At 39.6% G+C, this 72,089-nt stretch overlaps 3 protein-coding genes and 1 pseudogene across 5 annotated transcripts; 2 read left to right on the plus strand and 2 right to left on the minus strand.

Moving 5' to 3' along the window:
* The window catches only part of LOC117485887, a 1,887-nt pseudogene extending 596 nt beyond the window's left edge, over nt 1–1,291 (plus strand).
* A 2,244-nt stretch (nt 1,292–3,535) lies between these two features.
* LOC117485712 (UDP-glucuronosyltransferase-like) lies at nt 3,536–7,704 on the minus strand. The gene is made up of 5 exons (XM_034134373.1): nt 6,844–7,704; nt 5,230–5,361; nt 4,851–4,938; nt 4,545–4,764; nt 3,536–4,093 (listed from the first exon to the last, which is right to left on the minus strand). The coding sequence occupies exons 1-5, from the start codon at nt 7,702–7,704 to the stop codon at nt 3,811–3,813; spliced, it is 1,584 nt and encodes a 527-aa protein (XP_033990264.1). The 3' UTR covers nt 3,536–3,810.
* A 7,939-nt stretch (nt 7,705–15,643) lies between these two features.
* Nucleotides 15,644–33,292, plus strand: nxph2a (neurexophilin 2a). The gene is made up of 3 exons (XM_034134381.1): nt 15,644–15,999; nt 16,118–16,267; nt 31,365–33,292. Exons 2-3 carry the CDS (start codon nt 16,223–16,225, stop codon nt 32,109–32,111), a joined length of 792 nt encoding a protein of 263 aa, XP_033990272.1. The 5' UTR covers nt 15,644–15,999; nt 16,118–16,222; the 3' UTR covers nt 32,112–33,292.
* Nucleotides 33,293–35,739: 2,447 nt separating this feature from the next.
* Nucleotides 35,740–47,364, minus strand: spopla (speckle type BTB/POZ protein like a). 3 transcript variants are annotated; one of them, XM_034134410.1, is made up of 12 exons: nt 47,177–47,364; nt 45,863–45,945; nt 43,821–43,938; nt 43,349–43,470; nt 42,853–43,004; nt 42,613–42,740; nt 40,911–41,088; nt 39,633–39,688; nt 39,290–39,412; nt 37,924–38,066; nt 37,757–37,810; nt 35,740–37,256 (listed from the first exon to the last, which is right to left on the minus strand). In XM_034134410.1, exons 3-12 carry the CDS (start codon nt 43,896–43,898, stop codon nt 37,112–37,114), a joined length of 1,179 nt encoding a protein of 392 aa, XP_033990301.1. In that variant the 5' UTR covers nt 43,899–43,938; nt 45,863–45,945; nt 47,177–47,364; the 3' UTR covers nt 35,740–37,111. The 3 variants fall into 3 exon arrangements, with proteins under 3 accessions (XP_033990301.1, XP_033990302.1, XP_033990303.1); XM_034134411.1 differs by lacking the exon at nt 47,177–47,364 and adding an exon at nt 46,902–47,149 and having other exon boundaries at nt 37,112–37,256; XM_034134412.1 differs by lacking the exon at nt 45,863–45,945 and having other exon boundaries at nt 37,112–37,256; nt 47,177–47,358.
* Between the last annotated feature and the right edge of the window lie 24,725 nt (nt 47,365–72,089).

Raw genomic sequence — 72,089 nt, forward strand, 5'->3', positions numbered from 1 at the left:
GCTGGGAGAATGAAACATCCTCATACAGTAGATCCTCCTGAACCCGAAGGTGCAGTTCAGTTTGTCAGAGATGCATCTTATGTAAGTCACAGAGGTTGTTCCAAAAGCAAGGGCAAGCTCTGCTCCAGGACCAAACAGCACTTCTTACAAAGTGTATAAGAACTGTCCAAAACTCTTGCTGCGTCTGTGGAAGTTCTTGCGACTTTTCTGAAGAAGGGGGAAGATACCAGTTCAGTGGAGAGTGGCGGAAGGAGTATGGATCCCAAAGGATGATAACCCCACCCAGATAGACCAGTTCCGCATCATCTCCCTGTTTGTGTGTCGAGGCAAAGATATTCTTCAGCTTTCCAACCGGCTCTGTGCGTACCTGGCCAAGAACACCTACATCGACACATCAGTCCAGAAGGGTGGCATATCGGGGATGCCATCACATGACATCACAGTCACCACTGAATCAGTCCGAGGCTGCCGATGGATTCTGCAGGGGCTCGAAAGACTGATGAAGTGGGACCAGATGCGATTTAAACCAGCCAAATCACGGTCCACGGTGCTGAGGATAGGCAAGGAAGAAGACAAGTTCTGGTTTAACATTGAAGGCACAGTCATCCCACACATCACAGAGAAGCCAGTCAAAAGCTTAGGCAAGGTTTTTGACAGCTCTCTGAGGGACAAAATATCTATCCAGTCGACCTGCACTGAGTTGGATGGCCGACTATGCAGTTCCAATCTCAATTGTCGAAACCTTAGAGAGGAGGATCAGCAACCATCGAAGGAAATGGCTTGGGCTGCCCAAGAGTCTGAGCAGCCTAGCTCTCTATGGGCGCAACAACAAACTGCAACTGCCCTTCAAATCCTTGGAGGAAGAATTCAAGGTCACACGAGCCACGGAGGTATTGCAGTACAGGGACTCAAGGGATCCTAAAGTGGCAGGAGCTGGCACCTACAGCAAGTGAAGACGGGCAGGAAATGGAGGGCAGAGGAAGCTGTTCAGGAAGTAGAGGCAAGACTGCACCACAGGAGACTGGTGGGAGTGGTCACACTGGTTCAGGAGGAAGTGCGAGCAGCAGTGGAGGAGACCAGAACCTGCAAGGCGGTGGGGATGAAATGAAAGGGAGCATGGAAAAGATTGGAGAATGCGATTGAGAGAAAAGAAACATGGGCTGAGCTTTGGAAAGCAGAGCCACATCGCATCAGGTTTCGTGTTCAGGCAGTGTACGATGTGTTCCCAAGCCCATCGAACCTTCACACATGGGGCATGGAAGAGTCACCAACATGCCCACTGTGCTCCTAACCCTAACCCTATGTTAGAATTACATGCTAAAGCTCAAGAACAATTAGTAATTCCAGTGTTATGAGTTGCTATAAATAAAAAATATTATTCTGCTAGCTGCATATTTGCAAAGATACATTATCTGAAATATTGTGGATTGCTGGACATTGGTAGGATTTCTTGGGGTAGATTAAAAGCAAATAACATTTATTTTAATTGTTGAACCTTTTATCAACAAAAAATGAAACACTTGGCTACACACTTGATCTTGTGTAGAAAATCAAATCAAGAAAGAATGTTGTTTGATCATCCCTTGATAGGCATGTCATTTGATACTTTGAAACTGGCATGGTGTAGGACGTGTTATTAAACAGGTGACAAAAAACTCTTTTAACCTAGACATCTTGCTGTTTTTATTTATGGAAGGGAAGTTACAGTCAATGCCCTCCCACAAGTTATTTGAATAGGTGGAGCTGCAGCAGGCTTTAATGTTTCCAGTATTATGTCATTTTGGACCAGAATAAAATATTACACTTTCGTCACTGCCACGGAAAACAGATTTGTGGGGTTATAAGGCAAGTGGCCCTATCAAATTACCCTGATTAGATTTGAAGATTTGTGTTACAACAATATACACTGTACACACATAAAGTGTTAAATTGGACCACTGATGAGAGCAGGCAGGCAGCTAAGGCAGTCAGTCCACGTTCCATCAGATTTTAATATGTGGAAAACAACAGGATATGTTGTACAACTGAATTTGGTTTTGCTGTAAGTCATTGAGCTGAAAATCATATTTGAATGCCAAATAAATTACACTTGGTATATTGTAGTATTGTAGTAAATGGAGCTCAGTGAAATTATGAAAAGGGAAAATGTTCTTTATACAAATGTTTACCGAGGTGAGAAAATCTAGCTTGCTATACAGCAACTTACAAACTGAATACAGTCTTTTCAGTTGCCATCTGTGCAGTCTTTATAATGTAAATTATTTGCAGAAGTTTACACTTATAAACAGCTTCCCTAATAATTGGAAGACATGCCAATACTAGACCGATGTGGTTTGCACAACCATGACCCTAACTTCTGCATGCTTTGCAGAGAGGATACGCTGCACAACAAAATATGCAGCCACTTAAAGGTGGTTATACCGCAATAGACTATGGCAGCCCTTTGAGCTCTCTTTTTGTCCTAAGCTCTTTTTCAACAGTAAAAAATAAGCACCAAAGATGTTAAAACTGAAAGTGACAATAGTGAAAGGTGTGGTATGCAGTTTGCTTTCGATTAAACAATTAGAAGGCAAATATTGTATGTACGGTATGGGTAATTCACCAAAAATGACACAAGGTCCTTTGTTCTACCTCAATATTCAGGACATACACTATTTTAAAATTAGACTCTAAAAGTTGACACATTTTGCTCCACTAGTGCTATTAATACCAAAGTTGACTTCCACTCAGAAGTGTTCTTTCCTGAAATGACAATACACATTTTAGTGTACATTTCTTTCTGTATCTGCATGGTGTAGTACTTTTGAGGGGAGATCAGCACCAACACCAATTACTCCAATGGAGCCTTCATTTAATCAAATCCAACCCAATCCAGGTATAATAAGAGATGACACTCTTTTTGCATTTGTGGACTGAGCTGAATATTGTGCTCACGTTAGGGTTGTGGTTACCGAAATGTCTTAACCAGCTCTTTTGTTGTTAGATTCACGAAGGTGGAGTCAGTACTAGTAATTGACTGTTACGTGATGCCTCAGGTGATAACCGCTGCCTGAAGCTCTGACTGAAAGGTTACAAGTTCAAACGCTAGTATCGCTTTGTAAACAAGAGCCAACAGCCATATGTTTCCTAATAACAGCTTCTGCATTCCTGAAAATGAATGCTTGCTTGCAGTCATTACAATGTATTGTATGCCTAGCTCGTATAGTTACACAAGGTGCTGAAATGGAGAAGAAAAGGTTGAAGAGAAAGGAAAGTATGCTGTTGAATTATACTTCAAAAGTCAATTATACTGCACTTGTTGTTAGCTTGCCAACTTGCACTAACTCAGCTAAACAGTATAAGAATCTGATAAGAATACAACTATATGCTACTCTCCGCAAATGATTACAGTCAACTCAATTAAAGGAAGTACAATTAATTTTCCTTAAAACAACAGTACTGCACAAAAAGGAGTCCTGTGGAGAAACCTGAATTTAATAGGTTTCTAAATAAGGTACAACAATGTATTTTGTAGTTTGGCACAAATAAATTCATACAAGTTTAAAAAAATGTTTTTATTTGTTCTTAGGTTGGCTTTTCAGATCTTGGCTTCAATCAATCACAGCAAGTAGCATGTTTCACATGCATTACAGACAACGTAGTAATGGCACTTGAACAGATTTTATTTTAAGCAAACAGACATATTATACACACACACACACACACACCAATACACACTCACACACACCAGTATAAAAATCATTGCAGTGTTTCAACATACGTTATCGACTTCATTACAGAGCTTATAAAACGTAGTGACTGTTATAAACACTACTCTTTCTTTTTCTTTGGAGTCCCCCTTCCGCAACACTTGCGGGTGCAGAATAAACAGCCTTTCAGTGTCATCCACAGAAAAGTGATTATAATTAAGATTAAAATGCCGATGACATCCAGGCTATGGTACTGAATCCAGTTTAAGTCGTGTGCAGCGACCCGGAGGTGTTCGGCTCCTTTGTGCCTAATGACAAACTCAGTCCAGAAAACAGCCAGGTCCAGAGGCGGGACAGGACGGTCCAGATGAATCTCAGACAGCCTCACTATGTTCTCCTTGTAACTGGGGGGGGGGGGGGGGGGGAAGTAATGTTTTTTTTTTTTAAAACAAGCTAATATGATAATCTCAGTTTTATCAGAAGTCCAATCATATATCTTCACAAACTACTTGACCCTGTTTGCAATGTAAATCTATAAAACAAGATGCAAATGCCAAAGATATTGCAGATAAACAAGAGTCATTATTTTAAAGAGGTATTTCTGAAGCTGCATTTGCAATGGTAGTTCTGCAAGAAAAAGTTATACATTTCAATACATTTTCATTTGTTTTCAATGTATGAGAGCCCACGCATGTGTTTGACTTACTCATAATAAAAGTTTTCCTGTGGAGTTTTAGTCATCTAGTAGTGTTTTTATAGTTTTAGTTTAATGGATATATCCTTTGTATATCTGGTGCAGGTGCACAGCACTCAATAGTGAATTTATTATTCAATAAAGTTTAATTTGACACTTACCTTTTGTCATGGATGATTGTATTTAGTCCAGCTAATAGGCTTTCAGTCGTCACATCGTAAATTCCAAGTTTAACTGCGACACCGCGGGCCACCATGCGGTGCACGTTGTCCCCCTGGTCCCCAAACAGTGGAAACATCAACATGGGTACAGCATGGCAGATACCCTCATAGATACCGTGGGTACCTCCATGTGTGATGAAGGCTCTCACTTTGGGATGGGCTGAGAAGCAGAAAAAAACACACTTAAAGGTCTCTAGGCCACCACAAAACTATTTGATTGGTAGCAAATCTTGGATTAAAACACACCTAGGAGATCATTCTGAGGTAACCACTTCATGAGTCTCACGTTCTTTGGTAAATCTTTAGGTAGGTCTCCAGTGTATCTCCACACAACCTGAAATACAAACAATAACTCTTAATTTAAAGAATGTTAACACATGCAAATTGTTCACGTAATGCAGTAAAGTTTGCCATGTTAACAACAATGCAAGGCAAGGAACAAAGTGCTATGCGTCAAACTGATAAGGGCTTGAGCATATAGTGTGAAAATCTCCGCCTTAAATGTAAATTCAAGCAGTGATTAGAGATGTGTGTCTTATTTAAATAGCAGTCTAAGAAAAGTAGTTGTTTTTGCATACACTGATTGCATTTCATCTTAATAAAGTGATTTATCTGTTTTTTTTACCCTTTGAGGAATTTGCCTGAATGCATCAACAAACTGTTTTGCCTTCTCCATTGGCATATTGGCCACCATTGATCCCAGGGTGAAGACGATAAATCCGTCATCTCCTGATCCATCCACGAACTCCTGCAAGTCCTGTAGGAAGGTTAAAAAGACACAACAATTAGTTTGAAAGATAAAACAGGGTAGGGTGCACGGATGGTCAAATGGACAATGACCAAAGTTCAGCAGCTTTTTATTGTTGAGTGCAGTCATTAAAACTCACGTGTTTCTTAATATGTTTATTATAAGCAGCATATAGTTTGAGTTTGGCGTCTAGGCTCGGGCCTCATCACTCCACAGATTTACAAAGAACATTGAGTGATGATTAGATAACTATCCCCCGAGCCTACAGGTGGAAGCTGGGGTGGAGCTGGGGTGGTGGTGGGGCAGGCGAGCAGCAGCAACATGAAACACAGCAGCAGGAACATGAACGCAGCAATAGCAAGTGAACACAGCAGTGGCAGCAGCAGCATAGCGGGGCAGAGGCAGGAAGACCTGGCTTAAATAGAGCGGCATGTTTAGGAGAATGTGTTGGTTTGGTTGTAAGAGGGACGAGGTGCGTCACGTGTTAATGTATGATTGGTGCTCGAGTTGACTGCCTGAACTAGCTCGCAGGCTTCGCCCCATTTACTGATATATTGAAAGGAATTAATTTGATCAACATTCAGCAATAGAAAACAATGTCCTATGTCAACAAACCCTTTGCCCCAGTAGAGCATTTGATTACTGTTAACACAACAGGGCCCCTTACTTCTTTTCAGAGATTAAACTGGCCATATTCAACAAATCCGCTTGTTCAAATCTCACACACTGCAGAAAAACCTGTTATTTCACAATGCTGTGAGTGCATTGTTAGTTAATCCTGATTAACAGACACAACAATCTTAGCAATCATTTAAGTACTTGTGTTTTGCTGCTGGAACATATTTATCTCCAGATTCCCATCAAAGGTCAAAGTACTGTCTTGTACTACAGGCAATCTATTATAGTTTTGAAATATTTTGCAAGTCCCCGAAATCTATGTTTTTTGTAATACTTAGTGCATGTCTTTACTCAAGTGTTAAATATCCTGAAGAGGATATTTAACACTTGAGACACTTGAAACACTTTGTGACTCCAAAAATTTGAGTCACAAAGGTTACTTAATGGTTAAGCCAAACTGCAAGATAAGAAAGTAAAATATTATTTCTTTAAGTCATTGACACAGATATCCAACTAAGATTTAAAGCGTAATCAATTCTCTAATCAAAAATGCTTCCTGAGTTACTTATTTTGGCTAACATGGCACAAAGTTATCCATTTGCAGATTAGGTAGGCACAGAGCACTTTAGTAATCATTGTCTATAGGTTCTTCACTATGAGTGACCCCTTTGATATTTTACATTGTCTTTTCATTAATTGTTTATATATAAAACTATTGCCATGTTTTTTCCTGGTTTATGGTATAGACTTCATTACATCAACTTTAAAGGGCTTTGCTTCAGTCTGACTCAACACCAGTATGCAATTTGCCTGGAGTGATTCCAGATGTAACGGTTGCTTGTTTCCACGGAGATACATTATTTGAATACTCACCGCAGGCAGAGGAGACTTCTTTCCACAATTGATACCGCCAATAAAAACCATGTTCGGCAAGAGCGGTCTGGGCCACTCAAAAGTAAAGTCGTATCTGAGAAGCCAGATTGCACCATTACTGAGAAGTTTACTGTAGGTCATGTCGTCTCCTATGTACTTGCGGGCCAGATCGTCAAAGTGTGCATAGATAGTTCTGCACATGTAGGACTCCAGAAAAGACATCAGCATGTTTTTGACTCTCTGTGGGAATGTCATGATGTCCGTGTTACCAGAGAAAGCCACAGGAATGTAAGAACGAGGAGAGGGGACCTGGTTAGCTTTTAGATCCATCTCACATGGAAGTCCCCGCAGGAAATAAACTGCTGGGATGTTAAAGATATGAGCCAGGACAGAGCCGCAGGGAAGGAAGGGGTCTGTTAGCAAAACATCGAAGCCCCCTTCCCTCAGTCGACCCATTAGAGGCTGGTTGTTCAGCAAACTCTCGCAGGCTGTCACCTGAACTGTTGTGAAGTTTACCAAACGCTGCAAGTTGATAAACAAATCTGTGACTTTCGGCGGCTTGAGGAACACTCCATCCTTCAGCTCTTTGAAATTTCCGTCCAGTTCTTCTTGGGTAAAGGGGACAGGGTAGACCTCTGTCTTGAAGCTCTCTGAGCCATGGATCAACAGACTGGTTTCTGGCACCAGGGCCAAGATTTCATGTCCCCTCTCGCTGAGCTCCTTCACCAGTATTTTCATGCTGAGCCAGTGGCTCCCATCCACAGGCACAACCAGCACCTTCCCCCCCTCCACGGGCCCCAGACTGAGGCAGCACAGCCAGGCCAGCAGCCCAAGTGCAGGAAACCACACCCCGCGGCTCATTGCTTCTTCTCTCTAGTGCAAAATGGCTCTGTCCAAGAGCTAGTGGTAGCTGTGTTTAGGAGGCAGCTTTATGTGTGTGCAAGTGGGAGTGACTTTGTATGTGTGTGTTTAAAATTCCGCAGGAAGTTCAGGGTGATTTTGCAGGAAGAGTATTGCATAACCACAGGAAGACAGAGCAAGATGAGATTCCCAGTGGAATATGTGGAGAACATTTTGTATCCATTTAATCATTCTCTTATGGGACTTTACTTATGATCACGTCTTTCCTTTCCTGGTGTGTGCAACAGACTTACAAGTGACATTTTGCAACTTTCCTCTTTTATACTGCACATTCCTTTTCAGTTTTGATACTGTAGTATGTGAAGTATTGCAGTTTAATCATTATAAAAAACGGTATGTTTTTCCAGTGAAGTATGTCATGTCTTTAGCGTCTTTTAAGATAGCAGTAGTGCAACATAGATTATTCATTATATTATGCATATGCTAATTGTAGGTTTTGGTTGTTCTGGATTTTAACGGTCATCAAGACTTGCAAGTCACGGTGGCTTTGCATGTTTGCCTGCTGATTGGTGCAAAGTCCTCTGTTTACTTAGGCTGCTCCTTCTCTCCTCCCCCCGAAAAGAAAATACACATGCGTGCTAAACAGGCTGTTGCATATTCCCTTTTTTTTTCACTCTCTCTATTCACACGCACATGTGTACCTACAGCCATTGTAAAAAAGACAGATGGCGTGCAAAGCCAGGTGAAATAGGAAACCAACGCCTTCCTCTTCAGATTCTAGGAATTCTACCCAAGGTTACAACTTGCTTTGCTTTAGGAAGCAGTTTATAAGAGTAGCACTGGTTGATCGAGTTATTAGCTTATTCAAATCATTTTAAAAAACAATAATTATTAGAAGACTTGAAGGAGTAAGTAACATGATTTTCATTGATGTATCAGACAAACAACCCACCAGATTATCTTATCCTGGATTGTGCTGTCGCTGTTCATATCGCTTTTTCATTTCAACACAGAGTGAACTCCTACATATCAGGGCAACACGCTTGCTTCTTTAGTTTTAGTTGAAAGACCGCCTATTATAAAATACTTACTCTTAGGATACATCCAAAAATAGCCGGCTAAATAAAAAACACGAAAATTGAAATTGCTATTTTCAAGATTCAAGGCTTTTATTGTCATTCGTACATAGCTACAGTGTAGTTATGTCGATGAAAATCTTAGGTCACAGGCTCCTGCAACAGTGCAACACAATAAAACAGATAAAATAGTGCAAGTAAATACAATCAAATATAATAGAAGTAGTGCCATAAGAGTCTATATCACACTGATAATGTTTTAAAATGTTCTTTCCCAAGATAGATTAATCTTAAAAGCTAGTCTATTGCTTGTTAGGGAAAACTAGCATTTTAGAAAATGATGATATAAGCATTACTACACTCAGTTTAAGAAATGTAACTGTTCTCGTTGTTTAAATGCTTTACTTTGGAATAATTTGGAGCTACAATGCAAATGTAACTTGTTCAGTGTAAGTATCATTTGAAGTAATTTCCAATGGTCGAGCAATTTATTTAACTTTCTGAAACCAACCACCAACAACTCATTAATATTCATGGCCACACATCACCGGCTAAACCAGGCTTTTGTCCAGGAACAAAGCGCCCAGTTTCTATTAGCAACTTTTAAAGAAAGACCACAAATGAGACAACCCAGAGCATTCTCATTGGAGGAGAAAATTAGACTGTTGCACAATTTAAAAACTGTGTGAGAGGACATGAGGAGTCTGAGGGAGGGAGCTGGAGTTTCACAACCTGTAGAAGCACACTCAACCCCTGACCTGTATTCTCTCCTGTCACTCAGGTTTTGGCACCTTCTGTGCAGACCTGAACTCTGTGACATAAGCAGAGATGGGGTCGTTACTAAAAAAAAGTAATATATTACATATTACATATTACTTTAAAAAAAAGTAATATATTACACTACTTCGTTACTCTCTACATAAAGTAACTCGTTACTTTACTCGTTACTTTACTCGCAGGGCCGGCCAGCCCTTCCCTGCAGGCAGATCACGCAGACTGCTAAAGTTTCAAATGTTCTCTTTAGTTCAGTTTCCATTGTCGCATAAGACTGATCCAGATAGCTCTGACCATGGCTGTCCTCTGTCTCCTGCTATCTGTATTTTGCGCAGTATATCTCTGAACGATGCGATGGTGATTCCACTGTGCAAATGGGCAACATTACCTCTACTATGAAGGATGCTACAAGCCTGTCCATCTCTGCTTTGGTTACCGGTCCTCCAAATTCTTGCGGCGGCGCACTCACAACATCCTCACTCTGGGTTCGGGGGTCCTTAGCTATTAGCTTCACCTTAGCATGTGTTCTTTGCAGGTGTTTGTTGAGGTTTGACGTGGTGTTTGCAGCAGTGGATAACAGCTTCTGGCCTGGACACAGTTTGCACCTCACCGTCACATTCCTGTCTATTCTTCGGACGAACTCAAAATAATGGGCATACCTCCACCCCTCGAAAGTTATCGCTGACTCAGCCATGTTTATGCATCACTGCACGCGGAGATGTGGACGTGCAAGTCGCGCAGATTACGTACATATAAACCTGCGGCGGAAACCCCTCTTGTCTGTCAGTGTGATTATGACTGATTTTATAAAAGTAACGAAGTAACGCGTGTCGGGGCAATGTTAGTAACTGTAGTGTGATTACTGAATTATAAAAGTAACGCGTTACACTACTCCGTTACCGACAAAAGTAATATTATTACAGTAACGCGTTACACCCAACTCTGGACATAAATTGATATCTCTGTAGTTTAATTAATGACCAACGACTAAACCTGTACAATCCTACAATTTTCCCCCACAATGGATGGAAAAAATATATATTTATGTCCTATATCATTATTTACCTCTCGTGTCGGACTTTGTTGGCCATGTGGTGGCAGAAGGAACTCGTTTTTCAACTCACTTAACTTTTCAAAATGAACTCCTAAGGCAAATACTTGGCAAAGCTGTTCAATTATCTTGACATGTTGTAAAGTGCTCCCTAATCTTTAATTGTAGCTTAATGAAAAAGTCTTGAGCCATTGGTTTCACAAACATGATATGCTGGTATATCAAGCTGAGTGCATGCTTCCTGGCCTTTAGTGGTGCCTCCATTTCTGTCTGGTTTAGGGTTAGAGTTGTTGTGCCAACACCAACCACCCAGTGGCGTTTTTATATGTACAAAAGTGGTGGGGCACAAAAAACTTAGATGTCTATATATAAGCTTCTGCAGTGACGTGCAGTGAGGTTCATGGCTGGTGAGGCACTGGCACTGACTCTTCAGGTTTACAAATATTATATTTTGACCTAAACCAAAATATAATATTATTTTCAAAAGCTTTTTTTGTCTGATGCTTCGATTAATTTTAAACAGACAGTTCAACAAAAGGATACCCAAAAAATGTCATTTTATCATTTAAATATTGAATTGTTCTCTCTTAGTAAGATCCCATTTTCAATAAAATGGCGGTCTTACCTTGACTTGAAGATGAAGTCCATTTGCCTATCCTTCTGGACAAACATTTCTATTACTTTTTTGTAAAAGTCCTCCTTATGTTCTTGTAGTTTCAAAAGTCTATCATAAATCTAATCCATAGATTTATGATAAAAAAATTATATAAGTAGGGTAGACATGTGGATGTTATCCGGCTAATCAAAACGTGCATTTATCTAACAGGTACGTTTCCCACAGATCTTATTTCGAGCTATTTTCTAAAATCCTCTGGAGAAATCTCATTGCTTTTTTGTGCTTACTTCCTGGTTTTAGGACGCGCCACTGCAGCTCTCTCGTCTCCTCTTCACACAGCACACTTTTCGCGGCACACGTACTTACAGCCAATCAGCTCTGAATGATTTGAGATGACGTATGGTGGGTATGGTAGCTCCATGCCCCTCTGGTCATTATTTTTTTGCCACACACATTTCATTACAAAATACTCTGAGCATGCGCAGTGTAGTTTTTACAGTCAACGTTCACTTCACAGCGAGAGGAAGGGGCATAATCAGGTTTTGTCCCACATGGCTCTAAACAGCTCAATAGGCACACACTGTGACTGTAGACACACTAATTAGAAGAACACAGACTAAAACAGCAATGTACAGACGAATCAGATGATTAAACATGATCTTAAAATATATTTTATATATTTTTTTATTTATTTTTTTGCATTTTTGTAATCATTATTTGTAATACTTTCTGCTGACACTAGGTGGGGCTGTGCCCCACCTGCCCCTAATGACCAGTCGCCACTGCAACCACCCACTAAATTCCTTCATTTCTGAGTATGTCTGCCTAGGGAAAGTCTACAGAGGATCTATTTTTTCTCCCAGCAGAATTATCGTCTCTGCATCTTTCTGCCAGGCTAGGGCCATTTCAAGTAGAGAATGTATTAGCTTTAGCTCCAACACTTTTTTTGACAGGAATGTTGAGAGTGTTTCATAAATGTTGCAAATGGTGGATGCTCACAACATGTCTGGATTCCAGTTTTCATCTTTACTAAGTTCTGTTTCTACAAAGTAACAACAGGAGTAACTTGTCTTGCATGGAAAAACACATGTTCTATACAATATGAAAGAGGCTACTTTCCTGACACAAAAATGTTGAAGAGTTAAATTACATCTGTAAACTCTCTGGCCACCTGTGTGTATGAGGTGTTTATGTCCCTGCACGACCTCACCAGTATGGCCAACCCTGCAACTTTGTTCTTCTGACTCTGCAGCTGATAACAGGAGGGTGTTATCGCGTGCTCTGGTAATGATTCCAGGATCAGTTTGTCAGTTTTAGTTTTTTATATTCCTGCGTTCGTTCAGTGAAAACTTACAAGCATTTTGTATGTACAGGTTTATGTCCATTCTTAAATGGAAGGTTACAATAGTGCATCACTCATTATAGTTTAAGAATTTCTTTCCATTAAACTAAAAAAACGTATTGAAAACCAGAATTCCAGTAATTTATAATTCAATCTAGTAACATGTTCAGCTCCCAACAACACAAAAGTCATAGATAGGATGTTCTTGAACAAAGCTCATCATAAATGACATTAGAACATAAAAGCTTAAAATCGGGCAAAAAATCGGGCTAGAAAAGGAGCAATCGTGACAAATGTGGCACTTTGAAAAATAAGAAGATATATATCATTTAACTCTGGTTGCACAGCCAAATAAAAACATAATTAATTGCAGATCAAGGCAAACTGTTTTTAGGAATTTGTCTTTTTTTCAGTTATTTCCATATTTTGAGCAATTTGTCACAGTTCCGTATTCATTCACAATTTCATTTAATGAAATATCCAAACAAACAAAACATCTGACTTTGAAGATGTACTAAAAGAGCCTTACATGAGCAACTGTTGTGCAAATGTAGCTTTAATGTTGCTTCGAATCACGAGGTGATTGTACTGTACAACCAGATGGTGGTGCCAAAGCCTTTAAAACAGTAGATTGATGTGTTATTCACATGGTTATTTTATTCATCATAAATCCAAGGGAAATTCCTGTGTAAGACTGTTTCATTTCAGTAAAACTGTAAGCACCAACTCTCCACCAACTAGCTTGCTGCTAACTAGCTAGCTCTATGTTAATATCACTTAGAGCTAAGTGGACCAATCCTACAAAACAGTGACACATCTGTGTGCAAAGGCGTAGCGTGACAACCATTGTGGGAATGAATCAGTTACATAATCCTATCAAATTACCACACATTCATCATTACAGAGGTGAAATCCAGTTCATGAAAAATAATGGCAGGCTGATATCTGTGGTCAGAGGTCAGTTCTATTCCACCCGGTGACAGTTATAATCCTGTGTGCTCCTACCTGTGTGTGAAAAGTATTTACACACGTCATATGCATGCCAATGTGTAAGACTATAGTGTTTGCAGGTTAGAGATGGCTTTGCCTTTATTGTTGTGCTTTGTAAAAACAAATTGAAAAGTAGGGCTGTGTACACAGAAAACTGTGTGCACTCCCTCACTTTCTTTCTTCCACCGCGATTACTCAAACATGTCAGATTAAAAGTGGGCGAGGCTCTAACCGCTGACAAGGTGTTGGTTTCTGGATTGGAACATAACTAATCGGCACAATGGTCATTCTACAGAAATTATCCACTTTGACTTTATATAACTTTATCATTTATAAATTACCAATTTAAGATCGCACTGCCAAATGTAATTTTATGGTAAATACTGTAAGTAACACGTTTCACTAGATTACATTTTATATAAAGAATCCAGGCTGCAAAATGACCCAGTGTCTTTATTACAATGAATATGTAATGTATTTATTGTCCTCATTATGTATAACATACCCCAAGTATACAGGGTCAGAAAATGACTTATTGGACTGTCATAAAACGAATGAATGGGACGGAAAGATAGCATGACAAACCTTAGATAATAGACATGGGAGAGGCAACATGAAATTATTTCGAAACTCCCTCTGGAGGGATCTTTGGAGGGAAAAAATGTGCAGACCATTACAGGAATATACAGGATACAGGAAGCAATAGGGCCCCTTTAATATTGATTTGGTACTGAAACGTTGAAATATGTGCAATTGAAATGAAAGACTTGAAATGTTGATGATGTTTTAGTTGCACCCATCTACTACTCCCACAGAAAGGATGGCAGGCACTGCATGAAATCAAAGGTCTATTGTGGCATTTAGTAGAAAATAAATAATAAATAGTAAGGAGATCCCTTTACGCTGAATTGATACTGCCTCAGTGCTGCAATCAGCAACATTTTGTTCTGAACGGCTCTTCTTGTGTTTCATTGTCTCACGTTTATATTTAGCCTGCAGTGCCTCAGTGCCTGTAACGCAAGTCTTTAATCACTGGACTTTTGTCACACAGCCACTAACGTTTAAACATGAAGAGGGTTTATATTGAGTACAAGCAGCCGATTTTATAAAATAGATTTGCAGGATGTTACCTATAGAGGTTTAAATATGACCTCACGTTTATCTGTACACTTCATCTGCAAGGATAAGTCGATTGAAATAAACAAAGTCGCCAACTATTTTAATAATTGAAAATGCTGCTTTCATATAGAGACTTATTTGTAGTATCTGTTTTATTTCACATTAAATGTACTTCCTTTAGTCGTGCAAAACAAACTTATAACCTTGATCTTTGAAAAACTGGACATTGTTCTCCATATTCACCATGTTATGACATTTTATAGACCAAACGATTAATCAAGAAAAACAATTGGCGGTTTAACGGATGATGACAATAGTTAATCACAAGCCTACTGCGAACAATTTGTAATTTGAGGTCCTCTTTGTAAAATGAGGTGTTTGGCTGCAACCACATGATGGTGCCAGAGTCACATTAATCCCTACACTCAGTCTCGTCCACGGTAGAAAATGTTATTGCCTGGTTTGAACAGCCATCAGCACAATTTGACCTTTTGCAGTCGGCACTGTGTGGTCAGAAGTGCTGTGTCAGCCAGTTCTCAAATGTATAAAGATCGCTCACCGTCGTGTTTTTTAGTGCCATGATTGAAACAGCCCTTGAATTCATTAATGTGTAGCAACAAATAAAAGTTGTGTAAGCATAGTAGACCATAAGAAACATCTCACAGTGTGCAAGGCAATCATGGTAACGTTTACTCTGATCTAGTAACTCATCACTAAAACACTATGACACAGTGAAAACTATTCATTTTTAAAGCGAGATTACACGTTTAAAGGGTTAAAACTAAATGGGGATGCGTGCTGAACAAAAGCTGATAACAGTGACATCAAGCCTCTTACTTGTCTCACAGACGGAGGGAGTGAGACTTCAGAGGTAGGTCTTTGGTCTGACTCTCTGCACGGATGCGCGCCGACCTTGGAGTCTCCAGACGCGCAGCGCAGGATTTTGCGCACTGAAATCAAGTCGAGCTGAAGAGAGCGCACGGCTGCCGGACTGACTGCAGTCCTGACACCCGGATCCGGGCTCACTTGGCTTTACTTTACCGCGCACCTCGTCAATGTATTAACATTACTCGGGAGTAGGAGGAAACATAGTCCTCGGTTTATTTCGGTTTGGGCTCGATTCGCAACTTAGAGGAGTCTACTGAATGAAGCCGTTGTTTGCAGAGAAATCCAAGTGTCCCAGCTGCTAAAGCGAAACTCACTGAACATCCCAACAGACGGAGACGTTTTAGAGGATTTTAAGACTCTTTCCAGACAGTGTATTGAACAAGGATGATTGCAACCGCCTTACACAATTAAGTGAGGTATTGCATTTCAGAAAAAAACGGTAAGGAAAACTTTTTTATCTTAAAGATAAGATTCAACAATGTTTGAGGTCATCCCACATTTTAATATTTGGGTTATAATTGAATTCACGTCGTGCATTTTTGTCACTTTTCTCGCAGGTGATCACAGCAATGCTACAACGGCATGTGCGTCTGCCCCTCTCCAAATCTCCCAGTGAGGATTTAAGCGCCGCTCATTTTGAATAAGTCGAGAAGTCACCGAAGATGAGAGCTCTGCAAACATTCCTGTTTCTGTTCCTCCTGCACCAGGTGAGCTTTGAGATTACTGAATGACAATACACAGAGTATGTAGACGTCTGTGACTAAGAAGGTTATAAAGAGAAAGTTAGAGACAATAATTAGCTTTGTGCAGATTTTTTAATCATTATTTTATAAAGCTGCTAGGTATTTGTTCGTCTCACTCTCAGGTTTATATATATGTAGACATATTTCCATGTATGCGGTGTATATTTTGTTTTAATTGTAAGTAACTATAGATATGCTTTACATAGCTCATGCAATGTAATATTTATTTCAATAAATTCATGGTCATTCTGCCATCAGCAGAAAATGTGTTGTCTGACATGAACTGCTCATTCATAGGCTTGTTTTGTGTTGGATGAATTTATTGAATACATTTACCTAAAACCATATTTTAATAACATATTCATTACCTCTACAATTAAAAGGATATAATAGTTTCTGTAGCAAATATTACAAATATTTCAGAAACACAAATGAGTTTCTGAACTACTGGATTCAAATTGATTTATTTCATTTTCAAGACTTTTTCATACTGTTATACCATAGGCAGTTAATTTGCCTAATAGCATCTGAATGAACTTTGGCTTAGTGGGAATTTGTACTAAGGCAACATTTAAATATAGAAAACATAAATTCATGTCTATTTGTAAAAAACATTCACATTGCAGGTTAATGTGAGCTTAATGTCATCATTCTGCAGTATTCTTAATTGAGACGTGGAGGTAATGTAGTTTTAAAATCAATTAACTTTTCACTGAAAATGAAATAACATTTATTAACATGTCTGCTTGCAGAGTTTTTATTTTTTGTTACCATTGAGAGTTGTATATTTATTATGTTATTCGTTTACCTCTGTTATTTGGCTTATGACTCAACAAAACCAACTGCCAATTCATTTATGGAGCTTTATTGCATAAAAGTTTGTGGTTGGCAAATCATTTTCATTTATTTTGCCTTCAGGCTTGAACAAAGTTCCACCTCTGTGTTGAACCCTGGACACCCGTGAAATGTCTTGAGCCGTACTAAAATTGACGCCAGAATACAAACAATAATAAAATGACAACCTAGAATTTAAGTAAAAATGGGAGAACCCACATGTTTTCAAAGCCTGCGCTGTTCCTCCTTTAGGTATTCTACAATGTGATAAAATCAAAAGTCCCTGTGAATTTGTGCGACCTTATTAGTGTTTACCAAAGATTGATTGCCTTTAAGCTCCTTCACAGACTCTTTCTGTAGTCTAATTCTGTTATTATTGCAGGAATAAACTCTCCAAAAGGATCAAAAGCCTTAGGGAAATATGAAGGTCTTATCCTAAAGGCAGCTGAATAAAGTGTGTAGGCTTTATCATGATCATCCTTTGCTCCACGGACTCTTGCCGTGATCAGACCTGAGCAGAAAATGCCATTTCATTGAAGGCGTTCTTCACATCTTTGCTATCGTCAAAGAGGGCTTCTTTAAAGATAGCCCTGAACTGTGCCGATGCAGCGCCAGAGTGCTGTTGTAATCAGCCATTTGCCTTTTGGGAGCTCTGCCTCCAGAGAGGGAGACAGGCTGCCTCCCTGGAGAGGTTCTCTTCATATGCCTCAGCAGCTCCCCTCCCAGAAGACCCACCACTGTCTGACTGGGGACAAATTGGCCGTTATCAATATTCCCACACCTTCAAAGAGAGTAGAACATGTTTAAATACCAGGATAAACGCATTACATATGCACCAAACTTCCTTACCTGCTAAACCTTCTTAGCATTTGCTTTATAGGATAGTTTCCTGTAAGGATTGGGGACATTTGGCAAAGTTTCATGGCTAGATTTCAAGCCAAGGCATCCCATGGTGCGCCTCAGACAACTGAAACTGAAGGATGCATTGTTCTAACTAGAGGCTTCACAGTCTGTTGCATATTCGTGGCTGCATCATCCAAAACAAGAACCCTTCACACAACAATCTTTTTTCCCTCTGGCCTCTTCATACAGAAAAACACCCAGAACATGAATCAAATGGTGAAAATGTAACCCCAGCCTTAGCATCTGTGCTGTACCCCAGGGACAAATAAGAGGGTCAAAGCCATCCTGGGAGAATCCATTCTTCCCTGTGACATCTGCTGCAGTTATCCTGTGTGCAATGACAGCAGAACAATGTAGATGAAGATAAAAACATACTTGAGAGCCCTGCTCCCTGCCTTCTTTTTTGCTCCGGATTAAGAACGAGGAGACAAAGTCTATTACGCCTTTGTATCTTATTGCCGGGGTTGGAGCTCTTTGGTAATGTTATGCCAAGCGTCCATGTGGCCCGTGCCAGGAAGAATCTGCGGTGTCAAATGCATATCTACCCCCCTGCGTTCCAGTGAGCGCCGCCCAGGGTCGCACTGAGCAGGGGCCGTGGCCAGCATCCTAGAAGGGTGTGACGCATCAAAGAGACAAAGCTTAGCTGGTTCCTCGTAAGCTGAACATGTCTCGTCCTCTGGATCCGCTGCATGCTCGGAGTTCAATCGTTGCAACTTTGATGTGCACTGATTTAAGGGATTACAAGTCATTTCCCAAAGGATTTAGCCTTCATTTGCACAGTTATGTCTTCATTTATTAACACGTAGCTGCTTGATTATTTATCTGTTCACCAATCAATGAAAGTGGAAAACCATTAGAAGAAGAAGGGGTTTGGTTTTGGCCAATAATATATTTTTAAGAATCTGCCTTGTTTTAGTTTTTTCCCCCCGCTTGTGTTTTTTCTCTGCAGTGCTGGTGAGACAGTGGGGCTCTATTCAAAGTCGGAAAAGCTCCGGCAAGGACAACAGTTTTATTCCTGTCTTCATAACAAAACACAAATTCTACATAAATTCCCTCTCTCAGGGCTCTTTAACCCTTTTCTCCCTTCCCCATGCTCAATTAGGTTTGCTTTTATTATTTATTTATTGTATATTTAAAGGCAACTAACACTGGGAAGAGTAATAAAATGTACAGTGGGGGGATTAGGAGCAGCTCTTTAATCTCACGCTTCTGATAATACTGCATGGGCTGATTGATTAGTTTTTCAGGAAGCTTATGTCAGAAAAACCTAATCCGTCTTTGGATTGTGCCAGCCTTGTAAGGTTTTCCGTGCTGCCACTTTATCATGGCGGCGAATTACAGAGCTGCTGGGCTGTGATAAGGTCCTCGTCTCTTTTACAGACCCCGTCGCCCAACCCCCTGCACCCCCTCCTCTCCCTTTCCCTCTGGACAATAAAAAAAAATGTGTTTATATTCTTCACATCCCTGCTCTGCCTGGTCTTCACATCAACCTCTCCCAGGATTTGCCTTGTAAGAAAGAGAGCAAAAAGAAGGAAAAAAAAACTTAAGTCTTCAAAAACCCACCAGAGAAATTGGGTGGGTAGAGAGGAAGAAATATGCGAGAAAAATGTCAAGCGGGCCGACAGAAATTTCTGTGGAAGTGATTAAACATGGATTGACGGAGTGAAGGAGGGCTTGTATGCATGTGCTGCCTTCCAGGAATCATTTTGAGAGCTTTTATGGTGCTGATGTGTATCTGTGCTCATATTGGGGTCACAATCTTTCTGGCCAGAAGGCTTGACTAGATAATCCCTCATAAACAATACTGTCTGTGGCATTTGCAGTCCTCGGCCTGCATGTTGTCTCGGACCTCTGAAGGAAAGGTTGCCATTTGTGCGTGGTAAATCCCTCAAATGTGTCTCGCAGGCACTACAGGTTGTATTGACTGCATGTATTGAGCCCCCGCAACCTATTCCTTTTCCAATCATCAATCATAGTTGTGTGTGTACTGGCAATAAATCCTTGATAAAGGTCCCGAAATGACAAGAAAGAAAGTCCCAAATGATTGAAAGGTGTGACGCAATTGCCCTTTTGCATTGACGATAACCATAATCTGGCTGCTGGATGGACCATTAAAGACTTAACTCAAACAATTATGAGCAGTGTGATTACTCCCCCCCTCCCCCCATGAGCTGCTCTCATGATATGATGAAGTGAAGTTCTGAGCGGCTCTTTAACAGCAACTCGCCCCCACTGCGGTGCAGGAAACATTATGTTTAATATGATTTTGAATTTCCTGATCTTGGTCCACAGCTATGAATGTTTATGGCCAATGTGCAGCCCGAGGCAGCGTGAGAGCTGGAGGCTCCGCTACCTTAAAGCATTGTCATTACCGCTCTGCAGGCTCAGAAACATCCAGCTATCTCTGAAGCACAACCGCGCTGTATCCACTGCTGTGCTGCAACAACAAAAAAGGGCGGAGATCACTTCACATACAGCAGGGGTTTTGACTGTTTCATGTTTGGTGACAGAATATCCCATGAGGAATCTGGTCGTAAATCAAAAGCTGCAACAGTTTTATAGCTGTAAGTTCTACATTTGTGTTTGACTCAGGATCAGCTGCGCTTTCTCTAGAAGCCAAGTTGCTGCCAGTTCCCCAGCACTCTGACATGTAAAGTTCTTAATTACCACCTTGTTTGGTACTTTGAAGGCAATCTCACTACATGTCAGAGCTGGGGAAAGTGATTGACCTCGTTAATTAAAACTGCGTTGCTTTCCTGTTAAAGGCAAGGTGCGACAGTTCTGGAATAAGTAGAATAAATCTCCTTTCTGATTATCCTCACTTTTGCATTTCTTTCCTTTGCCTCTGGGCTTTGAGGCCTTTCCTTTTCAGCTTGTCATTACCAGCCCTAACAAAGCAGTGTCAGCCCCCCCTCTGTCTTTGTATATTTCTTGTGAAGTACCTGTCTTCAGAGCTACTCTGAGAGAAAGGAAAGCAACGTCTTCCCCACTCCCGTTTCTTCTTCAAAGGGAGCCGTTTCTGTGAAATCAGCCGAGGCGCAATCTGCTTTGAGAACAGAAACATTTGCTCTGTCAAATTTAGTGGACGTACGTTTGAGCAAATCAAGTGAAAACATTTTTGAATAAAACACCCCGTATTATTCGCAGCATGGATTTGAAGAGAAGAAGAAACAAAAAAAATGAAGTTGTCACACACGAAAAGCTCAGTGAGAAAAAACGTGCAAAGAAATGATGATTACGTCTTCCTGGGATGAAAGCGGAGAGATTCATAGTGGAACCTTGAAGTGTTCATGTCCGAATACACTAAAGTATTAGCTGAGGAGTTTTACAAGCATGTTCCTCTTTGTTGTACAAAGTAGTAGGTGTCAAAAACTGGTCAAGAGAATGATAATTACCCTGAGTCCAACATACTTTGTGGTATTATCCTCCCGAATCCCTGCTATCAGACATATGGTGTGTGCTGCAGGTGTCAGGAGCTACAGCACATGGAGTTGATGCTTTGACCATGTAAGGGGATTATGAAACTGATGATGCGTTGAAAGGTAACACCTGCCTAAAAGTGAAGTGTTCAGGGCTTTGCTGCTGTCACATGTGGCAGGTGCAGAGATAACACAAGTATCCAGATTACCTGAAGGCCCGTCGCTCTCCTTCTTCTCTTCTAGTGGATCTTTGCTAACACTCTGAACACCTGACATTATCCCTGCATTTAAAAACGTTCCACACCGACCATCACACTTTTGCCAGCCCGGCTTTGCCACCCATGTCGGTGACAATAATGTTCAAGTGATTCTCAATTGCAGCCGAGCAACTCATATTTTTTCAATCCATTTTAATGCAGAGAAAGCATTGAATCCACATTTAATGTTCATAGAATTATAAAGATTCTCTTTAAAAATGATTAAGTCACTTGTAAATAAATAGTTGTGTATATTGCAACATGCACTTCTGCAGCCATGGAAATGACTGGTTATGGTTGCAAACAGCTTTAGAACAATAATTCTGGTTCTGTACTTCTTTCTTCTGTAAGTGACATTTTTAAGCGTTTGTACTTTACTTACATATTTGTAGTCCAGTTTAAGGGCATATTTTATTATTTTGACCAAAATCTGAGAAAAAATCTTTAATGCAAGCCAGTTTATTAAATCCAAATAAAAATTAAACTCCCCATTGAATGATCTATCTTAAACAGATGGATTAAAACAAATGTTCAGTATTGCCTAGATCTTCATGCATCAGTAATGTAAACCCAACAATATAATACGCAATCATATAACAGCAGGGTCCATTCTGCCATAGAAAAGAAATGTGTAAATGTTGCTGGTAGTTTAATGCTGAATGCAGAATGATTAGTCTTTGTGGAATATTGCTACCTTTACTTAATCCACCACTTCCCTCTCTGGCTGTAAATCGTAAAATATTGCCATCACTTTCCAGTATTGACACAAGTGGACCGTTCCAGCTTTTCCGTGGGCTCTTTCCAAGTCTTTCCATCTTTATAATGACAGTGGGGGAACACTTTGGGAGCATTTGAATGGTCAAGTTAAGACCAATTTAAAACATGCTTCAGTCCATATAAAGAAGGGAAAATAGGGAAAAGGCTGCTACTTTTTATTTGGAACACAAATATGACACATCCCAAGGGTTTAAAATCAACTACACTATAAAGAGCTGCTTTCACTTCCTGCTGCCTGAAATTGAGCAATCTGGTTTTTATAGTGAAGCAGTAACACGAGTTTGGATGCTGTGTGTTATTGACCCTGCCTTTCTTCAAGCCTTTGTGTTGTGGTTGGATGTCCCGGCTTCCATGCAAGATAGCATTTTGACTCCAACTTGCTCTGCATTACGGCAATTTGTGTCAACACTTTGTGTATGCCAGATTTCAGTTGCAAATTCTACAAAATGAAAGATGATGGATTTAGTTGAGCCCGTAGAAGACATTGACATGAAGCTGTGAAGGTGACTTTAACTGATTTGTTCCATGTATAAAAGAACAGGCCACTAAGTTGATATACTTTTCAGTAGGAATGCTATGAGGATGGAGCTAAACGTGGTATCATTTTTAGAATTTGTGCTGTTTATTAGGAAACATGTTTCTACAAATGTTTCTTGCCAGTGTCCAAACTGCAGGAGAGGTAACTGTGTGCAGTTTAGTGTACTGTCGAGAAATACTCTTTAATGATACTAAATGCTTCACTACAACGATTCAAGTACACACCACAACCAATATAATTCAACCAATGAAGGAAAAGGTGAAGTGAGGCCTGGTTTCAGTCAGTGTCAGCTGCTGGGAGGAGAGGAAGAGAGAAGATTGTGACACTGTAAACATGACTAATAACTCACATCGGAGGGTTTATGCTAGCCACAGGAGGGTTATGTTACGTGCTGTAATTTATGCTAATCATAGGATGTGAGCAGCTCAGAGTGACATGAGCAGTCAGATGCTGTTGCCACAACATGTGTGGCTCCTAAAAACAGATTAATGTGGGGTTCACATGCGTTATAACTTTACGAGCACACGTTGCTTTGTTGTATTTATGTCAGAAATTAAAACAAGGACAGAGAATCCTCATTTGAGTCGTCTGGATATTTATAACAACAATTTATTATATAATTATCAAGGCTTGTAAAGCATTTTTACTTCTCTACAAGAGAGGTCAGAGGTCATGGACAGCGTCAGATCAACAGCTGTGGAGCTGATAGAGATACTGTGCCTGGCTCAAGGACACCTCTGCAAGGTGAATGCTTTATGAGGTGGTTCTCAAAACATAAAAATCATCATCTGGCAAAAAATTCAAACATTGGTAATCGCTGTAAAATTCTACTTTGATTTACATTTACACAATTTTTATTATTTTCCTCTGCCACCTTATTCATCTTTAGGCTTACATTACACATCATTTGATCATTGCACATATTACCGAGTATTAGGCTACGTTTATGCTTTTGTTTATGGCATTAGAGAGACTGATGTTCTGCGCCATTCATCATAAGACAAACATGTCACATGATCCATTTGGAAATGTTTAAAATAAGTAATGGAACTGTCAGGTGCATTCTTAAAGGCAAAACATACTGCATTTCTTATGTGGAATGAAGTGTATTTGGATTAAATGAAATGTGAAAAAGATACCAAATTGGCACAATTATTATTCATTCGTGTGCAATTTGAATAACAGTTTGTTTTCAATGTCACTCACTTTGACAACGCGTGCTTCCTCACCTCTCTACCTGAGCGTCTCGACAGCGCTAACACACTCGTTATATTCTACCTTTCATGACAACGATTCAGGTTGTTTTTTCTCAGCACATCTGTTAACAGTAAGAGGTGGAGCGGATGTGCTGTATAGATAACCAAGTGTTGATGATGCTGTGATGATATTAGTGAAAACATCAGCATCATTTCCTTTGAGCTTGCCATTCCCTCTCCTCACACCATCAACACTTGTTCAAAATGTTAAGACAGGGAGAAGCTGGTCTGCTGTCAACGCACAGAGGTGTTGACAGGATGCGTCACAATTGCATTAAATCTGAATACAAAAAAACATTATTATTTCCACAGTGGGGAAATGTACAGTCAAAGTTCTAAAGAGGATAAAAGACAAAAACAAAAAGTGTAGATTGAATAAATAAGAATGCAAGCACTCGTTAATAAAGTAAAATAAGTATGCATCTGTGTAAAAAAAAGTACCAGCATTATAAAAAAGAAAGTGGACATAAAAGTATTGAAGAAGCAGTAAGAAATCATTTTAAGAAATTGTAAAAAATAAAGTCTCTAAATATCCATTTCCAAAGTCAAGTCAACTTTATTGTAAATTCCTCTATTTGTGTAATACAGACTGTTATGTCTCGTCAATTTGTTAGTTATGTTTATGTATTTTGTCTGTCATTCCAAGTCTAGTCAGGTTTTCATGTTATTTCACGTCATGTCATGTCTGTCTATTTATGTCACGTCTCGTTTTCCCTTTCCTGTTTTATTTTGTACTTACGTCTCTCATTCCACGCCCTGTTACTTCCGCCATCGTCAGCGTCTGCCCCGCCCCTGACTGCCCCTCACCTCATGTTTAAATAGTCCTGTCTTCCCCTGTCCCGTGTCAGTTCGTCTTGTTTGTTTGCCACGAATGGTCATGCCAGGCCTCAGCAAATAGAGGATTGAGTCCAGTCAAGTCAGGTTGTGTTATTTTGCTATTTTTGTAGACTTAAGTTAATCCTTCTTGTGCGCGCTTTTTGTTATTCTAGTACCTACTCTGTTACCTACTCTGTTAAGAGGGATTTTTGTTCTTTGAAATTAAAAATACATAATTTGTTACATTCAAGACTTTGTCTCTGGGTCGTGCATTTGGGTTCTCCAGTCTGTGTCGAGGTCGTGACACAGACTGGGGGATCGAATTTCTGTTTCTCATCATCCCAGAGAATACAAAAGATATAAAAATAAATATATACATATGAGTATATACATACATTCACGCATTGAAACCCACTCTAAAGGCGGGTTTAAATGCGTATATGTATATATTTCCACACATATACACACATTCAGAGGTATAAATAAAAATAGACAGAAACTACAGTATAGAAAAAATAACAGTCACAGGTCTAGCGGACAAGACTGCTAAACGGATGAATAGGAAGATATTACAAAATATTTAAACAGTACAAATATATAGAGTAGTGCAAAAGTGTCCATAGCATCATGAGAGAAAAAGTGTCTGGTAGAAAAAAGTGTCTTATCTACAATGTATTGTATGTCACCTTAACTTGGCTGCTCTTAATATTCACCTCAAATGATGACGTGCAGATTATGAATTCCACCACAAGTTCAATATAGGATCAATAACATCTTAAGCAGAAGTGTTAAGATATTACAGTCTGAGGTCTGCCTCATTCTCACAGAGGTCAGGTGGTAATGGCCTCAAGGATTATACAGGAGGAGAGTAGATATGCTACACACACACTAACCATAGCCTGCTGTGATTGGTAAGGTGCCCCCGGTGTGGATTTGCTGTTGCGATCCACCACAGCGCTGAAGCACCTGCCATGTGTTTCCCTGGACGGCCTCTGATTAAAAGTGATGGCTCTGGAGCGTGAGGCTGTTCCAGCGATCAGAGCACCAATCTATTCTTCAGCGGCGTGTAGACTCCGGGCTGCCTAAGCGCCTCCAGGGCCTTCTCTGCTGGAACCGGCTCTGGGTGTGAATCATTACAAATGATATGCCCTGTAACATCAGGAGGAAGATGGCTGGGGAAGGACGCAGGGCAGGGGATTGCAGGGTTGAGAATGGTTTTATCGTGAGTGAGTGAGCGGAGCCGCTTGTCATGTTGGATGCTTGGGAGCAAGAGGCTGCATTCAATTCACCATCTAATGCTAGCAGTATAGCGGTCGAGCGGCTCTAATATGGCAGGTGTTGTGCTGCAGTAATGCTGAGGAAGTGTTACCGTTAGGCAGTGGGGGAGCCGGTGTAATTTCCACGGGGCGTCCAGATTTTTACTACGTGGAAGCGCATCAAGTTAATGAAGCTTCAGACACAGAAAATTAGCAGAGAAATGAATTGCACCACCAAAGTGAGGTCAATTTGCACAGATAAATCCATGAAGAACAGTGGAGTGCATCTTTGGAATAGCTCTGCTTGCACTGATGAGCAGGTTAATTGCCCATTTTGTTTATTGTGAGGAAGATGCCTGAAACCAATTTTCCCCCGACGCATATCACGACCTTATGTGCTGGAAAAAACTCAACCCTAGAAAACTAAAAAAAACAAATTATTTTAGCCGACCGATACGAGGTGCTCGGTGATGAGGATGACAGAGGATAACACGCAGAACAGAAAAAAGATAAAGTCAGGGCCACGTGTCAACTATGCCAGGTTTAAGAGAGATTCCATCAACACATCACTGTAGCCTTGCCCGTGGCCCAGAAACCATCGCGGCCGTGCACAACGTCGCCGGCTGCTCGCTGAAAACACATTTTAATGGCATCTCTTCAGATGATCCACAAGCCAGATGTCACTGGCTTCTTAATAACTTTCTAGAGGCTAGTTCTGGTCACTGTGGCAATTACCTTTATGTCAGGCCTCTAAAAGATATGTCTACCCACGGGACAAGCGGGCAGCCAGCTCCATAATGCTCATTACAGATGAATGAGGAGTCTGATTCATCCTGACTCTGCGTGTGGCTCGCTGCTGCTCAGACCGCTGTCAGTATCTTAGTTCCACTAATACTTCTGGTATTGATAGACATAACAGGAAATCAAATATATGATGCATGTAGCGTGAGGAGAGACTTGATCATGCTCTTAGGATTCTCTAAAGATTTTTGTGCATGTTTTATTCAGCCAGGAAGGTATTTAGAACACAGAAGATTAAAAAAAAAACATGAATGTAAATCAACATACTTTACAGTTTGTAAAATACTTCAACGTTAACAATATTTGAAAGTAAATTCCATGTTATTAATGCATGGACAGAAAGATTTGCTGAGCTGTGAATGTGCTTTTGACACAGTGTTAAAAGAATATGACAATTTGATCCAGTTTGAAGATATTTTTGCACAATAATTGCCTGTAACCTAAGATAAAAGGCTGCAGACGTATAGAAGTATAAATAATGTGCATTTTATACTGATTTAATAAGTGAAAGCCTGTCAGTGACATCTAGACTTTTAGGTCGAACCTTCCCAAACTCAATAGAACTTGCATTTTATTATTTCATAAACTTTGGTTAAAACATCTGCCTATCATAAAATAATGATGCCAGCTTTCCCAAGGTCTTCGTTTTATAATGTATTGAATTTACTTTCAGACAATTCTGTATCTGAATTGAAATGATGGTGTAAAATGTGTGAACAATCCTTAAAATCCCATAGCTTTTGCAAAACTAATTAACAACAGCAGTCAGCACACCTTGTACACAGTCATGTAAATTGATTATTATTATTTGTACATTAACTAACAGTAAAGTGTACAAAATCCACTTTTTGTTTTCAGCTGTATCACTTCTCTTTTATAAGCCACATACACCTTTGACTGCTCTTGTAATATCTTTGCTTGTGAGTGGAAGGTTAATGCACCTCTCTGTATTTGTTATGGATGTACTAGTAGAAAAGGAAGAAGCTAAACCACAGACAGATATCCACGTCACTTTGCCTAGTGCTTGTTGAAATGAGGTCTGGTGTTTTCAGCTCCATAAGTCTGCAGTTATTATCATAATAATGTCTTGTTTCAAGTCGCCCCGAAACGCCTCTAGCCCGGCAGCAGCGATTAAGAAATCTTAATTAAGCTTTTGTTGATTCTCCTTCATCAGACCTTGCCAGTTTTTTTTTTTTTTTCTCTCCACAGCGTTGCGTTATACAAAAACTCATATTCCTTTAGTGTGTTTTAAGGAGACACCACTTCCGCCTAAATTAACGAGGTGTGTGTTGGTGCACGGAGACAGCGAGGGAGAAGGAAACCAAAGCCAGTGTGTCAGTGCGAGCTTTCAAGTTCCCCGTGCTTCATCTCTCTCGGGGCATATAAGTATTAGATATCCCTATGCTGATCCCCTTGTTGTCACAGCAATTTCCCCAGTTGCTCATCATACTTAAACTCCTCTCTCATTTCCATTATAATCACCCTATACAAAGCTCACCTGAGATTTACACTGAACGACAACATTTGGTTTCACCCCTTAAGCTGCGCAGCATGACACCCAATGTGTAACGGATATAACGGCTGGGGCTGGTGGGAAGACGGGTGCTACGTCCTCTTTGCTGCAGCAGTGAGGAAATGGTCCTGTTGGGAGCCCGCAGTCCCACCGATTTTAATGTTTTTTCCGGCATCGCCTGTTATTGTGGTGTTGTAAGAGTCAAATCAAATTAACGGCTGAACTCACAAGAGGTATTACTAAGTGGCAGTATCCGTGAGGGAATAGTGCCACTGGAATTGGTTGATTAAACGACGGTGAATGTGATGAGCCACGCAGAGGGACATTATTACAGTGTTGCCTCATTCATCCCTGTTTACAGGGAGCAACTGTCTTAATTAAGCTTGGTGAGGGCTGATGGATGGGTCAGGCTCACTGTCCGTGGGAGACGCATTGATTTCACATTACATACCCAGATAGCCGAGCCATTACGTCCTGTGTTACTACGGTGTGGGACTTAAGCAGCCAAGTAGAGAAAAAGCTCTAATTATTAGACCTTTTACCAGCCGACTAGGGAGATTTATAGGAATGTGACAAAACAAATCGTAGCAGGAAGACCTAGTTTGTTAGCTTTGTACACATGTGCCTCAGTTAGGCTCACAGCGAAATTATAATTAGTCTGCAAGTGCAGCTCAGTGAGAACTCAAACAGCCGCTTGCTTTCAACATCTGCTTCTCTCAGTGATCCCTACAACCGGGCCCGGGGAAAGCTGGGACTACTAATTACTAATAAAACTAGCTAAGCTTATTGCCATGAATTATTAAAGCTTTATCTGAAGTGGACCAGGAATGGCTCCTGAAGCTAAAAAGCCACAAGGAGGGATCACAGTTCATTGCTGCGTCTGGATTAGCACTTACACTTTGCAATGCTACTGTGGAAGCCTGTTTTATTGTTGGGAGCCAAAGTTCTTATTCATTTATCTTAGAATAGCCCGACTGATGTAAGACCTGCTCACATGTTAAGTCCAGGGGATTTGCATTGTCATGGAATCTGACAAGTCGCTCTAAATATTACAAGACTTATGCAAATGTAGGAGCCTAGCTGAAGTTCATCGCTGCATCCAAAATGATTTCCTTTACGCTGTTTCTTGATATTTCACCATCTTTGGTGCTGCTAGCATCTATGAATAGTTTTTAGTTCAGGTTTGATAAACTAGTGGAACTGTCCCACATATAACTTAGGGTCATAGTCACAAATGTGCCTTTCTGTCTTAATCCAAACTCCCTTGACCAACCTCAGCCCCTTTCTCTTTCATCCTGGGTACTGTGAAGGAATGCCAACTGTGTGTACTGCACAGGCCTGCCAGCATCCTCAGCCTCCACACACACCAAAGCGTCCTTAACATCAAATTAACAAGGGATTGTCTTACTGACGTTTAAGAGAGTTTAAGACTTGGCAGTGTTTCAGCCATTCCAGAAGCTTCAATAGCAAATAGTTGTGTTTTTTATTGCTGTCATAGGTTACAAAACTCAAAAGTAAGACAAGCGAAGCTCATTGTGTAGAGAGTGGCGTGACTCAGTTAACTTGTGGTTTAAACATAGCAAGTTGAAAGTGTTGTTAACATCTGACATTACACATCCATGACGCTCTGATATGAGTTTTAATAAATGGTTTGACAGTGTGGGAAATATTCTTTATTTGTTTTTTTCTCAAAGAGTTAGGTGATAAGATTCCACATTAAGGTAACATTAAAATAACACTAGCAGGTTAGCTTAGCTTAGTTCAGCTTAGTTTAGCTTTGTTTAGCTTAGGTTGAATAGCAAAAGGTATGCAGATGTGTTCATCTTTAGAACAATCATTCATTCTTGGCAATATACATACTTTCCAGAGCTTACGTTAAAATCAAGAAGAAAATAGCACTCTTTACACCTTTACCTTGTAAAGTATCTGGAATATGGTGTTTAAAATATTCTGTATGTATTTTTAAAACAAAAAATGAGTAGTTGCGTTGTAAGGGTTTTTTAGCATTGATAAAGCTCTGTTAACAAGTATTTTGTAAAGAACTTGAATGCTGTTTATTCCCTTTTAATGTTCCCGATCTGGTAGACCAGAGTCTACATTATGGACTCTTGACATAGGAAACCAAATTTAAAGATGAGTGAATTACAACTGGCAATTTTGGCAATTTATTTTTCCTTAAGTTTTATTGAAAGTACAAACTTGTTTCCCTATTATTTGTGTAAAAGAAGTGGCCCTGCTGAGCTGTTTCTTCATTTATTTTTCTCAAAGACTGAGCACTCCTACTGCAGTCTGATTGAAGTGCAAGCGTCTGTTTGAAGAAGTTGCAAAGCTTACGTTTACCAAACACAATGTTTCCCATGGGTACCTTTGCTGTAGTTCAGCGTTTCCTAAAGTAAATCTTAACATGTGTGACAACTGGGTGGCTCCATGCCCTCCATCTTTTGTGCTGAAGTGCTGTTTTCTTTCTCCTTTGTGCTGAACTGCTACCGTGGCATTTTTACACTGCAATCAGTTGTCAATCAGAGTTGAATTTACTTGGATTTTTCTGATATGGTGTGTGAAAGGCATTTTTTGTTCTTTTCAAACTATAGACATTAAGTGCATTATGGACTGTGCACTAGCATTACAAATACATTTTATTTAAAAGACTTATGTTGTTTTTCTGTCTACCTTTTCTTGTTTTATCTGCAGGTCACATGCAGGAAAGAGCACAGAGGAGCCACAGAGCTCATCGAGTGGGCCGACATTGACACCGAACAGAAGATCTCTCCCACGGGTGCCAGTCCACGGATCCTCAACCCCCTGCGCTTGTTTGCCAAGGGCTCCCCCGGGTTCAAGAGTAACATGAGGGAAATAACATATTTACAGAATATGGAGGACTTCTGGGACTGGTTATCTAACCAGACAGATGCTCAGGGGGCACAGGCCAGAACTAAACGCAGGCCCATCGTCAAGACCGGAAAGTTCAAAAAGATGTTCGGGTGGGGGGACTTCCACTCCAACATCAAGACTGTCAAACTCAACCTGCTGATCACGGGGAAGATCGTGGACCACGGGAACGGCACTTTTAGTGTTTACTTCCGCCACAACTCCACGGGCCTGGGGAACGTGTCGGTCAGCCTGGTGCCGCCTTCCAAGGTGGTGGAGTTCGAGATCGCCCAGCAGTCCACGCTGGAGACCAAAGACACCAAATCGTTCAACTGTCGCATCGAGTACGAGAAGACGGACCGCAACAAGAAGACTGCGCTGTGTAGCTTCGACCCGTCCAAGGTGTGCTATCAGGAGCAGACGCAGAGCCACGTGTCCTGGCTGTGCTCCAAACCCTTCAAAGTCATATGCATCTATATAGCCTTTTACAGTGTAGACTATAAACTGGTGCAGAAGGTATGCCCTGACTACAACTACCATAGCGACCAACCTTACTCCTCCACAGGATGATCTGGCTGTTGGTAGTATGCATCAACCTTAAAGTTATGTAAATGTCAACCTCTAAGCTCCCTGTCCCGAAATACCTAAATACCTGAGACACGTTGTGGGAACTTATAATGGGGCACATTCTGGAGGGATTTGATGCATTGTTAAAAAAATAAACTTTTGTATATAGAACTTGAGATAGTTAGGTGTTCAGGGACTTGGTTTTAGGGGTTGACTTGGGATTTAGAGCTAGCTACCAACCCTGGGTGACTCCTCCCCATCACAACAGCACATGTTCTCCGTAAACCGCTGGTGTAATTAGCATGTTGTCCAGATGTTTTCTTCAAGGCTAGTCCATAGGCAGGAGGGCCTCCCAGTTGGAAGTGCATAGCCAGCTTCAGTGCATTGATGCCAACATTGATTTCCTCACCTCACTGAAACCATTATGGGATGAAATATGATAAGGCTTTGAATCAGGTTAATAATTACCAAGATGTTTCAATTGAACACGGGATAAAATTAGATATTTCCCCTTTGAAACATTATTACGTTTTGATTTGACAAAATGAAGTGTTCATTGCCTTCGAAAGTAGAGCTAATATCCATTTGTACTTGTTAACGGGACACAGGCACGCAGTCTATTCAGATTAGCTTGATCAATTTTTCTCAAGTAGCTGTGAAATATGGCCTCACAATCTATATTTTATTTCTTGTCTTTCTATATAAGGACTGGAATAGTCAATTGATTATGTGCCCGTGACAAAATAAATTGTTCCAACAAATCTAATCCCAACAGCAAGCAGAGAACCTAATCGTAAATCATTACTCATTCGTATGTAGGTACCCATCCGTGTATAACCTGGCTGCTGCCTTTTGTGCTCCTTATAATGTGTCGGTTTTCCGCTGCAACCATCACAAGGCATGTGTATGCTAAATTAGTCTGAAATCCAACATCTGTGTTTGCAGGATGCACTTTGAGGCATCAGCCTGCCGAGAGACCCCCGCAGTGGATTAATGTGTCAGGAGAGGAGGGGGAGAGGCGATAATTGCAGGACAGGTGGATTTAGTGAGTCTGGCAGACAATTATCAGCACTTTGTCATGGTCCTGCCACCAGCCCTGACATTACCTGTCTTTAATAGGCTTTAATTAGCCTGGGAAATTTCATTTAGCTAAGACTAAGAGTGGAGAAACCCAAAAAAAAAAAGGCGAAAAGTACAAAATCCGTCTGGAATTTTAATGAGAAGTGGGACTTACATGTGAAAATGTCATACATTTCCCAACTGTACAGCAGGCTTAAGTTGACTGACTTTTGTGTAAAAGTGGATCACATCCAGTCTTGTAGTAAATGGTGAAATGTGCTTTGAATTTGCAATCACTTAAACCATTTTGAAAAAGGTTCTGTTGAAAACCACCAACCCATGAAATGTCAAAAATTGTGTTTATTGCGTATATCCAGGGTTTTTAGACTAGGGCATGTGCCACTGACTAATCACATGGCAATTATTTCTGTCAATGTTACTTTTATTCTCTGTATCTCACCTTTTTCCCCCCATCAGCTGTAAATTATCCTGTCACTTTTTACACAGGAGGAGTATGATATAAGGAAATAATTAAAACCGAGATGGTCTATGTTGATGTTTTAGTTCTACTCCTTTGTGCAAATGCTGTGTATTAACGTGTAACTAAAATAATGGTGTTTACTAATGGAGTAAACAATGTCAATTAATTATAATTTTTCAAGAGAAATATATCAATAAGTATCCTGTTCATATTTTTGGTGTTTGCTAAGCGATATTATGTAGATAGATGTCATTCATAGATTATAGGTATAGATTGCTTTGATATCCTTTTCTGTAATTCTTGCAGATTGTACTTTCATTTCCTGCTTGCTTAACCTTGTTTTAACCGTGTCCCCTGTAAAATAGAAGAAAAAAAAGAGCACTGCTGTGTGTATAGTGTAAGTACAAATGTTCATTTTCTGGAATATTTGATTTCATAGGGGGTTGATTTTTTGTTCAAATGGAATTGTAAAGAACAATTTAGGTTTTTATGGCATTAAAACCTTATTTGAACTTGGCTCACAGCATATTGTCACATTTACTCAGCCCCAGTCTGTCGGTGCTCACAGTTGTCTCGTTTCATTCCTACAAGGACTTCTCAACAGGATAAACACGCCATTTTAAGAGGTACATTTCAGTGTTGCTTTTTAATGGCCAATAAATCTGTGTCCACAGGCGTGGATGATACCAGAGGTACACCTCAGGGAGCACATCCATTTTGCTGTGGCCATCAGGGACAGGGGTCTTTTCATCGCTTCCATTACTCTTATCTGATCAGGGTGAGGCACCTACTGCCATCAAACCACGCCAGGCCTTCCCTGCTGCACACATCCAAATGCTTGAAAACTAAAGAGGAATGCTAACATGCTTTTCAGTGGTGACATCATTAGGCACGCAATTAACAAATTACTTTCAATTTGTTAGCTAATTGCCCATGCTAAACACTGATATCATTAACACCAATACAAAAAATTGAAGTGTTTTTTAATATAAAATGTACTAAGAGACATTTGCGGCAGGCTAAAATGTTATTTCCTAGGTAAATGTAAAGCTTCGCTGCATTTATTAAATCTCTGGATTGACAGTCAACAATCACAAAGAGAAAATGAATTAGAAAGGCAAACTTTGCTTATAGCTGATAGTAACCCAGCAACAAGACATGCATTTAGTACACTCTTACTGCATAGGCTCAAATGCATGAAGGCTGCTCCTGGTACAGATCCCAGGTATGGCTAGATTTGACATTTTCCTGACCCTAAACTTCGTCAAAATATCCTCAGGGATACAAAAGGAAACTACATACAAGAGTTCAAAATATATTTTCACAAAATAGTGATTCCTTTGTCTCAAAATATCAGTTATTTATGGTGGAAATGGTGGTGTCTGTATTTTAAGTGAGGACACTCTTCTGCAGCCACACTTTGTTATTTGGGCTCATATGACGGGGCTATTTTCACACAAATTGACCAATTTGACCATGCCCACATTTATATTAAAGCATCTAAAGTTCTGGCACAGTGTAATTGTCCACCGCCTCTTTAACAACCTCGTTTCCTATGACAGAACACATTTCCAATTGTGACCACGCCACTGCAGGCATCTCCTCTTTCAAGCATAACAGCTAGTGGAGGAAAGCGAAAGAGGAAGATAAAAGGTTGGAGAGGCATCCTAAAAGCATAGATGGTATCGGGTCTCTTCCTGGATCTGTGCCGAGAGGGGCGGACGGGGATCAGCGCGCCGCTGATGAAGACGTCTCTGTTCCAGCAGGGAAGAGCGGCCCTGTGTTCACTTTAATTAGAGTCTGTGCAGAAACATTCACACATAACACAAGAGGAAGAGAGGCCTTTCATGTGCTGTAAAGGTTCAACATTAAACATGTTACTATGCTAATCCAGTTCGAGCACATTTTCTTTTGATTATCTCAGTGTTGTTTTCTAATCTTGCATTTAAAAAGGGGTGAGAGGGAAAAAAATAATAACCTCAGCCTGACACTCGCGTCCATTAACATGGTCATTAAAAATGAAACAGTTTGGAAAATAATCACCATTCCTTCATGTCTTGTCAATGGATTCAAACAAGAAAAAAAAGGCTCTTCTTCAGGCTGCTGGAAAATGGTTTAATGGGTTAATGCAGGCATTCTTGCAGACAACATCTTCATCTTTTTGCTTCCAAACAAAAGAAGTTTCAACATCTCGACATGACTCTGAATGATGAGTAATATCATGTAAAAACGATGCTACTCTTTTAATTTACAAAATCCTCTGAAGTGTCGGTCACACCACACTACATACGAGACGGACTGAATAAACATGACAACCCCCCCCCCATTCAAACACAGAATAACATTGCCAGTAGAAGTGATGCTCAGCATCCTACAAATATCCAAGCATGTTAGAGGAAATTGTTTTTGCACATACTCAATCCATGTCATTCTGCACAGAAATGTCAGATAATTGCAGAAAAATAAATTGTTAAAAACAAAATTGGTACTTGGACACTTTCTTTGACGATAACATGACCATGCATTAGTTTCTCCACGTTTTAGTTAACCACAATATATTGAGAATATATAATATCTGCAAGGTGGCGATACTAAGGACAGAAATTCTCAATTTAATCTATAACAGTTCACAGACGTATGATCTGGAATATGCCGTTCAGATGGGAGACTGAGTAAATACTTCCAATGTTTTAATATATTAGGGCCAAAGTATAGACACTTTCCGTCTCACGTGTACTTTAAGGGTTGACTTCATAATGGCAGATTACATCTTTTCCCCACAAATACGCAATAGAACAGACTTTCTTGTACACTGGTCTTCTGAAGATGGTTCAACTGTCATTTACATAGAAATGGTGCCATCAATATGGGGCATACACATCTTTTAAAAAGTGTAAAGAACTGACCTTGCACTGAAAGTGTTCATGCTTTTTAATGTCTAGTCACAAAACGGGCTAAACATTACAAATATATAATATTTCCCATTTAGTATAACCTTTGTTACGTTCCTATAGAACTCCATATCAAAATGACTATTCATGGGAACTAGTGCAACCTGGAGGAGGCCTGGTCTTTGTGACAAGGCAGGCACAGAGTAAAATAGACAAAGTACTCCGGAGCAGCTCCAGAGCAATGGCAGATATAGTAAGGCCATTCCTTTTTTAAATTACAGGGGAAAAAAGAGTAGCAGACAGCTTGACTTGCTACCCGGGCTGAACAGATTTCAGTTGGGGCAGCAAAGCAAGCAAGCAACACCAATTTTTACCAAATTGTTTTCCTCCCGATCTGCTGATGTCAGTCGTCCAAGTGCCAGCCTCCCCAAATCCCTGGTCAGAAAGCTCCACTCTTCTGTGTTCAAGTGTGTTCAGTTTTGGTGGAAATAAAGAGTGGTACCCTCGCTAGTCCTTCCTTTGTAAACCCATGCTTCACACCTCCAGTAAAGTCCTGGGGCACAGTCGGGCGGTCAGGACTGTTTTAGGCGTTTCCTGGGAAGACCAAAGGGTGGGCACTGTGCTGAAGCCAGGGCGCGGAAGGCCTCGGCTACCAAGTGGGGGTGGGATTGGATCATTGACTTCCAGCCTGCAGTCTCCATTATGTCTGTAGCATGACTGTAAGCACAGGCGAAATGGAGTTAAGACATGACAATGTGCACATTAAAAATCAATAAGCATAAATGAGATGGTAATGACAAAGCAAATAAGGGGCACTTGATTCGAGTGTCGCGTGGTAAACTTGAAAAGGGCCATTAGCGCTTTCTGTGCATAGGTTGAAATTAATGTGGGAATAGAAACCACACCGTGGAATACAACAAAGACAGAAATAAGTTTAACATCTCAAGGTGCCCTGTGACAACGCACTATATCACCTCAGAGAAAAGCTTTCCTTTGCTGCCTTCTTTTTAGAATTCTCCAAAATATTCAATTTCCAGGGTTTATCCAGCTATGAGTCTATTAATAACTTGGATACAAAGATATGGAGCTTCAAACTGAAAAGGCAAATAGCACTCTGTCTGCCCGGGCTAAAACAATGAATTCTAATGCATCTGGTTGGGAGGAGAGATAAGAGGGTGTTATTCATCTTGTGTCACATATATCAGCTAATTACATACTTGCTATTCCAGTTCTTTCCATCTTTACAGCCCAGCTGTCTCAGGACACTGCACCTATGGCGAGGAGATAAAAAGGTAAGCATTCAGGGCGGGTAAACAGAAATGGCAGCAGGAATTTATCACTGGAGGTTTTTTTTCTTTTTTTTTTCTCTTTTTGCGATACTTGCCTGTTGATAAAATCTATGGCTTGTGCTTTGAGCTGCTCGGCACTGTGCAAGTCTGCGAGGATGAGGGTGTCGGCCACGTTCTCCACTGAAAGGCTGTTGCACAAGGCCTCCTCACACATGACCTTTAAACGCTCCAGAGCGTACTGGGGTCGCGGGGGAGAGGAGGGACACAAAAAGCAGTTGTTACACCCTTGATGCAAATTTGGGTTAGGGTTTTGTCTAAACTATTCTGAAAACAACTAGTTGACCAGGATCCAAAACCAGCTGGCTCCTTCATGTGTTTTGCAAGGTTTACAAACAGGAATTACCTAGTTAACCCACAAGGCATATCTGATTTGACTCTAGCAATGATTGCGATGCTTTTCGAGTGAGAAGTAGGGCTGTTGCTCAAATGTCTGGTTCTCTATTCAGTAATAAGCCAAGAACAAATTCATGATGAGTACTTTATTCTTGATCTAAGCCTAAACAAGGGGAGTCTGTTATTAAGTGAAAGAATATTGTATGTCTAGAAAAGGATTTGGGAGCTCATATGATGCTTCAGTCACCGAAGAAATATTTGAAAAACTTGCTTTTGTAAAGTAGCATTGATTAGAAATAAAACCTCACAAGCTGATGAAATGGGGCTTTATAATGTTTACATCCACTGGAAATATATTTTTAGAAGAAAATCCGATCTGGGGACTGAACAGCATATATCTTATTTTGCCTATATGTGATGTCATGTAGTGTTTTCTTAAGACATGAAGTTATCGTAAAATAGTTTTTTTTTTTTATACATTTCTTTAAAAGATATTTATAATTTGTACCCTGTATGTGTACCCGTGTATCCCTGATGTCAATGTTTTGTGTATATAATGAAGGTTAGCATATATTATCTTGAATAAAAAAAAGGCATAGCAAGAGTTCCCTAGACAAAAACAGAGTTTCTTTGTCATGATGTTATTCCCATACTGCCAAGATTAAACGCCATTTCAGTAGCATGCTCATCGTTTGTACACAAAGATAATGGCTGAGAAATATTTAATTATTGATTCACACATGCCCTAGCAATCCATTCAGTAACGTAAATCTGTTACAGTCTCAAAACATTACATTTCAAGCCTTCCAAACACACAGTAGGATGTGATGAAGATTGATGGTGCTGTATGAAATGATAACTTGTACACACTTAACCATCATGTTCTATGAGATGAGAAAATGAGCCTTTTAGCTTTATTGAACTTAGTGCTGGCCTGTTCACTAACTGCAGGCTCCAACAATTCATTCAATCAGTATACTTAGCACACCACCCTTTTTCTCAAATGATGAATTGTTTTTTTTACACTAACATTCTTCAGACTTGTACATTGCACAGGATGACACTTACTTTATCTGCAGCTGCCAGCAAATTGTCTGCCATCTTCTCCAGGTTGGGGGCCTTTCCTGTATAGATGAAGCCCATCATTTCCTTAAAGACATCCGGGTCTACGTCACTGATGTCAACACGGTTCTGCAAGGGAACACAAAAGGTTTCTTTTATGTTGCACATGTTGGAAAAACTCCCAGAAATAAGACTCACTAGCACAGAGTTAAGACGCGGCTACATTTTATACACGACAGAGCATTAATGTCTGTATATATTGGAACTGTTGCATTTGTGGCACAACATCAAAATATTAGCAAAGTAGCATAAGCCTTGACAAAATGCAGTTGTAACTAATTATTCTTACCTTTTTACTCTCCTCCATTTCATGTTCGAACATAGCATTGAAGACAGGTGACCTCGCTGTTGAAAATAAATAAATAATAATTAAGCACTTCTGAATATAATGACCAATCAACATCTTACTAAGCACACCAAATGTATCCTGATTTGTATTAATAGGCATAAGACACAGTTGTCTTGTAAAAATAAAAAGGTTCAGTTCTGATCTGGAATCAGTTTTGAACTATGACAGTCTTAAAAAGTCAAGCTAAATCTGTATAGCTGCCACTTTGGCCCAATCCCAAACCACGCCCTACCCCCTACACACCGTGACGGAGTGAACTCCGTGGAGTGACACTCGCAGCTCAACGAGGCTCCCTCCTGTCAGATGGAGGGAGTAAATACAGCGGCAAGCTTTGAAACAAACTCCCCTCTCTCCGGCAGAAACAGGAAATGCCGTAACTGTATGTAACAACGGTTTCAAATCAGCTTCTCTTAGACAAAAAATAAAAAAAATTAATAACTAAAATAAAACTCCAAACATCTTTAATTGTGTTACTTTTTTGTAAAGCTATTTTAGTTTTAAACCTGATGTTTATAAGCTTCTTAGTTTTTTCAACAGTCTGTAAATATACACAACTTTATAATAAAATGCACACATTTACCTTTTTCTAGACTAAACACAGGTATGATCCTAAGTTAAAAAAATATGAGGTTATCATGAGGTTGTTAACATCGCAATGTATCAGTGGATGTTTGCTGGAACTACTAACAGCGTGTTTCCTGACGGACACACACAGCATTGAGACCGGTCAGGTAGAGACCGGTCTCCAGTCAGCACCGCTGCAGACTCGCTGTTTGAGGGCTTGATAGCCCACTCCTCCACCCCGCTCCACACTCGTTGGTTTGGAACAGCACTTAATGTGGTGGACCCTCCGCGCGAACGCGCAAACGGAGGGGTAGGGTGTAGGGGGCGGTTTGGGATTGGGCCTTTGTCAGCATTTTCCCCCTGTCCACTGCAGCTGCCACCATGTCTAATGACGACACGCAGGAGAGGAGAGCAGCCTCTCAATCTGCTGGATCCCAGCGACATCTGGGTCAAGCAGGGCAACGCAGGGGTAGTGGGGATTAGAGCCAACTGCAGAACTAGTCTACAAATCAAGCCGGGAATACAGACCCTCTGTAGCCTTTCCAGGTGCTTATAACTCTTCACCAGAGGCCATTAAGAAGAGGAGTAGACGTGTCTTGCTAGGGCCGTTTCGGGGGATTCTCTCCCGTTTGCTGGGTCTGGGGCCGGTCTTACCTGCGAGGATGGATTTGTGGGCTTTGAACTCCTGCCCCCCCACGTAGAGGCTGCAGTCCGTGAAGCGTGAACACTCCCACAGGTTCCCCAGGTCATCAGACAGCTGACACTCCGGTACCTTCAGCATGTTCATGTTGGACTGGCCCGAAATGTTAACAGAGTCCTGGACAACGCTTACCTGTACAGGGGAAACAGCACAGAGAGAACAAAGTCTCATCAACAACCTAACAAATCAGGCAGGAACTATATTTGACGGAATAGGATAACAGTCCAATTAGTTTGAAATTAGATCCATTAAAGCATATTTTTCAAGACTCTGCAGTTGGAGGACTTTGGATATTGAAATAATGAACTTTGCTGAAACACCTAATTGATGAGAAAAGGCATTTTGTCGTTAATTTGAATGCAATTTGTTTATTTGTTTAAGTGGCAATTTCCCTGGAATTGTTGAATCTGTGTATCTGCAGTCTGGCACACCGTCTGCTTCTGGTAGTATTTGGCCAAATTCATTTAAATCAAAATCCATTGACACCTCATTTAACTTGTCCTTTGTAAGAAAACTTCACGAGACATTTATTCTTCACGACACCCCGAATTCAATTATTTCCAAAACAAGTATCGCTGTAAATGATTTAAGATGGGGGAAGCATTCCACTTCCTAAAAGCTTAATGTCATCTGAAGCAAATGTCACCGGTGTGTTTGTAGTTAAATGGCATGGCGGCTTACACTCAGGTGTAAAAGTGGTCATGATAAGAATTAAGAGACTCCAGCCTTGATTCACTTAATGTTAAACCAGGGGGATAAATGCTTCAATGCAACAGGGATTAAGAGGCTTCATCAAAGAACGAAGAATGCAACAATTTAGTCATTTGTATGCCAAATAAAAACAAAACAGCAGCTCAGAAATATGGCACTGCATGCAATGATAGGGAATGAGGAAAACAGAAGCGTCACAAGAAATATCATAAAAAAGGTAGTTGCGATGAAAAAAAAACCAACAAAATGTATAAAACTACGGCTCGTTTGTATCAATTCGAACTCAGAATCATTTCCAGTACAGATAAAAGCATCAAAGCATACTAGATGGCACATTTTCTTCCCTAAAACGATAAATGATACAGAGATTGCCATGACCTTTGGACAGATCAGAGTATGGATGGGAGGTGGAACGTGTGCATACAACATTTTACATCATGTCAGAACAGTGTTGCACAGCAATATTAGCTGCATTTTGGGTCAAATAATGGCATTCATAAGATATAGTCACCACCTCACAGTTGTGTACCTACGTCAAAAGTTTCAGCTTACATCCATCTGACCAAAATGTCAACTCTTTATATTTGTATCCAGACAAAACATTTGTGCAAAACCGTCATATGAATAATTGAGTTATGGGAACAAAAAAAAACATTCTGTGAAGTCACAGTGACCAAAATCAAATTACTTCATTATTCTGAATGTGAAAAATATCCTGTTTGTTCCCGAGATAACGTGTTGACAAGAAAAGGTACAGAAGTGAGGTCACAGTGACCTTGACTTTTGGTGCCCAAAATCTAATCCTTGAGTCCACTCCAGGCTGAGCTTTCACTTTCTCAAGAATAGGGGGGTGTTGAGGGACAACCCAAAAACGTCATAAGGCAAAGAGACTGTACTTCTTCATATTAAGAGTCAATTCAAAGGCAAGAACTGTAGATGAATTACCTCACAGAAGAGGGTGAGCTTGTCATCCGGTAAGAGGCCATTGGCTTCATCAAGGAGGAAATCTCTCCTAATAAATTTTTTGAAACCCCAGTCTTTGCCTTGGACAAATCTATATGCTCTTTGGCTTTCTGCAACGAGAAGAAAATAAAACCATGTCTTGATATTGCATTGAACAAAAAGGAAGTATAAAAGTATGTAAGTATAACTAGACGTGTTGATGTTCTGATTGCTTGTACTCACCCATTGCTTTTGTCTCTTCTCTTTTAGCGTTCAACAACGAAAACTTGAACTTAGCTCTGACTTCACTTTTTGGACAACTAACAAGGAGTAAATACAGTGACAGATAATCTTTGCTTTCATCATCGAGTCCCTTGGGATTGACTCGCAGACACCTGGAAAAGAAAACATAACACATAAGTCACATCTCAAACTAGGACGACAACAGTCTGCTTTTAGCACTTTAGTGAGAACGCGAGACTGTGACGAGCCTTCAGGGGAGATTCTCTCTTGGTTTTAAAGGCAGTCTAATTATCACTTGTGTGTAGAGTTCCCACAGTGAAAGAAAACATGCAGACATTTATGTTTAGGTAAATACAAGGATATGAAACAGTTAGATAAATGCAACAAGCTAATGATAATCGTATGTGGTTTTACAAGCCAACAATTGTTTATAAACTATCTGGGATTTTCGCATCGTTCAAAATATTATAGTCAGAGGTTTTGCTTGAGTACTGACCATTTCATCTTGTCATTTGGGCCAGAGGAGAAGGTGGAGCTCTTCAACACCTCCCCCATTTCTTCTCTGCAAAAACTAAAGTTGTTTATGGTCCACATGTACGAAAACTTCACCACTTTGACCTTGAAAGAAGAAACATGCAGAACCAATCAGACCAAAGCTCTTTGTGTTTTGGTTTCTTTCCTTTTTTTAAATATAGTCAAAAGTAAAAGAGGAATATAATGGCTTGTCATGCCAATTCAAGCTCTTTCAATAAAATAAAAAGAAACAATGTCTGACAATCCACCCAGGATTACAGTAATTTGTCAAAGTTAACATTTCGGCAAAAAAAAAAAGGGCCTGCCCTGTAAACATAAATAGCATAAACTAAAAAGCTCAAATCAAATGATTGGTAGTGTGATACTATTTAAAAACATAAATTGAACTTTTTTTTAAATTGAACATGATTTGATGAGTTTAGTTCTGTCCATACCTGTGTGTAACACCAGCTCTCTGCCACAGGTCCACTTGACATCTCCCCAGGAGGGGGAGGGGTGGGAACCCGTGACATCACTGGCTTCGGGGTACCACTCACTTTCGTCCTTAAAGCACTAATCATTCAAAAAGAAGAAGTAAGATTAATTTTGCCCAAAAGAACAACATCAATTACACGCAGGGAATAGATTCCCTGATAAAACTGCCAGGTCAAAGTAAGCCAGACAAAACAAAGATGGTGAAATTATTCACATAATTTGTCAAATTCAAATGCTCAATGTATCCTAAAGTCTTGTACTTCAATGACACATCACATCACATTTAGGAAATCAGTTAGTAGCATAAGAAGAAGAATGTAAATGCTCTCTATTGTAAACTTTAGTATGTGCAGGGATGAGTATTGCAAATGTAACCATGGTACATAGTAAATAAAATGTTTGTGATATGTAATAAAAGTGCTCACTTAAATGTAGATTCACTGCAAAAACAAAGCCTCTTTCCTTTCACAGCCCCTTACTATGCAGCCAAATAAATGCTCATCCTTACCTCTAAAAGAAGCTAATCTCAATAAACCAAAACAACCAATGAAATGACATTCCTGACACAATGCATACAAGGGTGTGACAAGTGGTAAGTCTGTATTATTCCCAAAAAAAACACTAAGAAACCAACAATTAGCTGCAGCCAACTTGGCCTCAAAAGGTGAAAAAATATGCATTGAAGGATATTCTTAAAACAAAAGACAGGCGTTAATTTAAACAATGAATGAAAAGTCTTGCTTGCTATAATTATTCCTCCATGTAGTTTTGGCCGTTATTTGATCCCTTCCTAACACTTTCAGTCCTTCCTTCTTTCCTTCTGTCACAGACATTAAAGACTTTTTGGGCTGCAGTGGATGGATAGTAAAAAATAAATGGGAATTGTGTACTCTAAAGACCTCCACTTTGGAAGATACACTCGTCTCAGCCAGCTGCTCCTATTGGCTTCAAGTTAATTCTGGAATATATTTCTAGAAAAACGAGGACTGCAGGTTTCACCCTCATAACATGCAATGAAACTCACTAGAAATAATTTCTGCAGGTAAAATTAGTTTGAATAATCAATTGACTATAGTTTTACTCGAACATCCCTTCCTAGATACATGAATACTAGAGCTTGAAGTGTGATTCAATGAAGCGGTGTGCCAGATTGAGCAACAAGTTCACCTGAAGAGACTAATCTTAGATTGCAAAGATTTTTAACAACATGTAGGCATAATCTCCAAGCAATTCATTTTGAAACAGAAGGAGAAATATAGGTTGCCATCTTTTCAGTTGACCTTGCTAGTGAGCCTGTGGCGATTATGGTGATTAAAGCAAATGCAACATGTTGTTTTAAGCTATATAGGCAGCCATTATTTTACAGGAAAATGCCACATTAATTTCACTTCAGTGGCAAAACTGTTAAGTCATAAGTATACCCAAGCCAACGCAGGAACTGCTAAGTTCACACAGGCCATGATTGCTATAGCAGAAACATATTTGTAAATATGTTATGTTCCCTCCTAGCTTGAAACTGAAGAGACATCTCCTCTCCTCTTACAAGTGTCAGATCCTTCATCTAAGTACCTAAGCCTCCTAACCCCATGTGATTCACAATATACATGTCCTGTAAAGTAAACGTGCATGTGTCACTGTTGTTCTTCATGTGTATACACTGGGTTACTTTCCAGCTTTTCCACTATTTACATTAACCTTGTTTTTTTATTGTAATCTTGTTTGCGGCTATAAATATGTGTTACCTCATAATGAGTGAGATAATGTGCACTGAGGACCATGTATGCAGGGACTATAAAAGGATACGGTGTGTATGTGCTTTTAAATCTCATGAAGAATATATAATACTGATAGAAAGTAGGAACATATTTAAAGCTAGTGATAATGCAGATATTTGCTAGCAATGACAAGTTTAACAACTTTTGCAGAATAAAAAAGCAACTAAACATCTTTAGCTATAATATGTCAACAGAATCCAGCAGAGAGGAAATTAAAGCTTCATCACCTCTTGAATGGTTGAAATGTACAAAGATGCAATGTTTCTAAGTTATCACAGGATCCCCCATGGCCCCATCTTCATGTTCCACTCTAGGAGGAAAAGAATAGAAATGGACACAATAAACCTATCTTAAAGTAATCAAAGTGAGCCTCAAACGTTATTGAAACCTCTAACAATAACGTCACAGTTCTCACATAAACCAGAACTGAGACATATACTTGGATGCAAATGATCCAACTGACAATAAAGTGACACCACTTGAAAAATAGATCTTTCAAACGAGTGAAAAATGCCACGTTATTAAAATTGAGGGCAACAGTTAACGTTGAGATAGCAGATTGATAGCCCACAGAGCTAGGCCTTAAGCATGTTAAATGTTAACTGGTTTTGTACACTTTATCGAATAGCCTAGCATACAACTGATTGTGCGGCCTATTAGCCAGATGGTTAAATTAGCTAACTCAAAATTCACCTGCAACTTTGTTTGGCTAACACATTAGCATGAGTCGTGCAACATCGCCCAACACAACAGAAATGATGCTATCAGAAGAGGCAACAAGCTAGTTTGCATAACGTTAGTTTGGAGTTGGATTATCACATCTTTAATTGGTGCACAGCATACTTTAGCCTATATACTTTAGCACAGCATACTTTAGCGGATGTGTCTACCATTAATACAGAACATCGAAACCACTAGAAAGTAACAGCTCAATAATAGCGTAGCATCAGCTAAAGTGTCAACATTAATCTCCAAAACATCATCAATATCTCTTTACGGTTTTACTTCATCGCACTTGCCGTCCTTTACAATTGTAGCTAGTTTAACCAAGAATGATATTTTAAAAGAAAAACCATTACATTACGTGAATGTGTCAACTGTGTGTGAAAGACGTATTTAGCTAACACAAGCTAACATTAATGTTATAGCAAGATTAATGTTAACTTCACTTTAGCTCAGACCGCAATTGTAGCTAACACTGATCAGCTACCTTAGCACAAATCACATTAACAATCAATCTGTTCACATATAAGACGGCTGACTTACATTAGTTACGTTACGCATTGTTGCAACACAAACAAGCTGAGGATACCTCACGTTATATTGGTAATGTGCTGTTTAGACACCGCATTACCCGGTGTAAAACAAAGGGCCTTCACTGATCCCTGTGACAGGATGCTAACTACCGAGCTAACGTAAACCCTCACGTTTTGGTACAATCTGCTGGTGGGAAAACAACAGCGGCTAACTAGCAGCTAGCCGAAGCTAATATCTGCACTGGCTGTTCACAAAAAGTTTAAAAAGACATAGTGACTGCGTACCTTTCAATTTCATACTTCCATATATATCGAGTAACGCATATAGCTTTGTGTCACAGTCGCTCCTTTCACCCTCCGTTACTTTAAACTCTTTTTCACTCAGTCTCTTCACAAGGTTTCTTTGTCTAATTTGTATCTGTGCTAGCTTACATCTGTCTAGCTGGCTGGTAGCTTTACAGGCTAGAAAATATATCGGTTGCGCATGCGCGAAGTTGGATCACATCCTGCTTTTTCTCATTTTATTCGCTTTTTCAGACATAAACATGTGTTATTATTTAATAGTTAACAATATGCAACTATTAAATAATATAAAGGATAATAATACAAATTATAATAATAATAATTAGAATAACAAGAATGATAATAATAATAATAATAATAATAATAATAATAATAATAATAATAATAATAATAATAATAATAATGATAATAATACATTTAATAATAAGAATCATGAATATGATTAATATGTTCCTGAATTAAAGTTATATTCACATAATATAACTTTATCATTCTTAATATGAAAGGAACTTACATTCAAAGTTTACATTCATTGAAGAGCTCCACTAAAGTACACTCTGAAAATGGCTTCTATATGCATTTTTCTTTTAGCCAAAACAATTTCTATATAAGTATCATGTACTTTTTATTTGTTTTTGGTCCCTGTTGATGAATATACAATTATTTGTTATGTTATTTAAAGGTGCTTACATGAATCAGTTTGTATGTTCCTCATGGACCTTAAATACTCACTGGGACAAAAATATAGACTTAGTGTTTTTATTTGGCGATTTGGTACAGTTTACCCCATAACAACATAAAAACTACAAATTCAAGGACATTCTGTTATTCTTAGGCTAAATGTTGCTATTGAAGTCAAACAGAAAACATTGTCCTTTAGGCGTATAGGTCAGTCTATGTGGGATTTCATGTCTCTCTTTTGTCAACACTCCTTTGAAAATAATAATGAGGTTGAGTTTACAACAAATGCTAGTCTCATAATGTGGATATTATGTAGTGTCTTTCTGGCAATCCCCTCACTTCCTTAAGGGGATATTTTAAGAATGAGGGTATTTGGGGTTAAGGATTTGGATAATAGGTTACTGCTCTTTCGAACGGGGTTACAATTATTAATGTAGTCAGTTATGTCACATGAGGGTCCTTATAGGAAGAAATGCAAACAATGTATGTGAGTGCAGGGGGAGTGCTCATCATCTGCCTATTATAATAGCCCATCTTCATGGCTAGAGACACTTACAAAAAAAGAAGCCTTGATATAATGTAGCTTATACGAATGATGAAACCCCCTAACTGCAGCCTGCCTTCACACTGTCTCTTCTGTCTGCTTCTGATGTTTCTCGTCTAGCAAACACAAAGCAGCTTGGAGTAAGCCATTCTCTGAAACAATAGTCTATAATGGCTCCCTGTAGGCCTGTGATAACTAATTCCCTTTCAGATGGATGGACACTGTGCTGCAGAATGAGCGATAAATGGCTCCTCTGCACCAATCAGTCCACATTCATGTACAAGTATGGTACAGTGTGTGAATTTGTGCGTTATTTAGTGACAATAAACACCAGGAACACCTATGAAAGCCAGTTAGGGTACGGTCAAATAAACTGTAAATACAGCAGCAAAATGTCACATTTTGATACCGAAGCCCACATCAAATATCTTTCATATCACAGTGACGATTCTCTGACTCATCTTGAAGCAGAAGGAATTTATGATAAGATCACAGTAGAAGAGATACAGCAATGCTTATCAAGAATTTCAATCAGTTTAATTTAAGGGCAGGGAAACATGCTGTACTGAAGTACCGACGGACAACATCTTCCCACAATTCAAGAAAATGGAGACTCAGGAATAATCATTTAATTGCATTTATCTGCTATTCTTTTAAAAGCGCTGACATTGAATCAGTAGGCGCGGAGCACAGCGTGAGCACCTTAATACTGAGCTCTTTTTTTTTAAAGTTTCATATCAGTTTGATTGTCAGATTTCTATTCTCGGCGCATGTTTGGCTCCAGGATGAATAGCACTGAATACCTGTTTTGTGTCTTTGTCCTATATTTGATTTGTTCATCAAGTATGAAAAGCCCTCTGCATGAATGTCTCCTTAAACAATGGCTGTGACATTCCCCTACCTCCAACCTACAATAGAGTTCTAATTAGGAGGATCTCCAAATACTACTGATATTATTCATTACAAGTTCTCAATGCCCTCAGTGATGGAGACTCATACAGACAGAACTTATGAGCAGGAAGAAAAAAGGCTGCGGTGGAAAGACGAACCCCGGTGACCTTATCAGAACACGGCCGTACAGATGTCGAGAGGAAAATTGAGTCTGACATTAGTCACACTTTTCTGCAGTGTCTTGGAAATAAAGTCATAAAACTGAACAAAGAGACAGCAGAAAGGACCAAAGATTCCAATTTCATCTAATTTGATTACATCTAGGCAATAAGATATATGGTAATACCCAAATGTTGAGATGATGGATATGGAAAATTAGCCATTAGTTCCCGAAGAAAGTTCTTAAAATACCATCGTTTCCAATATCGAAATTACTATCAAAAGATAAAGTCATTTTTTCTTCTGAGGAAGTGAAGTATTTTGGGATAATGTGCTGATATTGAAGTTTTTGTTGTAGGCTATATCTTTTTTAAATACAGTCTATGATCTTTTCCTCATATTTATTCATATGTTTCAGAACACCTTTTGCAAAACTCAATACAAATAAACTGCATTCTGATCTATTTAGTTTCTTGTCATAACACAAAATGTATTCATCTGTTTTGCCTGTGATTGATCCATGGATAATTTTGAGTGGAAACCTTATGTTTCGATGTGTTGTATCAGTGTAAAAAACAAATAAGCAACACACTTTATTGTTTCATTCACAGCATGCACTGCAAGAATCCTTTTGAGCATATGATTTTTCATTTGAATATGGCCGTGAAAAACGATTAATCTTATCCCAACTACATAAAATGCCAATAATTCCGTGGGTTGTCATTAACACTGTCTACTGCCTCACCTTGAATCCCCTTGCCAAACTAATCACACTGGTGTAAAGAGAATGCATGGAATATTTCATGAAAAATATGCAAATCGGAATTAAGTATTCCCTTCTTACTAAGAAGATCATTTTTTTTCTGTCTCTGTGACATCCAACGTGTCCTTTACCTCTTTTCTGTGGGTATGAGAAGTTTGTGTAGTTGACGAAATATAAATAAAGTTGCTGTAAGGTTCATTGTGGTACCAGTTATATCACAAGCTTTATTACATAACACGCAATGTTGTGGAATTTTGCACTGTAAATTGCCAACCAGTGTTACAGTAGATGCTGTTCACTGTCAACATTCTTTCTCCTTCTACACACACTTGTAAAGCAAAAATAACACTTCCTCAGGGAAACCCAGTCTCTATTATCATTTGTGTTTGCCTTAGTCTTTTTAACCCTGAAATTGGCAAATGAATTAATTGCTATTTTCTAATGTGTATAGGCTAAGAATGGCCAAAATTCAAGATTTGTCTTCAAAATACCACTTTTCTTCATCTCCTGTGATACATTGCAAAGGTATACATTTATATATTATTAAACCCATATTTGATCTATTTTACACCCATGTTACACTGATATAACACCATTAAAACACCCAAATTACACGCTTATAACACCAAAATAACAACCATATTACACAAAAAATAAACAATATTACATCAATATGACACCTGTATTACACACATTTTACCTCCACACCTATGCTACGCCTTGACAAAGCCTGTAAAATTGATCCCATAGGATACCGAAACAATTTAAGGGTTAATACACAACAAAGTAAACAGCAGGGGTAGTGGTAGTCAAGCAGCACTTATATGTCTGCATGTATATGGGCTGCCAGGCAAGAGCAGAAAGCCATATAATCCATAGGCAGATTTAAGAATAACTTCACACATACAGTAATAAGCTTGATCCAGTGTAATCCACTATTTTCCCTACTATCATGCGTATAGCTTTTTTACTCAAACTCTGTTAAACGAGTAGATATAATGTGACACTGATAGTAAGGCAATGAGGGTTCACCTATTTAAAGATAATCCCTTTGCGAAATGTAAAGTTTCTTAATAAATGCAGGTTTCCAGTGGCAGACGGAAAGTAAACATTCAGTAGACATAAGAAATGAATTTATTCTTGTGGCGTGTGATCAGTAAAGGTCTGCGTTTGAATTTTATTCAGATCATTGAAAATCTGAATTCCACAATACCGCTCTCAGTGCCCATATGTGAAATGTGCAGCTCCATTAAACCTGTGCGTTGGACCGGGACTCCCAAGATGTAATCACTGAGTAAGCTTTGAAATCCTCTTTTTCCCTCTTATGACCCTATAAAAAGAGAGATTTCGCCCCTTTTAAGGAGTTCTGCTAACACTGCTTTTCAGTGGACAGAAGTAGGACTTCCTATGCTGCTATGTATACTATTTGTATTAGTAAAATGCCTAACAAATTATCTTTAAGCATATAAAACTACATTATAAAGTTACTATCCATATGCATGTCCAATTATAACCTGCATGTGATTTGAGAGTTGTTTTTAAATGTGACAATTCAAAAGGTGATTTGTGACATCTCGAGGGTTATAACACCAGAGTTGGCAGAGAGAACTTGCGAGGGGAGTGCAGGAGGAGTAATGAGATTAAACAAGACTTCTTTTTCCATTTTCATTCTGCTCAATTAAGTGCTTTCCATGTTTTCCTTCCCAGCAATCTTTGAGTCTTTTCAGGATTTTGACAGCCCTGATTATGTGGCATCGAGCAGATGCTCTGTTGCAAAGATGTCCAATGACAATTATTGCTATTCTTCATAGCTCATTTCCCATGGAGCAGAGAGAGAAATTGCACACTTGCTCTATGTTATTAATAGTACCGCTTGGTATGGAAATGAGACACTCATTTAACCAAAAGGGCTCCATTTTTATTCTACTTTGATTATCAAATGAAGTATTACATTTTTGTACTATTAATTACTTAAAGTTATTATTAGTTTTAAGATGAACACATTTCAACCACATTCTTCCATATGTCAGTTGATTAAAGAGAACTAATCTAGTGTGATAATTGTTCCATTATTCTTTGTCCATTTAACAAGATAATCTTATGTACAAGTTTCAAGCTTGTTTGTTTGTTTGTGTGTCAATGTAGCTCCAACAGCAACATAACATTACATCTGTTATCGGTCTTTGAATTAGCTCTGCCCCCGAGTAGCCCGAAAACCTGGGGGAAAAAGTGTGACTATTAAAGCAACTTTTGGGATGAGCAGTAACATTTGTTTACTTTCTATTATTTAGTATATTGGCAATGTTTAAGTTTGAAATCAACATGTGGTACTGTAAACTCAATCAAGACTTTACATTTTTTAACAAAACATAAAAACAAAATTGTGAAAGAGATATTGTGCAACACCATTGTACTGACTGTTGTAAGAAGAGTGAATGGATTTGAGTGATCGTGTTTGTTTGTATGTGTGCGAGTGCCACGCAGTGTGTTTCTTGTATGCAGAGTTTTTTTGATTCCACATTGATAATGCATTGTGTATTATGGATGTGCAGTTCATACAGTGTAAGAACAATGGCTCATGATTTGTTTTGTTGACTGTGTATTCCAGCACACAGTTTCTGAATCAAACAATGACAATAACATTGATTATAACAATTTGATTAGATTTTTATTTACAACTGAACAAGAACAGTGTAGTGTGTTTTAAGTGACTGAAATGTACAAATAACAAAACACTAGTAAAGTTTTGTTGCAAATCATTTGCTGATATTGAGTTAACAGACTATTCTGCTGACAGTTAGCATTGCAGCGCTCTTTATCTGTTGTTTGTTTGTTTTAAAGGCTTAAAGTCTTGTCTACAGGGTTAAATAAGGTAAAAGATGGCCAGTGAAGAATATTTGACTCAACAAATAGATACACTTGTCCCACTAGCATCACTGGCTTAAACAGCATTGATGTAATCAACTGTAACATTTTAAAGTGACTGTTTTTTTTATTTTGTAATATTGCAGCCACAGTTACCAAGGCAAATGAAGATGTTAAATCTAGTTATGCACTGCTGTACATTCAGCATCACATATTTGTAAACAATGTGCCGTCTGCATGTCAGAATTGAGGATGATTGGCTGCGCCACTAGAGTTAGAAATAAAACATCATGACTTGATGACGAGCGTCTCTTCTCTCAAGCAGGGATCTGATGATAACCTGTCATTCTTCTGGTCTGCTACACTCAGACACTAACTGGCTGCCAGGACCGGCTTCTTCATGACAAGCTCATGTCTTCTCTACCCTTTCATCTCCTCGCTACACAAAAGGGAGTTTAGAAGTCTTTTTATCCATGCCTGGGGGTACAGTTCCGTGTCTGCCAAGAGAGGAATTCAACCAATTAAGCCTGTGGTACTACGCTTATGAACCATGAATCACAGGAAGCTTTTTAAATGTTTTTCAATATTTCGTTCTGCATAATTGGCTCTTTTGACTCATCAAAAACCTCAATAGTCAAATGTTACACAACCTGTTGTTCAAATGAATGTGAATCATATGTTATGCATATTTCATGGTTATAGTCTGTATTATTATGTCTAATAGGAAAGCTCTCTTATTATAATATTTATTGTTTTTTGATTACTCCTTGTTACAATTACATTTAAACACCAGCAATTGAAAAATAGGCGAAATGTGCAGTGTGGATGAATAGTACATATGCCTGACTGACAGGTGTACCATAACATAAAAATATTGCTGATAGTGACATCATGGTGACCCTGAAGTCCAGAAGGTACATACGTGTTTTGAGATCTACATTTGAATAAAGCAGCAGATGTGCAAAAACTAAAGAAAATCAAGCAAGTTTTGCAATTGAGATTAAAACCAAAACACATTAACCTCTATACCAAAGACAAATAATCAACAAAAGTGAAAAAACAAGCAAACATAGAATTTAAAAAGCAAACAGAATGTAAGCAGCATAAATGTCCTCGTCTCCAACCATCTCTTTGTACAGTATGTTCCTGTTACCCTCAACTTATAACTGTCCAATGAAGGATGAAATGCCATCTTGCTTTAAAGGTCCCATGTCATGCTTTTCCGGTTATTACCCGTCCCCTTGTGTGTTATGAAGGTTTTTCTGCATGTAAACTGTCTGCAGAGTCACAAACCCTCAAAGTACACCCTGTAGCGAGTAAAACTCTAACACAGAAAATACCTGTCTATGCTGCCCCAGAACGCCTCGTTGGAGATTTCTCTTTTTCCATTGTTTTCTTCCTGGGTACAGTGACGTGCCCATACCCAAATGGACCCATTGGTCCAAATAGACCAATCCGTGGAGCCGTTACGTTACGTCTGCGGAGCCGTTAGGTTAAGTCCGTGGAATGGTCCAAATGGACTAATCAGCGAACTTCCTCACACACACACACACTCAAACTTTTCTCAGCTGCAGCTCCGCCGATTTCTCCTCCCTGAGACAGCGGGACGTGGCGAGGCTGTGAGTCGGTGTGTGAGCACACACACAAACTCCCAGCCAGGCTGCGGGTGTGTGTGTGTGTTCGGGCTGGTTTCGGGCTGGGTCTGGCTGTGTCTCGCTGTCTCGCAGACGGCCACTGTGCTCATAGGGAGGGGGGGGCAGGAGCTCCAACAAGCCGTTTAGGACAGAGAGTGAATACACATACTATACAGAGATGCTGTATGAGAAACCAATGTGATTTTGGAAAATTGCACAATATAAATCTATTCTAGTAGACCTCAACAATGGAATTATGATCAGTAGAAATGGCCATGACATGGGACCTTTAAGTAACATTTTTAGTCTTCAAATATTTCTATTTTGGATGGTACTTGAACTGATTCTTCCTCCACCCCACTCTTTCTCTCTTGTATTCACTCCTTGTATTGCATTTGCAAAGCACATAGCCTTGCACAGAAGAGATACCCAGCATGGATGCATTACTGAGAGACTGTCGGTGAGCAATTGCTGATCTTGGGGAGTGATAAAGAGAGCCGGGCTGTCTGGAAGCTGAAAAAAGAGACTGGAGAGAGCCATGGAGCATATAGACCAGGAAGGTCACCAGCTGCCAAAGAAGGGCCAGACCATCTCCAGAATGCCCTCCGCCTCTCCTCTATTTACTGACACTGACGACGTTGGAAACTTGCAGCGGAAGAGCATATCAGGATGTTTAGGACAAAGAAAAGTAGAGAATCTACTTAAACAAAAGAACGATTCAAAACCACGACACAGTGATCTTGGCCTTGAACACATGGACGCTGGAAGTGGATTGATTAGAAGATATGCAAACGCGATAATCCGCTGGACATCCTCCCTATCTCTATACCTTTGCATATGGTCATTTTAAGGACACGCTTATCTCTCCCAGCAGAATTTACCATGCAAATAGATTTGTTTCCTAACAACCCTTGACTAAAACTTCCCTACATTTGCATTTGTTTGGGATACAAGTCACATTTACTGGAAAACATGTGCATGTTTGTTGTAGCCTAAAGCTTTTTGGTATTCTAGTATTCTAGTATTTACAACTTTTTGTCAGTAGCAATCAGTGTGTTTTATAAATCAGTATTTTCAAAATGATATTGAATTCAGTCCTCCGTCATCTCATCTCTTTGTGATTCGACAGACAATTGGATCTGATTTTGGATCTCTTTTCCTATTCTTGCTACCAGATATTCAGCCGTCTTTAGTCACTTATTTATCTGCAGGCTTCCCCCAATCACATTTCTAGGCAGGTGCATGGCTGCCCTCCACAAATTACGTCCTGGATAATTTCATATTGATTAATGCAGATGCTTTCCTCTTGGCTCTCATACCCTACCTGCAGTCTATTTGGTATAAATTACCGGAGCCATTTTGCTGCACAAAGCCAGCCCTCTCCAATAAGGTGCTGGCTCATGTGTCGACTGGGGCCCCCAAACTACCCCTCAGCCTGCAGGAACCACTAAAGCTTTTAATTGCCTTCTGTGCAAATGGTCCTTATGCACTTGATAAAGTATCTGGAAAGTCAGGCACCGTTTGGTCGAGGCGTAGGGGAGTCTGTGCACTCACAGTATGCGTGAACGAGAGAGAAAGTGTGTGAGAGATAGGGAGAGAGAGAGCGATACGAGTAAATAGATAGTGAGACTTAGTGGCGGCCGGTCCGTGAATCCTATCTATGATATTACAACCATTAGGAGTATGGTGTTAAAGCTACCCTTTATGAGAGCAGTCACCACTCAGCAAAATACTTGAATGGCCCAGCTAGTGGCCCATAGGATTATTTCCTTCTGTGTACATTCGCTACAGTAGAGTGGCTGATAACCCTGGGTAAAGCGATAAACAATCAAAGTGCGGCTTCAGTGGAAATGATTGCATTCTGTACCCTGCCCCAGAGATGGGGGCCATTATTAACGTGGGTCCTGTCCTGACAATGCTATTTTCTGGAAGGTAATTGCAGATTCAGATCTCTAAGAGGGCCTGACTGAGAGTAAATGCCACCTCTTTAATTACGGTCTCCTCCACGTCTCCTCTATTGAGCCGCGGAGATGTCTATCGCTCCACGGGATCCTGGGGAAAATGACTCTAATGGGAAATGACCAGTGTCTGGGAAGCCAGCTCAGATTAGAAGCGACGTCTCTAATTGATGGCTAAAGAAATCCCTGGTCGGATGACTGTGAAAAGTCACTTTGGAGCAAATGTAATTGGAGTGATTGGAGTTCTAACAAGAATCTGTGGATAATCTCTCCTGATTTAAGCTTGTGCGAACGCAGACAACAAGCTCAATGAGACGCAGCACAGCATGAACTATTGTAGAAATTCACAAAAGTCAGAATATGACACCCCTTACTTCCGATCATACTGGATAAAGTCAAGGGGACACTAGATTTGACAATGTCAGGACCCATCTAGTGTTAAATGGGTTTATTCCTGTTGATTATTTGAAAGAGGATAGTATAGTATAATTTCAATGAACCTGGCCTGTATTTATATGTGCAGTAACACCTTGTGCATCGACTATGTCACTAGACCTTTAAGACTGTCTGCAGCCTGCTTTTTGTGGATGTTCACCAGCTCTTGAATCCATCACAGCTTCCTGTCAGTGGTAACAAATTTGCTGCTCTTTCCGACTGTCCGGTCATTAGTTGACATTCAGGTGCAGGGCAACGGGGTCTCTGAGGTTCTCCAACTGCTGCGAAATGTTGGAATGACAAAATAATAACAACATCTGTCTTGTGTTCAGCGGTATTGACATAACATTACAGGTACCAAATTGTTTGTGTTGTGAAGTGTGTCTCGGAGATACCTCAAGCTTATGACTCCTAAAGCTCCAGACTGTGTCAGGGCTTCCAAGAGTTGATGGCTGATGGTTGACTGGCAGACAGATATGTATTGGTGTAACTAGATTTGACAGTGGAAACAAAAGCGCCTTTGTTTTTATTTTAGTATGTGGGCGAGTGTGTGTAGGCATAGTTTTAGGTGCTGGCTAACTTAATAATGACATTGACATAATTGTATGTAAATTAGACCTGCATAAAAGTCTCCCCTCCCAAGTAAATAAACATATTACAAATTGTTAAAATAAATGGAATTCTGCTGTTATAATATTATCTTACCTAATACCTAGTGATTTACAACGTGTAAGTCGAGACCCCCGAAGGGTTGTCAAATAAATCTTCAGTGTAACAAGACATTGGCAGTTTGTTAAACTGAAAAATGCAAAAGTGAATAGAGGGTAAGAAAGTGTTGGTTTATCTGCTCTAATTTAAGCAACAAATGCTGCTATTTTACTAAAGTTGTATCTAACCTAGCATTGTGTCCAAGGCCAAGGTTGGTGGGTTGTTTAACTACATTATTTTAAGGGGTTACACACATTGTTAAAGAAGCCCTGTCAACAACGAGCACATCGCCTGTGTAGTATTTCCCGTCTGAAGGAAGCTGGTCTTGTATGTTTTACTAGAGTAAAAGCTAACACGGATTTTGGAAAGTGTAAACATCCGCGTAACAAGCCAACGTTTAATGAAATGGCATTAAAACACACTTTTTGGTAGTCGTTAAAGCCTTCTCTCTTGTAGATACGATTACGATTTTAATCAGTCTGATCTTATGTATATCTTTCCTCGTCATACTCTAATACCAGGACGAGCTATGTTGTTTTAACCAACAGATTAAGATAGCATTAGCTTAATAAGCTAGTTAACTAAAGCTGATGAAATCTGGCAGTGATAATTTAGATTAAATTGATCCTCAATATACACCTGTTGAAGAAAACTTGACAGGTGTATCGTTTGAGGGGTGGTAGCCATTCTTTGAGTGCTGGAATTTAGAATTTTAAAAGAGGATTGGTACACATGGGTGTGCTGTCTGCAGTTGACTGTCATCACCAGGATTGCTGAAATACAAGGTGATACATTTTGAAAGTCGTTCCTCTCTGCCATTTGTAGGTGTGAATTTACAAAATTGTCGATTGCATCTTTTATAAGATGGAGACTGCCCCAGAGTGCAAAGGCTTAATTCACGGGAAAATGTGAGCTCCCTCTCATATATGTATTTTGAAATTATTCTCATTTCTACCTGCTCTCAAAGGTCAACATTCAAGTCTTATTCAATGAGTATTTACTGACCTTGTCACCTACTTTGTATTGGGTGTGGACAAATGAATTAGGATTCAAGGGCCTCGGTAATGGAAAAGTGTTTTAATTTCCCCCTGACATTAAGGTGTTGTGCCTCATAGGCATTTGGTGGCACATTACTCGGCGCCTGCTCTGTGGCTGTGCCACTGCCCCTCATGTTCCACTTAAACACTTCAATCACAGCAAAAGATCAAAGGAGCTGTTAAACTAATCAAGTGGAGACACAAGAGATGAAACTCCCCCTGTATTCAGTGTTTTTCCTATTACTCTCCTTCTCCCTCTCTGCCTCTTGCTCCCTTCCTATAACCCTATTAACGAACACTGTAAATTCAAGTAGGAGGTTTGCTTGCTCAATTGTCTGCAACATATATAGAACAAACAATGATCCTAAACAAATGGGCGTGTATTCGCTATGAGCTGCACTATTGAACAAGGAGCGAGAATCATCTTGGGAGTGTTCTACCCCTGCAGTGCTTAACGACAGGGAACAACAATTTCACCATCATCCTCTGCAGTAGACTCACAGTGCTGTGTAGTACCTGTATAACATGGAATGTACTTATAGCTATTATTGGTGACAGCTCCATTAAAACAGGATGTGTTTAGTTCTGCAACAACCGGTAGTTACATCCCCTGTTGCATCAGATCAAAAGAACGCATGTACTCTCTAGAATTATTAAATTCTAATGACACAAATAAAGCCATAGGCAATAACGGGTAGAATGAAATGAATAAATCTGACAGTAATATATTCATAGAATTCTGATCTGTATCTACTCGCAGACAGCAAACTTATAAGAAGTAGCATTGTGAAAGATGTCCTATGTAACCTATACTGTAAAAAGACAAGCCCCAAACTGAGTTTGAAGCTGTGTGGTTTCATAATAAAACACTTTGAGGTTGAAGGACAGTGTATAGCGGCCCTTAAGAGTCCATACTCCAGCTTAATAACACCCCGGCACAGACCCTCTGCCACTTTTCACTAGCTCTCAAAAGGCTGCCATATTGGATAATAACTTGTTATCAAGCAGCTGAAAGAGAGGTAGGTTTTGGAAGGAAAGGTCAGGGGGTGAGCTCCCTTTTATTTTCTCCCTGAAGAAAACAATCTCAGCGGTATAACACATCATTTTGCTGTTCATTTAAAAAATGTCTAATGGAGGTTATAAGAGACTTTCTGAAAAAACAAAGACATATGCAACCATTTGCAGTAATACATAATATAAAATTAGATTCAGGTTCAGTTATTCCCACGTTGTTATGCTGCAGTTAATAAAGCAGGATAAACACTTTGTGTATATCACCATTGCTGCAGGCCATTGCTTTCGTAGACAGGGGCACATTTTTTATTATTTGTTATTTAACCTTTATTTAACCAGATAAAAAAGCATTGAGATCAAATCTCATTTTCAATGCTGACCTGGCCAAGAAGGCAGCAACGTTACACATAACACATAACACAAATATATAAAATACAGAGAACATAACTAAGAAAACAAAAGACAAAAAAGCAGTCACTACATTGTGCACATTAGGACAGTAAGAAAGGTACACTACTTATTACTGCAAGAGCAGCTGGTGGTAAGGACTTCAGACAACTTCAATTTAAAACATGCTATTGAGACAAGTGCCCTCAGTTTTAGGCTTGATTGAAGGTCATTCCAAGACCAAGGACCATAATAAAAAAGACTCCTTTTTCCAGCCTCAGTCCGCACGGGAGGAACCTGAAACCGTATCCAGGCACTGGATCTGAGGTTATAAGAGTCACAAACTGGAGCAAATCTGGCACATATGTACAGTGGAAGCTTACCTAAAATGGCTTTATACATGAATAAAAACCAATGATGTCAACATGATGACATCTTTGAACATTGTACTCTTTTTGAGAGCTTCATCAAGCCCAGATTTATCATTTGTTTTCAAGTGTGACCTATATACTGATATCTTGTTCCAATTTTAGAATTCATTTTTGGTTTAATGCAGAAATTTAATGTAGTGGAAAAGGGGTTAATTTGACAGGTCTTTACATTTCGTTCAGTAATTAAGTGGCTTCATTTAGGGGACTAAATAAAGCAAACAATCATTGAAAACATGCTATCGCAGAAATAAACATCTGCAGCAGAACTGAAATGAAGCAATTAATGGTGAAAGACAGAAACTCATTAGTTTAATGGGGAAATTACGAAATAGAGTAGTGCCTAGGGTGTTTTTGATGCCATTGTCCGTTTGTTGGTTTGTTTTTTCTGATGATAAATGTGGCTGCATTAATAATATGACAAATGTCCTCTTTGTATTTCTCCAATTCCTTAACTCTGTAATCATAATTACAACTTTTGTTCTATATTTGAATAGTGTCTGGTGGAGATTAACTAAAAACATTTTAAACAGTTACCTCAATATTGCATTTTGTTCAGCTTTCAGGAAAGTGATTTCAGGACACTGTCTTCCAACCTAAGATAGGCAAGACTGAGAACAACAATTATAAGCAAAAAAAGTGGATTGCAGACAGAGAACTTTCGATCTGATTACAGAGGAGGGAAAGTAGCTATTGACAAGGCACATAAACCTTTTGGAGCTCTGCTTGTAGTCTCCTTCTACCAGTCCTTTCACAGGGAAGTTAATGATGCTGGCAAGAAGATGAATCACCTCAGACAGCACACAGAGCAGCTCTGACAAGTGAGCACCGGCGAGTCTGACACCTGCAAGTACCAGAAGAAAGACTAATAGTCATGTCAGCTGCTACCTGTAGGAGTTGAGCTATGTCTGTCTGTGCTGAAAGAAACTGTCCCTCTGATTGTAGGTGAACAGCAGCCTGAGGGATACGGCTGCCTGGACTTTAACAAAACATAAAGCCGTGATGGCCAATGAGAGGAAATGTTGGGTGACTTTTTTTTAACGTGTTTTAAGACTTTGAAGAGTTTAAGGGAATGCGTTGTTACATGGGGCATGATTGGTTAAAATGTGTGTGCTGTAGTTTATTACAATTATTGAATCAAGAGCTTGCTTTCTTTTAATACCAATATGCCATGTTCAATATTAGGGAAATGACATAACATAATGCAAAAGAAAGGTACAATGTTATGTGATTATGCAGGTTTAGCAAAGAAGGCATCTTGGAATTCAATGTTTCAGTTTATGTAAGCGTCATACAGATTAAGTGGAGTGTTAAAAGAACGTGATACAACATCTGAAATGTTGTCAAATAGTGTAAAAATAAACATGTTAATAAAGGATGTAATTTAGTTGACAAACAGGTACACAACTACCACAGCATATACAGTACTTTACAGTTACTTCAATATTCAAAATTCTATTGGATTTATATCTGGATGATGAATGTAAATCCAAATTAGAATTTTGCTTTACAGTATCTCTGTTGTTTAATATGACTCAACTCCTTTATCTGGTTTATAGATGCCACAGGTTGCACAATGATCAGCTAGTGTGTGTTTGTCTGTCATTTGGCATAGCAGGTAGTGTCCAGTGGGTTTATCGGAGTGTGTTTGTCAAATGAAGCCGATGGTTAATCAATGAGAGATTTTGAGTGAGAATGCTGTAAAACCAAAACAAAATGCTTAACTAGGCTTAAATAGAACTGCAGTTTAGAATTCTACTTAATTCTGTTTCCACTAATTCCTTTTACTTTACAGAGTAATTTCATTAAGTGATTGTGTATATATAAATGCAGATTGTTCCAGGTAACAGATCTATTAAAAACACTTCATTGTGTGAAGTCAAACTGTGTCATTTGCAACCATCCAAGGCTAAAAGTAAGATTTGACAACTCCGGCAGCAGCTGATGAAACAGAATTAAAAAGTGATACATCCTTTGAGTAAGTTGTTACTGTTGCACTCTCAATTAAACATTTGTGGTAAGGACCTATTCCTGTTGGTGGGACATTTTCAGGGATAAACCCTATTAGTGTACTGCTGCTTATGTTCCTTATTCTGTTTCTGTATAATGTTATGCAGCAAATACTAAAGACATGCAATGAAAGACCAAGGCTCTGTTAAATAGTATGCAAGGAAAACATGGAGTTTTAATTAATTGTGTATAAGTCATTTTGATTATTAAGATTGACAAAGCAAATTTTCTGTTCAATGGATAACAACAAACGGTAACACTTTATATTAAAGGACACCTATCATGCTATATTTAAATTATATATTGTAGGGCCATACCTATATAAGGTATATTTATACGTTTCTGTTTTCAAAATACCAAACAGATCATGCATTTTAGCCATGCCTCATTTCGCTCTATGTGCTGTTCTCCAGCACTGTTTTTGCACGGGGCTGATTCTGTGAGCTGCAGCTGACCACGCCCCCCTGCAGGAGAGGGGAGCCGTGCTCTGATCAAGTCAAGAGGGGGAGAAAAATAGATCTCCGTCCTCCGTGTTTTATTATATTATTATAGGCCTATAGAGTCGTTATTCGTTTGTTTTAAAGCTCAATAAATAACAAAGAAGACCTTTGACCGGCACTTTTCTAATTTTGTCCGGAAGATTTAAACTTTAACGGACATCTTGACCGGCGAAAGAAAACTTAACTGAAACTCTGCCGCACGGTCCCCTCGTTCCTTGGAAGAGGCGGAGAGGTGGGTGTTTGTCATCTGCTGGTGGACTAACCGGAGAGAATTACAGTGCTTGCCTCGACGGGGAAGGATTGCATGAATTAAAGCAGCAGGAGGAGCAAACGCTTGCCTCGGGGAGGGAGAAAAAAAGCCACAGCGGAGAATAAACAGAAGGGTAACCATGGTAACCATGCGCGGGAAGTCTTCTTCGCTGCTTTTGTGGCAGACTACAGCTCCACTTACAGGCCTGACATATGTACTACAGCGTCTCCAGCGCTTTCGAGCGGCAATGGCCGGCCGTGGCCCAACCCCACATTCCCCTGATAGGTGGAGAGTTGGCCCAATAGCCGTAGCGCCACTTTCCTGACGTCAGGACAGTGTTCAAATCTGGATCAGTTTTTATCAGATCCGTTGCAGCCCCTTTTTTAGAGATTTGGGTATGGAGGAAAATAGAGAGGGTTGTGTTTTCTGACACTTGGTGAGTTCCCTGGAACACCGGGGACACATATTCATGTATAAAAGATGTACAAAAGTGCATTTTGCATGATAAGTCCCCTTTAAGGTACACAAATTAACCATCGACTAATTGTTAATTAACATGCATATTAGCAGTATATTGGCTCTTTATTAGTAATTATAAAACACTTATTAATGCCTTATTCTACATGACCATATTCTACAAGTAATAAGCCATTAGTTGAGAGTTTTTCCTCAATAACCCTCTAATTAGTGCTTATTCATTGCAAGTAAGGAAGTTGTTGTGACCATGAGTTTTGGTCTTAATATGCTCTGCTCAATATGGGCCTAATAAGGCAGTAGTACCACAAGAATAGTAATTCTGCCATAATAACACTTAAAGGTGGGGTAGGTAAGTTTGAGAAACCGGCTCGAGATACACTTTTTGTTATATTCCATGGAATGCTCTTAACATCCCGATAGCAATGAATATCTTAAGTGCTTTGACAAAAAATCCATAAAAAAATTTCATCTGTGGAAGCCGTAGTACTGTAAAAAGTACGACCAATCATTTTAGCCGGCCCGGCTAAAATAACTGGATGGCCTATCTGCCTGTCAGCCTTCCATCTGTGCACAAACTTATCTCGTGCCCTCATTGGTCATGTGCGCGTTCGTGTGTGTTGGAGGAGGGGCTCTATAAGGAAGTGGCAGATTTTCTCCGGTTGTGTATTTTCAAATTCTAGCGATCTCGAGCCGGTTTCTCAAACTTACCTACCCCACCTTTAACAAATATGATATATTCTTATGTAACAAGACATGAAACTATAAGTGTTAATTAAGTCTAAATAACTCAAAAATTAGGTATATATAAGAATATGTTTTGGCAACACACTCTCACTCCCTAAACGTCCAGGAGCGACGCTTGGTCAGGGTCCTGTGGCGTGCAGTTGGGACGCGCCGAGGCTCCTTCAGCTTCATAAACGGACGCAAAGAGCAAGTGCAAGTAAATACAAAAAGAAAAATAGTAAAATAGTAAAAAGTAAAATAGTGCAATAAGAGTCTATATACAAGTGATTGGAATATGATATATTAGACAAATAATTTCTAAGTAGCAGCCAGATGAATGTTATGGATGTTGTTTCAAAGTTCAGGTGTTTAATAGTCTTCTGGCCTGTGGGATGAAGCTGTCCCTGAGTCTGGTGGTTTTAGTCCGGATGCTGCGGTACCGCCTGCCAGACGGCAGCAGACAGAACAGTTTGTGGCTGGGGTGTTGGGGGTCTTTTATAATCCTGAGGGCTTTCTTTAAAGGGCCCATGTCATGGCCATTTCCACTGATCATAATTACATTGTCGAGGTATACTAAAATAGATTTATACTGTGCAATTTTCAAACTCACATTGGTTTCGCATACAGCATCTCTGTCAAGCATGTGTATTCAGCAGTATTCATTCTCTCCACTAAACGACTCGTTGGAGCTCTTGCCCCCCCCTCCCTGTGAGCCTAGTGTGCTCCGATTGGTCAGCTCGGCCACTCTGTTCTGATTAGTCAACCATCAGAGAGGCTCCGCCCGCTTTTTTCGGGGAACATCAGTGTAATAATGGCGTCGGTACAGCTGATATTTTATACGCTAACTAACCGAACTGAACCTACAACTGTTGTTATAGAAGAGTTTGACGGCCCCAGGGCCTTTGTGCAGGTGTGTTGCAGGTCTTACGGTGGGGTGGAGCTGAAGAGGCTAATCAGCGCTATCACGGACACCTCCGTAGCCGGTGCTATTAATCCCAGCGGCCCGGCGATTCTCTCCCCGACCACCTATCTCTGCATTTACCACAATAAATGTGCCGTGGTTTTGTAAACTCGTGTATGTCTCCTTGCCTTTCCGTTGTGGCCTACGAGCCGTTCATAACAAAGAGTAAGTTATTTTTACCTGTAATAAACTACTACTGTTTGATGAGAAATCAAATCATGGTTTTCTATATATGAATGATATGTTATAGGAGCAAATAATTCAGGGAAGAAAGGATAGGCCTACTAAGTATTTCCATTAAACTTTATTTTTAGAAATGTACAAAATGAACATAAATATACATATACACACGGTATATCATCCATTCCTCCCCGCATCTTGCCTGGGCGCAGCCGGTGCCTTTTAGCACGAGGCCTCAGTGTGGTAATCCCGTCCCCGTGATGTATTGTCCGCCAGGATCTGGCTGGACGAAATCAAATGCAAATCACAAAATATTAGAGAAACTTAGTTGTTTTAGATTCGTTAGTAGTAGTTGTGGTAGGAGTGTGGATCTATCTAATGAACAGCTTGCCTGCTAATATGCTAACCTAGCTTTGTTTCCCTTGGTAGCTAACACGATATGAACGTTAGCTTGGAGGAACGGCAACTATAATGGAGTGTAATAAAACTACTATGAACAAAAGCTAGTGGTTCATATTAGGCTAGCAATAACGTGTTTATAATTGCAATATTATACGGGTATTCTGCTACGTTCGGTCATACATTGTAACTTGCATGAATACATTGTTTTGCGCTAGCATACAGCTAGCCTCGTTAGCTATACATGCAGTATGTACATGTACTGTCACAATGTACGGTAAATCACCCGGAGTATACTGTATGAGTATTCCGTGTGTGTGACTGCAGACATTCTCCTGCCATGACAAACATGTAAGGCCATCTGCTGACATTGTAGTTGATATATTTAAACGCTAGCAACGTAGCATAACAAAAAAAAAATTCCGACCAAACTAAGGTCTAGCTCCGTCGGCTACGCCAGCTATAATGTAATTACGTTTCGCGACTGACCGTACGGTAAATCACCAGGAGTATACGGTCTATGACTATTTCGTGTGTGAATGCAGACATTATCCAGCTATGAGGAACATGTATGTAAGGTCTGCTAATATTGGAGTTGATATATGGAAACGCTAGCAACTTAGTTAGCCCAGTTAGCACTATGTCAATGAGTCCGGTTTACACATTTAACCAGTCGTGGTAGATACCTTGTTTGATAAATACACAAATAACAATGCAAACTTACAGGTTGTGTACCCGAATCTTCCCCTGCTCCAAACCGTCCAAACAAGCTGTGCATATCCGGCCTCAAACTGGGCAATGTTTTGGAAGCTTTCGTCTGTGAAATGCCGGTTCTTCGAACCTCTGAAGGAACAGTGTTAAAAAGAAATTTCAACCACTGACTTCGTCGTGGTTCTTCCGTCGGTAGGACAAACAGCTCAGATTTCTCCTCACATTTCAGGAAACAGGTCCTTGGCAGTGGCATGACTGGATCGATTGTGAACTGAACCAGAGCTTCCAACAGTAAATGTTAGGCTGGCAGAGGGTGCGGCCAGCGCCGCTGGGTGTGGCCATAGCTCTTCGGGATTGGTCCATTTCGTTCCGGGTACCGCATGACATCAGGCGGTACCCGGAACTAAATGGAAGACTCAAATGGGCAGTGACGTATCTCCAACGAGGCGTTTTGGGGAGGTATTTTCTGTGTTAGAGTTTTACTCGCTACAGGGTGTACTTTGAGGGTTTTGACTCTGCACACCGTTTACATGCATAAAAACCTTCATAACACACAAGGGGACGGGTAATAACCGGAAAATCCTGACATGGGAGCTTTAAGGTTAACCTGGTATTTTTACTACATTTATTTTAGTTACTTTACAGATTTGGATTAATGATGTGAAATATAAACAACCCTTAAATCAGACTTTAGTTACACATGAGTAAAATTCAGTGAAGGTGATTGTCAAGTGCAAACAATCAGGCGAGATATTTGATAGTTGGTGCTTGAGAAGACAAAAAATGTATCTGCAGATCCCTATAAAGCATATTCATTACTCGTTATTCTTTAATTGTTCATCAAAAACTGCATATAATGGCTATTTTGCACATCCCTTTCAAGATTTCAAGATTTTCAAAGGTTTATTGAAATATCATATACACAACTACGGTGTAGTTATTATGCAATGATGACACACTTGGGTCATAGGTTCCTCAACAAAAGATCTATCAATATGTGTGTACCTCCACCATTAAACTGTCATATTCTGCACATTTCTTATTCTATCTACATACATCTTATAAGAGTATAATAAATATGTATAATATCGGTTAAAATAAGTGCTTCAACATAGTTAAAGGGCCCATGTCATGGCCATTTCCACTGATCATAATTACATTGTTGAGGTATACTAAAATAGATTTATACTGTGCAATTTTCCAAACTCACATTGGTTTCGCATACAGCATCTCTGTCAAGCATGTGTATTCAGCAGTATTCACTTTCTCCACTAAACGACTCGTTGGAGCTCTTGCCCCCCCCTCCCTGTGAGCCTAGTGTGCTCCGATTGGTCAGCTCGGCCACTCTGTTCTGATTAGTCAACCACCAGAGAGGCTGCGCCCATGTCTCAGTGATTTTCCCGGCTGCTCTCAGCGGAACATCAGTCTTATCATGGCGTCGGTACAGCCGTATATTTGATATACATATATATTTTTAACTGTTGTTATAGAAGAGTGTGACGGCCCCAGGGCCTTTGTCTTACGATGGGGTGGAGCTGAAGAGGCTAATCAGCGCGATCACGGACACCTCCGGAGCCGTGCTATTAAGCCCAGCTGCCCGGAGTCACACGACGGCCCCTGTCTCTCTCCAAAGCGGCTGCAGGAAGACTAACTCTGCGATCCTCTCAACCACCTATCTCTGCATTTACCACAATAAATGTGCCGTGGTTTTGTAAACTCGTGTATGTCTCCTTGTCTTTCCGTTGTGGCCTACGAGCCGCTCATAACAAAGAGTAAGTTATTTTTACCCGTTATAAACTACTACTGTTTGATGAGAAATCAAATCATGGTTTGCTATATATGAATGATATGTTATATGTAGGTGCAAATAATTCAGGGAAGAAAGGATAGGCCTACTAAGTATTTCCATTAAACTTTATTTTTAGAAATGTACAAAATGAACGTAAATATACATATATTGTTGTCGGCATCTTGCCTATAGCAGCCGGGGCTTTTTGAGACGATGCCTCAGTGTGGTCGTCCAGTCATGTATTGTCCGGCAGGATCTGTCTGGACGAAATAAAATGCAAATCACAAAATATTAGAGAAACTTAGTTGTTTTAGATTCGTTAGTAGTAGGAGTGTGGATATATCTAATGAACAGCTTGCCTGCTAATATGCTAACCTAGCTTTGTTTACCTTGGTAGCTAACACGATATGAACGTTAGCTTGGAGGAACGGAGTGTAATAAAACTACTATGAACAAAAGTTAGTGGTTCATATTAGGCTAGCAATAACGTGTTTATAATTGCATTATTCTACGGGTAGTCTGCTACGTTCGGTCATACAATGTTTCCCGCTAGCATGTATAGCTAGCCTCGTAGCTATACATGTACTGTCACAATGTACGGTAAATCACCCGGAGTATACTGTATGAGTATTCCGTGTGTGTGACTGCAGACATTCTCCTGCCATGACAAACATGTAAGGCCATCTGCTGACATTGTAGTTGATATATTTAAACTCTAGCAACTTAGTTAGCACAGTTAGCACTGGCTTAGCAGTCCGAAACATGTTTACACATTTAAACAGTCGTGGTAGCTACCTTGTTTGATAAATACACAAATAACAATGCAAACTCACAGGTTGTGTACCCGAATCTTCCCCTGCTCCAAACGGTCCAAACAAGCTGTGCATATCCGGCCTCAAACTGGGCAATGTTTTGGAAGCTTTCGTCTGTGAAATGCCGGTTCTTCGAACCTCTGGAGGAACACGCCGCTGCTGGTGTGGCCATAGCTCTTCGGGATTGGTCCATTTCGTTCCGGGTACCGCATGACATCAGGCGGTACCCGGAACTAAATGGAAGACTCAAATGGGCAGTGACGTATCTCCAACGAGGCGTTTTGGGGAGGTATTTTCTGTGTTAGAGTTTTACTCGCTACAGGGTGTACTTTGAGGGTTTTGACTCTGCACACCGTTTACATGCATAAAAACCTTCATAACACACAAGGGGACGGGTAATAACCGGAAAAGCATGACATGGGAGCTTTAACATTGCAGGAAAGTTGATTGTCAAGTCCCAAAACAAACCATGCAATATATTAAATGTTAAGTACTTTGCCAGGCTTAATATAGATACCCCCAAAGCTTTTTGCTTACGTGTATTTAAAATAAGACCTTAACCTAAAGTATTATTTAAAGGTGGGGTAGGTAAGTTTGAGAAGCCGGCTCGAGATCGCTAGAATTTGAAAATACACAACCGGAGAAAATCTGCCACTTCCTTATAGAGCCCCTCCTCCAACACACACGAATGCGCACATGACCAATGAGGGCACGAGATAAGTTTGTGCACAGATGGAAGGCTGACAGGCAAGTAGGCCATCCAGTTATTTTAGCCGGGCCGGCTAAAATGATTGGTCGTACTTTTTACAGTATTACGGCTTCCACAGATGACATTTTTTTATGGATTTTTTGTCAAAGCACTTAAGATATTCATTGCTATCGGGATGTTAAGAGCATTCCATGGAATATAACAAAAAGTGTATCTCGAGCTGGTTTCTCAAACTTACCTACCCCACCTTTAATGTTTAAATAAAGCTTAATTAGTTTGTCTGTTTTGCACATCCTCCTATTAATATCTTTGTACATCCGGCACTAAACTGTTTTATTCTAGATACCATTTACAGTATCTTCTAGATATTTTCTATTCTATATTTCTATCATTGACCTTCTACTTTCCTCCTATTTTGTATATATACACTCTTAATATTTAAATGTTTTCATAAAATATAACACATTCAAAAGTGCTTTACAAAAATGAAAGACATTAAGAAAAAGGCATTTTAAACAGTCATTAAAAAGCAACACAATCTACCTGCAATTACTCTAAACGTGTAATAACGTGCTTTAACCAGTAGGAGGTGCGGGTTAAAAAGCTGTCAAGTTTACAGTGTTAACAAAATAAAATATACTGCTGTTTCTGGTTTAGTTTACGACGGATATATTTAGTTATTGTTTTGATATTTGTAACACAAAAGCGATGGAAAAAACCCACAGCAACACAGAAAAGATGGTCTTAACATGACCCAGCGGTCTAGTAGTTAATAAAAAACAATAATATCAAAACAAAATATTATTACTAACTTTATTGTGAAATTAAAACAGAACAGTAAAAGAATAGTTTCCGGTCAGATGTGTAATATTTAATGCAGCCGAACCATTTATTACAATGCATTCATGTGATGACTTTCAAAGAGTAAAGCAAGCACTGCTGAATAAAGTATGATTTTATCTTTTACGAAACGTTTTTTTTCATATGGAATGCAGTTGGAGGTCAACCAATCACAGAGCTTGAGAACTAATCACGGGGTTTGTCAAACAAAGCACATGCTGTAGTCCTAAATGATAGCTGAGGATTCTGGGTAGTGTATCTGCCATCCTAAACATATATATAATATTTGTTTCTCGGAATCGAAGGGGAAAGATACAAAAGCATTGCACACAATTTAAACCAATCAATGTTGTGTAATTAACAAGGATAATCTGGTGTTTTTGAGTTGATGAGTAGTGCAGATATCACTGTAAAATCAATCGACAGTAAGGAGAATAGTTACTTCCGGGTGTACAATTCTCCGTTATCCAATGGGAATGGACGCTCACATTGCCTTTAAGGGCCGCCGACATGGACCGATGCGGGGCTTCCATGAGTGTCAAATACCGCCGCCGATGGGATTACATTGCAATCAGTTGAAAGCTCTTTGCTCCGTTTATGAAGGTGAAGGAGCCTCGGCGCGTCCCAACTGCACTGTAAAAAAAAAACTCGTAAAAAAACGGTCAAAGTACTGGCAGCAGCGGCTGCCAAACAAAAACCCTTAAATTAAAGTAAAATACTTTAACTGAAATAAAGTGAATAAGCCATTAATTTACGGGAATTGTCCTTAAATATTTTACAGGAAAACACTGTAATTTTACAGATTTATCCTCTCTTTTTACAGTCAATAACCTTTAATAAAAGTACATTACTAATACTTTAACGTGCAAATACTCTTAATTTTACAGATTTATCCTCTCTTTTTACAGTCAATAACCTTTAATAAAAGTACATTACTAATACTTTAACGTGCAAATACTCTAATTTTACAGATTTATCCTCTCTTTTTACAGTCAATAACCTTTAATAAAAGTACATTACTAATACTTTA

Source organism: Trematomus bernacchii, unplaced genomic scaffold (assembly GCF_902827165.1).
Source record: "Trematomus bernacchii unplaced genomic scaffold, fTreBer1.1, whole genome shotgun sequence".
Classification (NCBI taxonomy): Eukaryota; Metazoa; Chordata; class Actinopteri; order Perciformes; family Nototheniidae; genus Trematomus; species Trematomus bernacchii.

Excerpts from the sequence above, each read along its gene's own strand:
- LOC117485712 (XM_034134373.1), bottom strand. The coding sequence starts at position 7,704 with ATGAGCCGCGGGGTGTGGTTTCCTGCACTTGGGCTGCTGGCCTGGCTG. Across the intron at positions 5,362-6,843 it reads AGAAGTCTCCTCTGCCTGCG|GACTTGCAGGAGTTCGTGGA; the intron begins GTGAGTATTCAA and ends ACCTTCCTACAG. Across the intron at positions 4,765-4,850 it reads ACCTCAGAATGATCTCCTAG|CCCATCCCAAAGTGAGAGCC; the intron begins GTGTGTTTTAAT and ends TCTGCTTCTCAG.
- nxph2a (XM_034134381.1), top strand. The coding sequence starts at position 16,223 with ATGAGAGCTCTGCAAACATTCCTGTTTCTGTTCCTCCTGCACCAG. Across the intron at positions 16,268-31,364 it reads TTCTGTTCCTCCTGCACCAG|GTCACATGCAGGAAAGAGCA; the intron begins GTGAGCTTTGAG and ends TTTTATCTGCAG.
- spopla (XM_034134410.1), bottom strand. The coding sequence starts at position 43,898 with ATGTCACGGGTTCCCACCCCTCCCCCTCCTGGGGAGATGTCAAGTGGA. Across the intron at positions 39,413-39,632 it reads AAATGGAGGAGAGTAAAAAG|AACCGTGTTGACATCAGTGA; the intron begins GTAAGAATAATT and ends GTTCCCTTGCAG. Across the intron at positions 38,067-39,289 it reads TGCTGGCAGCTGCAGATAAA|TACGCTCTGGAGCGTTTAAA; the intron begins GTAAGTGTCATC and ends CCGCGACCCCAG.